Source organism: Gavia stellata, chromosome 1 (assembly GCF_030936135.1).
Source record: "Gavia stellata isolate bGavSte3 chromosome 1, bGavSte3.hap2, whole genome shotgun sequence".
Lineage (NCBI taxonomy): Eukaryota > Metazoa > Chordata > Aves > Gaviiformes > Gaviidae > Gavia > Gavia stellata.
Window position 1 is genome coordinate 88,430,742 of NC_082594.1, and position 70,158 is coordinate 88,500,899.

Sequence of the window (70,158 nt, forward strand, 5' to 3'; positions counted from 1 at the left end):
AACTACTACTTTCATGGAATTAAATAAAAGGAATTAATTTTTGAAGTAGGATGGTTTCTCTTCTGTTTTGAGTATCATGGTTAAAATTTGCACAGTGCAGGGTGCATGTTTACCATACATTATACTGAAATAAACTACAAGCATCGCCCAAATTACTGTTTAAGCCGGTGTGTTAAGATAGAAAAGTCTAGTGCATAAAATTAAAGCCGAGTCAAAGCTGAACCCAAAGGCTCATTCGCAACATAAACAGTGCCCATAAGCTGTTCATGGCCAGATAAGTCACATTTGCATCATTTGATAAGTGCAACAGGCAATTTCCTTCCAGTTGGTAAGAACAGCATACAAAGTAGCCTCCTCAAGCCCTGACCCCACAATTAAGCAAGAACTCCAACCAAATGGAATGTTATCTCCTCGTCTCCATGAGGTTACTCATCATATGTAATTTCTGATGCCTCCAAAACTTTAGGATGCATCTTCATGGATCAACATCAATTCTTTTCTTAAAAAAAAAAGTAAAAAATTAAATTCTGATTAACTTTCATGACATGGATGAGGAAACATTGCTAGCCAGGACTTTGGTTTTGATGCCACATTATTTCAAATCTTCTGCGGTCCACAAAAGACGATTCCCCCCGCCCCGCACGGCTGTTCCCGGGGGGAGCAGCGCCGGCCGGGCGCGACGGCAGCCCCTTACATAGACGTGCCAGCGGCCACGGAGACCGCGGTCCCGTCACGCGTGGAGTGGCCGCCTTCCGCGTGGAAACCTGGGGCTCCGGTTGCGCCCGCCGCCGCCCCCAGGCCCCGAGCGCCACCGCCTCATGGTCGTTGTCATTATTATTCGCAATAATTCCGCCTGGTAGCCGCGCCCCGCGCCGGGGTGACTCGAGGCCACGCAAGTCCCGGCCCAAGGCCCGCGTCCACCCCAGCGCGGAGTTTCCGCGCCCCAAAAATCCACCCGCCGGGCGCGCAGACGCGAGTTAAACACGCCCGCGGGAGCGCGGAGCCCGTCGGCCCGGGCCCCCGTACCGGGGCCGAGCCGGGCCGCAGGCCTTGCTGCCGGCGCCGCGGGATGCGAAGGGCGGGGGACGCTCGCCCGGGCGGCGCCAGCATGGAGGGGCCGGGAAGGGAGGGGGGTCCCCGGGGCAGCCGCTCCGCTTCGGGGGCGCACGCCGAACCCCGAGCGGCGCTTCGCGGCCGAGCTGCGGCGGAGGCGGCGGCAGGAGGAGCCGCAGGGAGCCGAGCGGCGCCGCGCCTCCCCCCCCCCGTCGCCGCCACCACCCCTACCCGCGCCCGCTCGCCTCGCCCAGCAGCGGCCCCCGGCCCGCCCGGCGGCCCCGGCCCCGGCGGGCGGCTGGCCCGAGGCGGCGGGCAGCGGCGGCGGCGCGCTCCCTTCCGCCTTTTCCTGGGTCTCTCTCGGGCAGTGACGTGACGTGCTGACGGCGGGCCCGGCCCGGGGAGCTTGGCCGCTTCCACTCAGCTCCGAGCTCGGCCCCTCCCTCCCCTCCCGCCCGCCCGCCCCGCCGCAGCCGCCGCCGCCGCCGCGCTCGGCCCAGTCGCGCTGAGAGAGGCCGCGCCGAGGCGAGCGCCGCCGCCCGCCACCCTCACGGTAAGCAGCCCCGGGGCTGGGCCCCGCCGCCCGGCCCGGCCCGGGCCTTCCCCTGCCCGCACCAGGCCGCAGCGCAGGCCCCGAGGAGGCCGCAGCTAGGCCGCGCCAGGGCTCCGGCAGAAGAGCGGGCCGCAGGGCCCGGGCCGGCGGGTTCCGCACGCTCGGCGCGGCCCTGGGCAACGGGGGCAGCGGCGTGAGGGGAGCGGAAGCGGAGGAGGGTGGTTGTGGGCCCGGGGGGAGGCGGGCGAGGTCGGTGCCAGGCCCCGGGCCCGGCCGAGGGGGGTTCGGAGAGTGTCTGGAGGAGGAGACAAAATGGCGGCGCGCGGGGGGGGGAGGCGGAGGGCGCCGGGCGCCATCTTGAATTAATCGCTCGCCATAGCCTGTGCCTCCGCGCAGGCTGGGCCGGGCCGGAGGGGGGAGCCCCTGGCCCCGCTCATCGCAGCGCCGGGCCGCAGGCTCCGGCGAGAGAGAGCCCGTAGCCTCCCCACCCCCGCTTCTCTCCCCCGCCTCTCCCTCCTCCCCGCCTCGGCGTCTGCCAGCCAGCGAGTCGCAGGGGAGCTCGGCGCTTTCCGGCCTGTGGCGGCTTCCTGTGCGGCCGCGCTAGGGCTGCCAGCCGTGCTCCCTCCTGCCGCGGTGCCCGGCGCGCCAGCCCCGCGATCTCCTGTCGTCCCGGCCGGCCGGGAATTTGGGCAACCCTGGCCGGGCAGCGGTGGGAGATTCGCCCTCAGCCTGCTTCGCCCAGCCGCCCCGCGAGGAGCCGGGTGCGGAGGCGCGGGGCTCCCCAACCCCCTTGGGGCCCCCCCTTGGTGCTGGCCTCTTCCCCGCCCCTCTAGCTATACCCTCTCGTGCAGAGGCCCCCAGCTGAGTGGAAAGTAGTTTCAAAGGGGCGCCCGGGGCTGGTTATTTGCCTAGTTTGGGTTTCGTGAAGAATTAGCTTAGGTGTCGTCTGACGCAAAACATCCCTATGGAATCTGGAGAAAACCATTTTTTTTAACCAGTTTCTGCAAATACTCACACCAGTGAGCTACAACAAAGAGGAAAAGACTTGAGATTTTTTACGAAATCGCAATAAAAACAGCAGTACTGATTCTCCTGCCAAAACTGAGGGAGACGCATCAAGAAATAAACAGCTAAATGATTACACTGTCACATTTGTAATATTGTTTTTATTCTTCCGTTTATTTACGTAATAATCGTGGGGCTTATTTCCAAGATAAGAATTAGATGCTATTAGGAATATAATTTTTTTACCTTTCATGTGTGTGTGATTGAGAGCTTGTGTGTACATCGCATTCTTCATAAGTGGGTCACGTAGGGAGAGTTGTGACGCTGCAGCAATAGTGTAGACTGAACCCACGGTCGTCTCATAACCACAGCGAAGCTTCGGGTAGCTCGGGGCTCTAACCCAATTGGGACATGCAAGGCGTGCTGCAATTTTTAATGTGATGTAGCAAGGCACGATGGGAACTTGGTTATGGTTGTACACTGTCATCTCAGCGTAGGTAGGGGCCAGGGCTTGGACGTGGGGAATTTTTCTGTTTATGCCTCGATTTTTCTGCGAAGGGTCAGAGTTTTGCTGCGTAGGTATTTGGTTTATGCCCCTACCCCAAATAAACAGATGCACTATTCTTTCTTTAGGAGTAGGCAAAGGACTATCTTATGTATTTCTTTTTCATAAGGATGGCTTTTCTGAGGTTCCTCCTTTTTCTCTTTTTCCCCATTTTCCTTTTTTTTGGTGAGAGCAGAGAAACTGACAGTTTCTGTGGCATATTAAAGCTCTTTCTTCTAAGGAACTCTCTTTTTAAAGTTGCTCTCTCTTTAAAATGTTGACAGCTTGTCTATTTTTTTTTTTTTGTTTCATCTTGTTGCCCTGCTAGGCCTACTGAATCAAGGATTTGTAATGTGGCAAGACTAGTGCACTGTCTGCATTGCTTCTCTTGACTGTTTGTACTCAGTATCAGATTTACAGAAAATACCCGTTTTTATTTTGGGAGGTTATTTTATTGTTAATAGCTTAATACCATTTCTTCCATTAATATATAATTTTCTATCTGTCCTTCCACTTGAAAATATTGCCTTGACTTTCATAAAACCAAAACCAGCCAAGTCTCTGAATAAATAGGTAAAAATGAATTTGTAAGAACTAACTTTACAAACAGAATTAGGTGTATTTCAAAGTTCTATTAATTTTTGATCCATGTGAGGCTGACATAGACCCAAGCCAAGTAAAAGATGTAGATGTTTAGTTCTTTTCAGAGGTATAAAACCTGGTTTTAACTGCCTAGGCTTTTTCTGTTTTAGTGGTAGAAGAGCAGTTCCCGAATTACTGAGATTTGAACAAAGAACCATGTATATATTTAGGTGTTGAGAAGGACTAAGTGTAGGGAAATGGCTAGGTACCTGCTTCTCTTTGAGAGTGTAGGTTCCCAAACCGGAACTGAAAGTTGATTCTCTGTGCTTTGGTGCCAGAACCTGCTCCGGAGGTAAGTGTCGGCTGGGATATTTTGAAAGAACTGGGAGGACTTTCTGCCCTTCTTGAAATCTTGCAGAAAAGTGAACCGCTGGAATTGCTTCTTAGCCTTATGGTACCACAGAGCTTAGAGTGCTTGCCAAGGAATTTGAAGGTATTCAGTGTGGTGCTCGCAACAAGAAGCTCTGGCATTTCTTGTGTCACAGAACAGTGCCTTCATCACGGAGCTGCCGGTTGGTACAGAAGCATGTAGCATACCTTCCTTTGTGTGGCTGAGTCTTGGGCCCCTATACTGGCCCGCTGCTCAGAAGAAGAACAAGTAGGAAGAAAGTACTTTCTCATCTGCTGGTTAGAATGCTCAAACCCTGAAACGATTTCAGGAAATTTTGGGGGATTTTTTTCCCCCCATCCACGAACAAATGGCTTGATGCCTTTTTGGGCGGCAGATTTTGATTTATGCACCTTTATAATTTTAGTTAGTTTAGTTCAATCCTGTTTTAAGTGCCTGCATCCTCTTCTGGTCCTCTTTGTGCAGCAAATTTCGGTGGAGATGGGGTCTGTGCCCTAGCGGAGCATTTTTAAAGTCTTTATGGTCCTGCACAGGGGTAAGAATTTCTGTACATGAATTTGTTGGCTGGGTCTGGGTGCAAAAGCGCGTTATGGGAAACCTTATTTAGGAAGAAACTAATGCAGTGAAAGGGTAGGGTTTTTGTTCTTCTTTGGAACAAGTACCAAAGCACAAATCTGTGGCCTTTTTAAGACTCAGTCTTGAAAACCCATGTGCCCGGGAAGCTTCTTCAGTTTGTGTAGAACCTGAGCCTTCGTTTTGCAGCATATTATGCCCCTGTAGGTGAAAAGACCTCGCCAATACAGAAGAGGCCACGCTGTTATGCAGAGTATGCAGTTGAAGGTCTGCTGGGCTGTCACTGCTGGTGGCAGTGTCTTTATGAAACTGCATCATCGTGAGCACCGCAGAGACTCGTTGGTTTTAGCATCTGTTGCCTGGAATCTGGGCAGCAGTGAGAGCAGCAGTGAAGAGATGGCATCAGTGGGCTCGTTCTGGAAGCAGGGAAGTAGTGGTGGCAGCCTCTGGGTCTCATGGGTGAAAGCATAGAAGGACGATGGAGAGCCTCACTCAGAGACAGTGAGGAATTTGGGGAGAGGATCAGATAGAGAAAGTACGTGCATGTATCATAAGAAGTAGGAATTTGTGGTGGAGTGGTGGTCAGGCGGGTGATGAAAGCAGGAAGTGGAGAAAACGGATGCCAGTTCTTCCAGTAGCTAGTGGTGAACTGGCACTTCAAGCTGGTTGGGTCCCAGCTGATCAGAGGCTAATATGTATGATAATACAGTCCCCAAAAGCACAGGCAGAAACAGCATCTTGACTTTTCCCAGGGAGCTGGACAGTGAGTGCTAGCTTCTTATGTGTGTGCTGCCTGAGGAGATAAGGCAATTTAGTTCCGCCAACCCTTAAACCCCCCTGCTTCTTCTAAAAAAAAAAATCTCTGAATTGCTGATACAATCTTTGCTAGAAATTGATGAGTAGCATGGCTTTGTGTGAATGATGGGAGTGTGCTGTAGTTACAAGCTGGAGAGATGAAGTGAGCGGGTGAGTAGGTAATGAACATACAGGTACAGGCACACAAGAAGTTGAAGAAGAAGCAACAGAAAAGAAGCAGCTAAATATTGAAGACAACACAGAAAAGATGACAAGATGAATAGGAAAGGCATTTGTAATAGACTGGCTAGCTGTATACTGAATAGATGGAAGTAAACCAATTTGGGTATGAATAATTCTTGCTTAAATGACTGTCTGAAACCTTGTTACTCTGTTCTTGTTTCTGTGGCATGGCAGAAGTTGATTGCCATCAGTCAAGCTATGTCTTGTATCTGAGGCTGAGAAACGCTTTTCTTCTGCTCTTGACTCTGAAAAAAACATCTGTGTGATGAGCTGTTCCTGTTAATCGTGGGTGCTTCTGACAGTAACGCTTGGCAGTCAGAATAATTGTGAGGTGATTTATGTCCAGCTGGACACCACAATGATTTGTTAGCGCAGCTGTCTTTAAAATATAGGGGCCTTCCAACTGAACATCACACAAATATGGGACCCTTTGCAAAATTATTAGACTGCCACTGCTTTTCCTCCAGTTCAATTTCTGGCTACATTTCTCCCTCAACTTGTAAAAATACATTTTCTCATATATAGATTAGGTAGGTAGCTGCAAAGAGTTGAGAAAAGTTGAGCTAGAAGAATGGTGAAGTCTAGAAAATACTTGCTACAGATTATGGTTGTAGGTTTGTGTTTTGGAGCAGTTATTAATTTTTTCTTTTGTATAGCAGTTTCCCCCATTAAGACTTAATGAATGTAAATGTTAGTTGACATAATTTGGAAAGGTTATGATTCTTATGGAAACTTTGGGCAGAATCTTAGTATTTTCTCTAGGTCTTTTGTGAATATCACAGGAATGGGGAGATTTCGGCCTGTCACTGTGAAAAATGTTTGGAGGAAGGAGAATCGCATCTTCCACTTGTACAGAAACGTGAGCAGAAACGTGTAGCAACATTCTGTTGCCTCTTGCTGGTTCTGCACTTAGGAAGCTAGTTGGACTAAGTGCAAGGGAGTAGTACAAGTTTATGTTAGATCACATTTTACCCAACTAGGTTTGCCTGATCCTAATTATAATGCACATATGTAAGCAGCAAAATTTAGATTGCAGTTTCAGATTTTATAAGTATTTTAACTTTGTCGTCTTGTTTGGTTCTTCTGTTAAGAAGATTGAAATCTTAAGTTGTTATTATGCATTGAAGAAAGGTTGACATTCTGTTCAAAGAAATTTGGTAGAATATGACATTTGGTAATTTTTGAGAACTGGATATTTTTTAATGCAAAAGCAAATAGGTACTTTGTCTTGGGGCAGGAGTTTTTAAAATACTCACACATCTGGGGTTTGGAAGCATATGGTGTTATGTTCTGGAAGCAGTTTACATTGATGATTTCAATTCCTGAAGTGACATAAGAGTAACTTCCTCCTGACTGCCCAAATATGAACACAGGGGACATCAGAAGTGGTATGCATTTCAGATTATTAGCTGTCTACCTTTAACTTACCTTATCGAGCTTTATTGATTTGACAATGCTGTATTCCCCACCACCCAAAAAAGACTTGAGCATGAGCTTATCTAGGCTTTGTCTTATTTTTTTTTTCCTTTGTAAGATTATAAGGAAATCGTATTTTCATATCCCTTTATCAGCTGCTTCTGTGTTTGTGGAGCTGTGGAGTTTTGCGAAATGGACCTGCAGTGTTGGAGCTCACACTCCTCGTAGTCAGACCCTGGGTGTTTGATGTTCTAGAGTAGTATTTCTGGAATCCCAAACAGAGGTACCCTGAGTGAAATCTGGTCGATCTTAAAGTCAAGAGGTGTTATCTGTTAACTTCCATGAGCCCAGAATTTCTGCTTTTCAGTGCACAGGCAGAGGCAACCTTCATAGCATAATACGAGTTAAATAACCTTTCTTCTTTACCTTCTACAGACACTGTGACTGATGAGAGTTAAAGGCCATGGATGAAGATGGGCTTGAATTGCAGCCACATGAGCCAAATGCATTTTTTGATCCAACAGGTCTGTCAGGAGATAATATATAGATAAGAGCGTTCACATTAGATGCTGTTGACTGTTGTTTATTTTGTCTTTGCTTAAAAGTGCTTCACTGCATCAGTGCTTTTGTATAGAGTAGTCGCTTTGGATTTTCGGTTGTTTTTATTACTCAGAGCAATATGAATGAGCTACTGTTCTGTGAAGTAATAGTTGTTTGGATATTGCAAGAGAGTCTAACAATTGGTAACCTTTTCCAGAAGAGAAAATGTTGTGCATCTTAGTTATGTTAGCACCTACTGAGGACTTGCTTTATCAGCTCCCCACGTATCTGCTTATCTTAATTGCTTATAGGCTATTATGTCTATTTTACTAAATTGCAGCATAGTGTAAAAGTTGAAGTAAAATAAAAGTAATTTCAATTATTAACCAGTTCATCTGAGTTAGTTTTACATTTTAACTGCTATTTTAATTATGTTTTTCAGGAGCTGATGCAGGACATATGGACGGAGATCAGATTGTTGTGGAAGTACAGGAAACAGTATTTGTTTCAGATGTAGTCGACTCAGATATAACCGTGCATAATTTTGTTCCTGATGATCCAGATTCTGTAGTAATCCAAGATGTCATTGAGGATGTTGTTATCGAGGATGTTCAGTGCCCAGATATCATGGAGGAGCCAGATGTATCTGAAACTGTCATTATTCCTGAACAAGTGCTGGACACAGACGTAGCCGAAGAGGTTTCTTTGGCTCATTGCACTGTCCCAGATGATGTTTTAGCTTCTGACATAACAGCAGAAGCAATGTCTATACCAGAACATGTACTGACAAGTGAGTCAATGCATGTACCTGAAGTTGGACATGTAGAACATGTAGTTCATGATAATGTTGAAGAAGCAGATATTGTCACTGATACTCTGGGAACAGATGTTGTTTCTGAAGAAGTCTTGGTGGCAGACTGTGCATCAGAGGCAGTGATCGATGCCAATGGAATCCCTGTGGAACATCAAGATGAGAAGGGCAACTGTGAAGATTACCTTATGATTTCCTGTAAGTGTCTGGGTAAAGCCATCGAAATTCTTACAATACGGACCTGGGTGGTGCTTGAAATATCTGAGGGAGGACTTACAACAGTACCAAAACCAGATTTTCTGTATTATTTAATGAAATGCAGATCTCACAAATGTACTCAAATAGGGGTACTTTTAGGAACACGTACCAGCTAAAAATTCTGGTGAAGCTAGTAGAGAGAAATACTGGCCAATGCATGTCTGATTACAAATTATTTCTGTACCATTTTATAGCGTATGAACAAAAGAGTAAGAATTCCAGTAAACTAAATGCCATATACTTAGTAAGAACTGAAAGAAAATAAATGTGACATTGTTTGAAAACGCATGTATATGCAGGTTACTAAGATTACTGCCAAGACATTAAGAAAACAAAACAAAAAAAATTTCATGGAAAAGGGAAAGTAAAAAAACCTGTCTTTTGGAAGTCCAAATGACAATTTGTTGTCCTTGTCTTTTTTTTTTTTTTTTTTTTTTGCTAAGCCCCCACCCCTTCCACCTCATTCATAGTTAGGTACAGGCTATGTGGTTTTCTTTGCTGTTAAGATGTGTTTTCTTCTCTTGATTAAGCAAAAGACAGAGGTATGCTGCTAACAAAAAGAGTAGCTATTGCTGCTCATAGCTGAGAAGAAACTGTGAATATCTTGATCTCCCTTAGGAGGAGTGGCACAATCCATTTGAATGGTATTTCAAAAGACTTAAAGTAGAGGGTGGAGAAAAACAGAGCATATCATCAATCCTTTTTCTACTGAGGATATCCATTTCTGCGAACTAGAGCTTACTCTAAGTATATTACTTATTATAATGCTTACTCAGTGCAGCACCTAGGAACATCCGAGTGTCACTGCTGAACATTTGTCGTAGAAATAGAAAAGCCTTCTTAGGCTGGTTTGTTTGATTGCCATTTCAGGCACTTCAACTTTGTCTAGCATTAAATGACTCCACTGATGAGGCATACTTGATGCTCTGCTTCAGTTACCTTTTTTTTCTTTTTTAACTTTTTTTTTTTCCTTTGGACACTTTTTTAAAATGTATAATAACTTGTTTTAATTTTATATTCTGTACTTACGGATTTTAATGTTGCTTCTCCTTACCTAGGATCACTGCATTTCTTAATTTATCATCTCTTGAGTTCCTTGAGTAACCTTGTGCAGCCATGTTTTGAGTTTATATGAGGTACAGTTAATTCTCTATTATCTGGGAAAACAATGAAATGGGATAATGCAAAATATGGATAACACAAAATACTGTAAAACTAAGCTGCAAGATCATACTGAGGTGCAATAGATCAGGGATGCTGCTCTCTGAAATAGTATTTATCCAAACTAATAAATGCACTCTGTACATTATGGTACAGATACAACTCTCTGATTCTGGACCCGAGTTAGATCAGATGAAAGCAGCTCAAATGCTTCGGCACCTGCAGCGTAGTTAGGCAACAAAGTGGATAATCCACCTAGGGGTAGTTGAGGCCTGACTGTGTGAAGACTCTGGTGGTAATCCTTACCTCTTTCTTATCCCTGACTGTAGCTCTTTAAGATGCTGTTGCTCCCATCTCCCTGCTCTCCCTTCCCCTGCAGGTTGTCATCCTGCAGCATGGGCAGCAGAGTGAGGCCTCTGGGGCTGCTGTCATAGGAACACTTTGCAAACTCTGTCTGTGTAAATTCAAGAGAGAGGGGTGGGTAGATAACGTGTCCCATTCAACCGTTGTCAGTGGCTGAATGAGGACAGAATGTCTTGGTAGATGCCATATTGCATGATCCCTAAAATACCCACCCAGCTAGGAAGTCTTCTTAGATGTACCGGTCGTCAACAGGTGATAACTGGTAGAAAACACAGGAATTTAATTGTTCAGTTGTGCTGGGATATTTTCCATTTTCAGTCACGTATTTCTGCAGTTTCATACTCTATTTAATATTAAACGCCTCTTGATAGTCTTGCAATGTACTTTGTTTAGATCCAGGACCTTAAGTAAGCCAGTGTTTAAAACAATCATTATGCTACAAAACATGCACCCTCTCTATTTGTGTTTAAAATGTTAAGTATGTTCTACAGTTCATTTTAAAAGGGAAGTTCCCTACTACCACCTACTGTGTTTAAAGCCTGCATAACAAGTTCTTCTGGTTGTGAAGTCAGAGTCTAGTGCTTTTTTGTCAAGTGAAGACTATCTTGCCAAATAGTCTCTTTGTTGTATGGAAAACATTATTTTAATTAATTTCCTTCTTTTTTTTTTTTTTTTTTTTTTTTTTGCATCGGCAGTATATGTATTTATTGATCTGTTGACTGTCTCAGTTCTTCAGTTGAACTTAGTATTAGGTGGTTTTTAAAAGGTAGTAATATCAGCCTAGTTTTTGATTTTCCATCATAACCTGTAAATTCGTGCTTGATTCTGGCAAACCTCCCTGAACTGCTGGGGCAGCTATTGGAATGTAATTTTGTCTGCCATTACAGTAGCCAAATGTAGCTGCTTCCCAGATCTGGGAGCTGGACTGTGTTCTTCAGGATGCTTTTGCCTGGCGTCTTTTATCTAGTCACTTGCAAAGCAGGGGATGACACTGTTTTTTCTGTTGCAGGTTTCTCAGTCTGTATTCTTCAACGGAAGTTATTGGCAAAATCTTTTTGCTATCTTCTCCCTATCTTGTGGCTCTCTTTTAAGTGTTTCCATTTTTGTTCCTAATGAACTGGGTCTACATAGATTTTCTTAAAATAAGATAATTTTCTTAGCTTTGTCCTGAAAATACCTGTTTTGAAATGACTAATCTATGGGTATCTTTCTAAAATTGTGTTTCTGCTTTCTTCCTTGGTTTCAGACTGGTTTGTCTTTTCAAAGAGTACAGCCCCTGTGAGTTTCAATCAATAAACTCACTATTTTAATATTTCTTTTCCCATTTAGATTTAATTTAGCTTTTGATATGCCTTTGGTTTTTTTCATTTCCAAGATAATGTTTCTTGGCACAGCTTATATTATTACTTACCTTTTGATGTACTTACCTTTTTTCTTGGATACTTTGTCTTTGCTCTCAAGCTTCATTTTTGGTCCATGGTAGATTTGGGACAATTATGGCAGAGCAGAGTGAGATGTTCATTCAACAAAGAATGCAAATGGCTACTAGTTAGTAGCTTGAAAAGGATTCAAGGAGGTTTGATAAATCAGTTTTTCTTTCACATATGCCATAACAAGCCAGTTCATGAGTTTGGTCAGGAAAGGATAAATTGTGTTCTGGCTCACACTGGTATTAATTATTTGGTAGCAAATTTTAAGGCTTGGAAAATCGTTTCTCTGTAAGTGAAACAGCAATGGTGAGATGAGTTAGTCTTTGTCAAAACAATAACCCTCCCCCCAGCATTTACTAACCAAGGAAAGTAGTGCCTTACATCTGGCCATAAGATGGAAATTAAGATTTTTGCTTGAGTTTATTCGATTTGGCAAAGTAAGACACATCGTCTGGCATGAGCTCGTTCCATAAGGAAAAAAGTGCTCTGATATAGTCGTATTTAATGGCAGTAAAAATGGTGAGGCACAAAGGAGGTTTGACAAGGGGAGACTGGAGAGAGGGAAGGGTAGCCTCACAAAGTTTAAGCTGCGGTTTTAGGAAGTTACATGATGTTTGCAAATACAGGGGCTATGTTATGTCCATCCATATCCTTACTTTGCTCTGAGTTAGATGTGTCTTTTGTTTGTTGTATCTGAATTAACACTTTCATTACAGGAGTCAGAACTCAGGGTACTGAAAGGGAGAGAATAATGATGGCGTCTTTTCATAGGTCTAGATGAAACCTATCTTTTCTTATCCTTGTTGGATGTTTAAGTTGAAAGTGATGGATCTGATCAACAAAGCCATAAATATGGTTCATGCCTTCATTAGGGCCATCCAGTAGACTTCTAGTCAAGAAAATAAAATGCTTTTATTTGCTTTTTTAGCATAAATAAATACCTCCCTCTTTTTCCCTGGAGGTTCTTAAAGATGCAGGACATCATGTTTTTCTTTCTGTGAGGTAGAACTTGCTGCCATGCTTCTGCCTGACCACTGGAATGGCACCAACAGTTGTTGCAGCCAAGGCTGCTCAGGAGGTCACTGTGAGAGGTGTGGGAGGTGAGAGTTCCCTTGGGCTGAGTGATGCCTCAGAGCTTCGTCTCATTTATGTGCTGGGAAGAGCAGAAGAGAGGGACAAGTGTCAGATACCAGTTTGGAGCTCAGGAAGTTCTCCTCTGCTAGATTACTGCCCTGAGGGGAGCTTTAGCGTATACTGTTGCTCATGTGTAATGGCAATGGCATTAAAATCAAAATAGAACAGATTTCTATTTTCTCACAGGTTAGGAAACCTGCTTTGCCATTTAAGAAATAACTGGATGGTAAAAATAACTTCTTCAGTGGACTAGGAATTCTCTGCTATCAAGTGAAGTACAAGTAAAATGTTTCTATCACAGATAACTGAACAAAGTCTGTCTGGGGAATACGGCATGCTTTTAATCTATTTTAGAGAAAACAGAGTAGTTAGCAGTGGACTTTTTCATTAAGAATGATTAAATAGGGTTGTTTATTTTGTAAGCAGGCAAGTATCCCATGATACGTGTTTTTTTAGCAGCCAAGAGAATCATTTGGGAACATAAATACTGACAACATAGATGATTCTCATCTAATTGCTCCATAGACAGATTTTAAAATCTGTTAAACTGGTGTAGAGACAGACTTTTTCTTAGTATGTTTGTAAGAATTGTTTCGGTGTGTGATTTAGCAATGAGCAGTGTGTACTTGAACAAGATGGAAGGTTTCTTAGTGCTTAAGTGAATTTTATCTTTTAGAATCCTTTTATTTTCCTCATTAATCCCATATAGAGGAGAAATAGTAGGAAAGAATAAATGTAAAAGCTTATGGAAACCATTAAAAAAATAAAAACAGTTACAGATATTTGCATTTTTCTAGTTAGGAATAAAAGGCTGCAAGGCTACAAAGTCTGTATCTGCTGATCCATTAAATATTGGATATAAAAAACTAAAAACAACTTATTGGGCAAAGTGTATGTGTCATGGTTAAACAAAAGATGTACCATTTAAGCAAATGCAGTATGCAGGATCTTGGGCTAGCATTCATGCTCCTATGTGGGAAAACTGGCCTCAGCTGGGTTTTAAATACTGTTTTTATTATCAGTGCACAGGAGTTTGTTTCTGTCCCAAAAATGCCACTGGACGTATTTTAATCGGAGGGTAAAGATATAGGAGATAATTACTAGTTGGACATTATAGTTTATGACATTATATTACTTTTTTTAATTAGATGTAATATTTTCTAGGAGACAAACGCTGTCATCGCAATGAACACATTAAACAATCTGTTGTTAATGTTGCCTGCATCTTTTATTTCTGTGCTTTGCTCTCTATTCCTTTTTTTATCTGTTGGTCTCTTTTTGTTGATTTCCTTGTAATGTAAATAATGACTAGACAGGCTTTAAATATGCCACATCTTTCATGTTGTGTGACACCTTTCTCATCTGTTTGTGCTTCTAATAAAAATTCAAGGATTATCTTTATATGGAAGCAATCATTGCAACATTGGAGAAGCGCATACTTTTTTAGTTGTTTCTTGCAGCTCATAGTGTGCAAAGAGCAGGCTCCTCTAATCAGTGAAGTCTGCAGAGAACATCAGCAAACTAACCATAGAATGCATTCTTGCAATTTACATAAAATAATGTTGTGTCTAATAATTTTTCTCTCTTTTTTTTTTTTTTTAACTTGGAGCATTAGCCTGAATCCACTTGTTTACTGAAATAAAGCTACCAGCTAGTAGAGGGGGAAAAAAAAAATCATACATTTAAAGTTTTTAGTGTTCAGTTAATACCTAATTAAATGGAGGCACAAGGTATAACAGCATTGGAATAATGCTAGTCTGAACTTTTTTTCGAGCATGTGACTTGTGATTAGTTTAGTAACTGCCCAGCACCTCCACTTGAAAGGAAGTGGTCTCTTATAAGCCTAACTAATACTTTTAAGTACTTTGGTTTGGGGTTTTTTTTTTGTAATTTCAAAGAGGAACAATGTGAGAGAAGATCAGTCATTCATGGTGTTTGTGGGATTGCTTGATGGGCTGTGAATTTGAATGAAAAATTCAAACATCATCAGAGTTCCAACTTCAAACATTGATCAGTCAAGTATTTATGAATATCATTTTTTCTTGATTGTGAGACTGAGATACATGGAGAATGCAGAAACACAGGGAAAGTGTTAAACAGAAATCAAATTTCATAAATGCTGCCAGAGCATTAATGAATCGGTATAGAAAAATGCTTATGTAGCCATAGGACAAAATACCATGGAAATGGTGCTTTATGTGATAGATACCCATTCTCTTTCACCTTGTTTGTCTCTTCATCTGATTTTTGTCTTTTTTTTTCCACCTTTTTCTTTCCACCTTACTTTTCTTCCTGTTACCTGTTTGCTACTATACTGCAAATACTGTTTCTTTTCAAGCCTTTCAGGGACTTTAGTTTTTCAAGTATCACTGCCAGTCAAGAGTGAAATTTTTTCCTTTTGGATGAGAAAAGTTCCTGCACATCAGTTTCCTTACAGCTTAATGCTGCTGTGAAAAAATACTTAAACCAGTTGTTACATTCTGAAAACACTGTTGAATGTAGGGGGAAATCAGGGATAAACAAACTCTAAATTATGTAATTATTTTTTAAATCATGTTGTTTAAAAGATGACTTTGAACCTTGGAGAACTTATTTCAAAGAGTAAATGGAGAATACTTTTAAGATATAGAATTCTTCTGTTCTGTAAATGTTATCAATGGATACTTCCATATATATATGGAAGTAAAAAACTCTGTTTTGGTTAAAAGAAACCAGCCTGTTTCACACGGTGCACATAGGTTTGTTTTCTCTTTGATTGCTTCAGCCATCATTTTCCTTCCTTGAGTATGTTCCAGCATCAGTTGAGCTTGGTGGCAGACTTCCCCTTTCGCTTCAGAAGTGTAAAAATCAGTCTACGCTGATTTGAAAGCCTTCCAAGTACACGTGCGTGACACTGGAAACAGCCAACTTAAAGGAGAACAACTACATAAATCTAGTGTAGGAATGAAAGCAAGTTTTCTTTTTGTCAGAGTCCCAGTGGTGTTTGGTGTTTTCATGCATATGCCAAAGAATTTATGAAAGGCTGCTCAATAACTGAATATACGTACTGTGGAGCAACGTTGTTAACATGATTCAAAAGAACACCTTAAGGTTTTTACTTCTGAAATGCTTTGGGGTTTCAGCTACAAGATGTTATGGTGTCCCGTGACACACTATCATTTTTAAAATATGGTAGTGCTTGAAAAATTGTGTACAGTGGTCATTGATCATGAACTTGCCATAAGAGTATGTAATGTTTTTTCTGCTGCTCTTTTGGTGGGGAGAAAGATAGACTAATTTATTTTAGTGCTTCATAATTTAATGTTATTCATATTTCTTTGTGAATAATGATGCCTGATTGAGAAATTGTACTTAAATACAGTTGTGTTTGATACATGAGACAGAACGCGTGCTAGTTTATGTAATTTAAAGGCTAATTTATTGACTTAATGGCAGTAAAATAATAGTAATACTATTTTGAGCTTTTTTTTTTAAGCAGATCTTAAAATAAATGGAAGAGTTGCAGTTACTGATTAGTTAAGCTATGATTTAATTATGAGGGTAGTTTAATGAGGGCCAGTAAAATGAGCATACTTTATTAAGTATTTTGTATGTGCTAGACATGGTAGTAAAAAATTCTACAGCATTTGTGGGACAGTTTGTACACTTCCTTTAGTATAAATTTCGTATCTTGTTATGAATTGAAGTTATGCATGGCTCTGAGGGAGCCATGTCAGCCTCCAAAAATGCCTTTATCAACAATAAAGTCACAAATTACAAAAGTATGCCATCGTGTTAAGAACTCTTAAATAATCTCAACACTCGAGAAACTTCTGAGGCTTCTGAAATTGGGACATTCTCTTAAGGTCTTGAGATGCTGGATTTGATTTTTGTGAACACATATTTAGTATTTATTTCTTGAAAACCCAAGCTTGGTAAAGTAAGATGGTGTGTGTGTGTGTGCATGTCTATGTAGAGTATGTCTTAAAAATCAGAAGTATATTCCTCATAAAGCTGGCTGTTAGCCATGTTTATGTGGGAGGCCTAGGCAAGTTATGGCAATTTAAACAGAAGTGTGGTGTCTGTGCACTTCTGAAAGGAAGAGAGCAAAATCTGAGACAATAGTAAGAAAGTATATAGGGCTACAGCATAAAATCCAGTGCAAGTCCCTTTCAGTAAGGGCACCATGAACAATCAGTTGTATAGGTTCACCAGGGCTGTAGCGTCAGGGCAGCACTTTGGCATTGTGCTTGATCCCTCAGCTGTTTGGGTGGATGAGAAAAGTGGAGGGTTTTCTTCCTGTAGTTTTCATTTAGGTTTCCTCTCTAGTCAGCTGAAGAAGCATCAGTACACCACTTTGCAAGGAACCAGGTCTGACTGGCTTGCATTAAAGACAGGATTTAGCAACAGATAATGCTTGTGAAAAAAAGTTAATAGCTTATTAATTGTGAAGGAAAAAGCAATTAAAGCTGAGAATAAGTGAAATTATGCCACAGAGTAAGTACTAATGTGCAGTTTCTTCCTACCATCATCTTGCTGCAGATCACCATTTCCCTATTAGTGTTGCCTGGCGTGGTGCTCATGCTTCTTGTCATATCGCTGCAGCACTCTTGCACTTCACCCTTAACTAGAAGATACAGCTTGAATTTATTTCTGTATTTATTGTTGTTGTTTTCAAGGATATGAAAAAAATATTTATGGGTAGGTTCTTTATCACAACATAATTTTAAACTGCTTCCAAATTTGAGTAATAAAGTAAAAAAGTCTTTCGTATATGTCTGTCTGTATATGACTGGATAATTTTAATAATTTGTTTTTGTAGTGGATGATGCTGGTAAGATAGAACACGAAGGTTCTGCTGAAATTACCATGGAAGCAGAGTCAGAAAGTGGCTCTTGTAAAGTGGATGGCATTTGTCCAGAAGTCATCAAGGTCTATATATTCAAAGCAGATCCTGGAGAAGATGATTTAGGTAAAATATGTTCATTTTAGAATATTCCAACCTGACATTTGAAATTTTGCATAATTAGAGACTGTGGTTTCTCTTAAGTCATCTGTGTAGAGCTGTGGGTCTAATGTTAAAGTGTAACAAACTTTCAGTTTTCTGCAGTTTAGCACAGAAATTGAATAAAGTGTATTTAAAATATTTTGCTCTGGTCTTCCTGATTAGGGGGCACAGTAGACATTGTGGAGAGTGAGCCAGAGAATGACCACGCAGTTGGATTACTTGATCAAAATAGCAGTATTCGTATTCCAAGGGAGAAAATGGTTTACATGACTGTAAATGATTCTCAGCATGAAGATGAAGACTTAAGTAAGTAGGTGGCTTTCATTTGGGAACAGGGATTTTCACTTTCAACAGTGCAGTGTTCCTATTAATTTTTTCTTGACTTCTTTTTCTCTTAGATGTTGCAGAAATAGCTGATGAGGTTTATATGGAAGTGATTGTAGGAGAGGAGGATGCAGCAGTGGCCCATGAACAGCAAATTGATGACACTGAAATTAAAACTTTCATGCCCATAGCTTGGGCAGCAGCTTATGGTAGGTAATACTCAAAGAATTCTTCCTGGTGACCCTGTCTATAGCAAAATTTTGGGGGTTGTTTTTTGGAGGGTAAGGGAGTATTTGTGCTTTTGTGTTGTTTTTAAAGTTTTAGTTTAAGAATGGTTTCTTGGCATAATGAGCCTTAAAAAGAGAAGAAGAGGGAAGCTGTAAGGCAGGATTCTTCTTATTCCTACTGTAACAGGCATTTTCGTTCATATTTTCATGATGTAGAAGGGGAGGTACATGAGCTTTCAGGTGAAAAATGGCATCTGAAGTACATCTGTCCTTCAGAGTTTTAGGACACAGTAAGAGCTGGCTTGGGAATAGAACTGAATATTTTTATCTTGGGGAAAAAGAAAAGCAGATGGCAATATATAAGATTCAGTATAACAGTGAAAAGCAACACTGACCTCTAGCTTGATTTAAATGCTTTGTAGAAGGAACATACAAATATGTGATTTCACTGATGGAAATAATTACTTGATTAACAAAAAAGAAGCTGGAGGGAGACATCTTAAAATTATAGCAGAACCTTGAGAATATTTCCAGCATGCAGAACCATGTTTTCTTGAATGTTAGTATCTGAGCACCAATCGGTGCACAAACTGATTTCCAAAACTTAACATAAGCTGGTAAACCAAAATCTTGTCTTAGAAATGTTTCCGTGTTGACCTGTTCTGCTTCTAAATGTACTTTGAGTAAGCAAAGCATAAGAAATAGTGGAGTAGAGGTCAAAACTTAGGTTATATGTGGGTTGTGGTGATGGTGCCAGCAAACAAATGGCAGGGAAGTGCTGAGGGTGCGATGGGGGCTGGATCATGGATGTAAGTCAAGGGAGGGCAAGATTTCAGGGAGCAGCAAGTGTTAAAAGTTGCTTAGGAGATGGATGGTAGTGTACCTGGAGCCGTATCTTTGGCCATGTACTGGTGAGCACAGTCTCAGTGAAGAGGAAAGGACAGAAGCCAGGTTGAGTGGTAATTAAAAATGAAATTAAGTGAACTCAGAACAACAGTTGTAGACTGAACATTTAGTGATTTTGGAGGAGGAGAAAATTGAGTAGATTATATTAACAGAGAGTTGGAATTGAAAGGAGAATTTAAGAAGGTGGGAAACAGTGGAGTCATTGCATTGTCAGTAGTAAGCAACCTAACATGCAAGGTGAGAGGTGGTGGGGAAGGGAAGAAATAATGAAGCATGAAGAATGAAAATGGCAGAGGTTTGTTATCTGCACTTTTCAGAACTCTTTTCCACTTAAAGAGGGTTTAAGAGCTGATAACAATGGCACCTTAAAATGTTAGATTTGTTTTGTTGCTGTATTGTAGCAAAGCCTAGTCCCGCTGTGCTTTACATTCCAGAAAGTTTTTGCAAGTTTATTCTAGTAATAGAAAATGTTTGGGGCCTGTTTTGTGTTATACTCTTCATGTACCTGTTGCAAACTTTCTATGTGTAAGATGTGAAATGGGTTTTTGTTTTCAATGTTTGTCACTTGCCACATTTGCTGTTCAACACCTGAACTAGCATATAGATCAGAATCTTCAGGTTCTGCATATGCCTGTTCCTGGCTCTGAGTCTTCTTACATTGATCATGAATATTCATTCTCGGCACTGTACAAAGGGAACAGCTGTTGAGCATCTTGCACTTTCTTCCACTTCAGTCTTCCTGTCCTATTTGTGTGCTTTGCTTTCCCTAGGAACTGTTGCCTTCTATTGATTCAAGTAAATACTTAACCACAAAATTTATTATTTAAATTTACGTATGCCCTTAAATCACCAGTGTTAAACTGTTTGTCAATTAATACCTTCCCAAATATCTAGATGTATTTACTTGTAATTTTCATGTTTGTTTTACATCCAGTGATACCATTTGTGTATTAACTATGAAGCTCTGTGAGGCAAAGATTGTTTCCTTCTTTCTATTATACAATACTGAGCGATCTCTTTGTTCCCAGTAGAAAGAATTTGTAAGTGTTAAAACATCAGGTGTGCAAATAGTAAGTAGGGTACTTTGTGTGCAAGTTTATGGGCAGTTCAGAATGATTCTTTGATCACAGTTCCAGTTCTGAAACTTGGTGTGTAAGAAACTTCAGTCAGGTGAATTCAGATGTCCAGAAGTGAATGGGAGCTCACACATGAATTTATTTCAGGACTGAGAAGAAAATGGGGCACAGTAAATATTGTGACATGCTATTGTTTACTGATGTTAAACATTTTGGGCATAATTAGCAACTGAAGAAATGCAAAAAATAGTGTATTTAAAGGAGAACTCTTTGTGAAACGGAAAACCATTAATTCTTGTAAATTGTGTACTCCTGTAAAATTAGTTTAACAAAGCCAGTGCTTCCAGGTTTGTAATACAAAACATAATTCGTAAGTTACATACAGGAAAGTTTTTTGCAGCTCATCCTGTACATTATTATGGTTTGATTAAATGTCCAGATAATAGTTTATAATTTCTTTCATTATCATTGTAGAGTTTATTGCTTGAATAATCTGTAGAGTGATGATGGCAGGTAACTTTTTAACTTATCTTGCTAGGTAATAATAATGATGGCATTGAAAGTCGGAATGGCACTGCAAGTGCTCTTTTGCACATAGATGAGTCAGCTGGACTTGGGAGACTGGCTAAGCAAAAACCAAAGAAGAAAAGGAGACCTGAGTCCAGGCAGTATCAAACAGGTGAGTGTCCAGTGGCTGGTTGTACTCTCATTCCTCTAGGTACTTACCCATAAACAGATGTACTTCGCTGGTAGGGTGTGCAATGTCTTGTAAAAAACAGTGAATATTGTGGGAATTATTTTGTTCACAACACTTCTGCAACATAAATGAGTGCGTATTTTATTTTAAAGTTTTTAAATACATAGCTGGTTTGGGTTGTGATGGGTGTTTTAAAGGAAACCATCTCTGACATAGAAAAAGTCAGTATCATAGCAAAAGGTTAAAAACCTGTATACTTAACTTGCCACACCAATTTTAATGTTTAATGTAGCTTTTTTAAAGGTGATGTTAGATAAACAGTGTTCTGTAATAGTACTTTTTAAAACCACTTTTTGTCTTTATTGAAAAATACATAGAACAATAGATTTCATTATATCAGCTCAATAAGTAACTGGAAAATCTGAACGTTATATGTTACATTAGGTAGTGTAACTTCTATACCCTTTTCTGTTTTAATTGTGAAATAAATTGCCTTGATGTTCATGCCAGTGTTCTTACTTGCATCTGTAAGAACAGATGCACTGTTTTGGCATTACTTAGTTTCTGCTGTTAACTGTGTTCTAGTCTGAGTGATTTATTTGGTCTGATAAAGTTGAAAAAGCACGACTGTTTTCTTTAATAGCCTTGCCTTACATGATACTAAAAGTTTCTTTCCAAATTGTGACTTAACTGTAGGAGTTCTGTTTTGTCTAGCACTGAATTAGTAAACCAGGCAAATCTTAAAGTTTGCTTTTTCTATTTCCAGCTACCTAGTCAGTTCTCCTTCTAAAACATTTTTGGAAAAAGAGAGCTTTTTAGCATGCCTAGACAAATTCAGGGTAAACAAATCAGGCTGATGGATGAGTGCTAATAAGTTCCAGAGCTTTGAGGTGTCTGTATGTGAAATGTGTTCTCATTGATTCCTGCTTGATACCTCCTCAGATTGTAACTGTGACAGATGGCACAAGAAGGAGTTAGTCTGGGAACATGTGAATTGTAGTCAGTGGTAGGTGGTTAAACTGCGAGATTAAACTTTATCTACAGATTCGTGGAAAGTCAAAGAAGATCATGTGCTATGCTTACTACGTAATATTCAGTTTAACAAGTTGGCTGCTGTTCTTTGCACCAGCATTGGTTTCTGCGTGTATTTAATGTGTGAAAGCAGTCAAAATTCTTCAAAGTAGAATTATTTGATGTGAAGAACAGATGGGTGATGCTTTGGTTGTCTCCATCAAAAAACAGTATTTCCTTTCTCCTGATAATAATAGTGAAAGAAGGTAGTAATTCCCTCAATTTCTTCTACCTAACCCAGTAACAAGCTTGTTTATTATATAGTATAGTGTATGTGTCTGATCTTATTTAACAAGTCAGCTTATTGTTAAGGTTGAAATATGACATTTATTGAAGTGTAATATTATTGTATAATATTGAGGAAGGGTTTTTTGTTGTTTTTCAGCAATAATCATTGGCCCTGATGGTCATCCGTTGACAGTCTACCCCTGCATGATTTGTGGAAAGAAATTTAAATCTAGAGGTTTCTTGAAAAGGCACATGAAAAACCACCCGGAGCACCTTCTTACTAAGAAGAAATACAGATGCACAGACTGTGATTACACTACAAATAAAAAAATAAGTTTACATAACCACTTGGAGAGTCATAAGCTGACCAACAAAACAGAAAAGCTTATTGAGTGCGATGAGTGTGGGAAAAGCTTCTCTCATGCAGGAACTTTATTTACTCACAAGATGGTGCACAGGGACAAAGGAGTTAATAAAATGCACAAGTGCAAATTCTGCGATTATGAGACAGCAGAACAAGGGTTACTGAGTCATCACCTTTTAGCTGTCCACAGCAAGAACTTTCCTCATATTTGTGTGGAGTGTGGCAAAGGATTTCGCCATCCGTCAGAGCTCAAGAAGCACATGCGAATCCACACTGGTGAAAAACCCTACCAGTGCCAATATTGTGAATACCGATCTGCCGACTCTTCTAACTTGAAAACTCATGTAAAGACTAAACACAGTAAGGAAACGCCATTCAAGTGCGATATTTGTTTCCAGACTTTTTCAGATACCAAAGAGCTACAGCAGCATACGCTTATGCATCAAGAAAGTAAAACACATCAGTGTTTGCATTGTGACCATAAGAGCTCAAACTCGAGTGATCTGAAACGACACATAATTTCAGTCCACACAAAAGACTATCCTCATAAGTGCGATATGTGTGATAAAGGTTTTCATAGGCCTTCGGAACTGAAAAAACATGTGGCGGCTCACAAGGGTAAAAAGTTGCACCAGTGCAGACATTGTGACTTTAAGATTGCAGATCCGTTCATTCTGAGTCGCCACATACTCTCAGTTCACACAAAGGATCTTCCATTCAGGTGCAAGAGATGTAGAAAGGGCTTTAGGCAACAAAACGAGCTGAAAAAACACATGAAAACACACAGTGGCAGGAAAGTTTATCAATGTGAGTACTGTGAGTATAGCACTACAGACGCCTCAGGCTTCAAACGGCATGTTATTTCCATTCACACAAAAGACTACCCTCACCGTTGTGAGTATTGCAAGAAAGGTTTCCGAAGGCCCTCAGAGAAGAACCAGCACATTATGCGGCATCATAAAGATGTTGGGCTGCCTTAAAGTCTCTTTCACAGACTTATGGCTGGAATTATAAAGGAATTTTGCCTTTCAGGCAGTTAGCTTATTTTAAAGCCAATCACCTGCGATCACACACAAAAAAACCAACAAAAAAAAACATACTGTGCGTTTGATTTGTTGCTGTATAAAAATAGGATTATTGCTTCTAGTTGACTTTTATACCTTTTGTTCAATAGCGTGTTCTGAATTCTATTCAGTTTGTTTAATAAATGAAGAAAAGATGGCAACAATAAAGTTGCATTTAATAAAGTAAACCCTGTCTCTTACTGAGTTTTTCAACCGTAATAGTTCATTTAAGTATATTTATCTTACTGACCTCGTTGATACTCACAGTGTCCATGTTAATGCAGTTTTGTCGTGAATTTTAAAAATATGAAATTTCTCTTGATAAAATTGTCAGAGGTGTGTATGAAATGGGGAATTGTGATGCTGAAGATAAAGTCGCTAGGGTCCATCTGATTGTCTTGTTTTGACTATACAGACTTTGTGGCAGGTTAACTATTTTCCATTTGAGGAGTTACACATATAACTATTGCGGAAAACTATTCTGCATTTTAATTCAGGTTTCAAACGTAAAAATTTTTAAAAAGTGGTTTGGGGCATTTGTGTTATCTTTCTTTGGCAAATTTGAAAGTATGCTCAAATATTCTGTTATTGTTCTGTGCTTCTTTGTCTTTGAAAGGTTTTGCCTGTTACGAAATGAGTTGGGTTTTTTTCAATTTACTGCTGTCTTAATGTTGGGAACATAAAATACTATTGTTCCATTTGCAGAGTTAATAGATCACAACTGTCTGTACGTGCTGGTAAACGTACCTCAAACTTAATGCTTTTGTGTATATTAGTATTTCTTTGAAGGAACAGTTTGCGGTTCAAGTCACATTTTTATTGTGAATTGTTTAAAATTTAAGACCAAGAGGTGCCTCAATTTTGGAAATGAGAGATTTACAGTGAGAGCTTCAGAGGGGATGGAGCGGAGCAGATGCATTCATAAGGAGTAGAGATGTTTTAATGTAGATATCCTTAATAAGAACAGTAACTTATGATAGTTAACAGAACTGTTTCTAAATTGAATGTTTTTCCTGAGCCATTAGCAGCTGTGTTAAGCTGCTGTTTATTAATTAGTACAGTATCCAGAATTAACCCAGTTCTTTTAATCTGTGTATAAACAGCTGGGAGAGCATTACAATTATTATATGCAATTTTGCCACCTGAAGACTATTATAAAATAGCACCATATCATTTACTAATTGCAGCATAAATGTACCAAGCACGAAGTCATGTACCTTAACAACAACTCTGGAGCAAAAAACCCGAACCATTAAATTACATGCCAGATTTTAGGGCCCGGCCCCGCTCCCCTTGCTCAAATTCCTGCTGAAGCCACTGGTTGGCGATGGATAGCAGAATTCGGACCCAGCTGCCTGCCAGCTTAGGATAGATTTGTAACCAACAGTTCACTAAAGGAAAGGGTTCAGAACCTGGCCCAGTGTTGACTCTCGTTTCTAGGCAGGCAAACTTCCTATTGAAATGAAACAGGAATTTTAGTGACGATTTCAGGTTTGGGGTGACAAAGGGACAAAGGTTTCCTTTCAGATGTGCATCTTCTAAGCCTTTTGTATTTTGTTTTGTTACCGAGCCCTGCTCCTACTGCTCAGCCCCTCTGTTTCACCGTAAGCTGAAATACTTGTGTTTAATTTGCAGTTCAGGAGAGTCGAATGCCATGTCACTACCTTTATTGTATGTTTTTTTCTTTTGATGCCTGCTTGACAGTGCCCCCAGACTTGTCCAACATGCTCTTGTATAATATTGCTACTAACGGGCCGTGAACCTTTAGTGTGTAATACCTAGATGTGTTGCACTGTGCCTTCGTTGAAACCCCCGGTGAAGTCAGTGGATTTCCTACGTGGCTGTAGCTGTCTCTCTGTTGCCTACTGATTGCCAAATCAGATGCAGTAAAACCCAGTAGGGATTTTCCATTCGCGTCTTGCAGAGTACCCTCCTGCGACTTTTTCCCCCCTCTCTTACCTTCAAGTGTTTTCTAACTGGAAACCTGAAAACTGTACAAAATCTGCATAAATTCCCATAGCGTTGCCGAGGATTTTAGCCATTTTGAACTTTATTTTTTTAAATAAGCTGAAAGACAAAGAACACAATTTTACACATTTTCTTTCTCTTACGTAGCCTGGAATCATACACACTTTTTTTTTAAAGCACAATGTTGAAACTTTTTTTTAATAATTAAGGGTTTGGTCAAGTGGATTTTGTAAAATGTATTTGTCTGTATAAAGAGAAAATGAAATTATAGTTATTGTTAATGTACTGACATTAGTTACAGGTTAGTTTTAATTCTTAAATAATTTGCTTAGCAAATGCTATAAAATGGATGTTTCAGTTTAATGTTTAAAAAAGGTACAGATTTTTACAAGGACATAATATAAATTATTGTTCTGTAGAAAATACCCTGTTAAATATTGTATACGTCCTTCCCTCTGTACACTTTGTAAAAAAGACAAAAGAAAAAAACAAAATACATAGAATCATATAGGGATGTGTGACATTATTGTAATTGTGTACTTGATAATAACGTGAAAAAATAAAATTCAGAATATTTTCCTGTTAATGAACGTTTAGTCTATTTGATGCCAGTACTGAGATCAAGCGTTGTTCTGAGGGACGCGGTCATCTGCAACTCTAGTGCACTTCAGCTTATTTCTCTGCGCCCCGTTTTTCAGCTCATTTTGTGTAGCACCAGGGTGCGGGTGATTGAATCCCTCGGTTGGTTGAAACACACCTTTACGAGAAAGTCTGCAGAAGTGAAAGGAAGGGATGGCAGGTCTCCGAAATCCATTTTAATGCCTGTTTTTATATTAAAGGATTCATGTCTGTTAAACTTCTTACAATGCCTTAATGTTTTTCAGCAAGGTGGTTACCTACTAAGTGCTACCACACTGTCCCAAAAGCCCCCACCAAACCTCACGTCGAATGAGGTGTACCACTGTCATTGAAACTGAATTAATAAAACGTGTATCTCGGTGCCTCTTCTTTTGGTGCGTGAGCCCCCACGAGTGCTGCTGTTACCCTCGGGGCCGGCGGGAGCCCGGCTCCCTTCCCCTCCCCTCACTTCCCACCGGGATGGGTGAGCGCGGTGTAGCTGAAGCCCGGAGGCACCCAGGCTGGGTCTCCGCCTGTCCTTGCTGCCCTGCCCCAGCTCCTCTACCCCCTGCTCCCTGGTGGGGCTGGCACTGCCCGGCGGGGGGGATGGAGAGGGCTTATGGCCATTTTTCCCACTGCTCTATGAATGCTTCAGACCAATTAAATTAAATGCCGTGTGGGAACTATTTCGGTAATAGTTCATCCGGCACAGGCCGTCCCACTTCCATGGTGCGTGTGACCTAATGTCAACCTGTCGCCCTCACTAACTCAATGGCAGAAGTGCTGTTGGGTGTTGCTGCCCTCCGTACCTGCCCGAGAAGGGAGGAGGTGAAACGTGGAGGTGGCGTGTCTGCTGGCTCAGATATCTTCGGGGTATTTAGTCCAATTAGTTTACTCTCACTGGATACCTTTAGGAAATGCTGACTCATTCACTCCTCATCTTGGTTCATCGTGCAGCCAGATGGGCATTGGGCAACTCTTCGTAGTAAGAAGCGGTCACACCAGCAGCCTGCTTTTGATGTGATTTGTTTTCTTGTTTTCTCCGTCTACCTGACGTTCCTCAACCGCTCATCATGAAGCTGTACGTTGAGTACCAGAGACGTTCAGGGCACTGGAGAATAAATAAGCACATTTCTGGCTGCTGTGAGGAAGAGCCCGGAGCAGTTACCCATTCTAGCTCATGCAGACCAGCAAATCCCACCCTCCCCTTGGACCTACCCCCCTTTCTCTTGCATTTCCTTAGCTGTGAGAACCTCACTGCTTCGCTGCCAGGCTCTGCTGAAGGCTCCCGGGATTGCCCAGGTGCCTGCAGCCCACGCGGGTGACGTCCCCCTCACTGGGACGCAGCAGCAAAGGCACCCAGAGCCTGGATGCCAACCTAAGAGTTCTCTGACAGCCTTCTTGCGAGCCAAAAGGCTGCGTCACTAATGAGGAAAAGAAGGAGCTGGCTAACAGCTCACAGCGGTTCGCTGGCTTGTTAAAGCTAGTAATTAAATCATATATCATTAACAGGAAACACAATTAATACGCTAACAATTATGACGGGTAGAAAACTGACCAAGGAGTGGGTGACTGGCACCAATAAGCAGGTCAGCAGAGCGGTCAGGAGCAAAGAAGCGGTTGTCGACAGACACGAAAGGCAGGCACGCCAGAAACCTTTCACTAGGCGGAGAAGTTTGAAGGGAGGGTTGGTTCTTTTGGTTTCCTTGAAATGCTGATGCAGAAGAGGCAAGTTTTTGATATTTTTTTCTTTTCTAAAAGCAGCAGAAGTATCAAATAAGGCTGAGGATGTTTTTTTCCAGACCTATGGCAATCAAGAGTGCTATTTATTTCTATAGCAGATGAGCACTTTAAAAACCTGCAAGCACAGGTGGTTCAGAGGCCATGTAGCATACAGACTTTTGTAATATTTACCGGAATCCCACAAAAACTCCACAAATCTGGAAAAATTACTGTTCTATTGAAGACAAACCTTAGCGGGTTATCTCGACATGAGGTCAGGCAAGATATTGGGATAAAGAATTGCTGCCGTTAGGACCAAGTAAAGAACCTGAAGGGAACAGAAAAAGAGTTAAACACAATGAATGCATCCTATGTTATAGATGTAGGGGGTGTATATATATATTTATACGCCCTAGCTTTGAACGAGCTCATTCAACACCCTGGTAGCACAGAGCCTGTGTGCTGAGCCGTCGCTGGTGTCAAAGCACAACCCCTCTGCACCTGAGCCCCGCGTACCACCACGCCTGCTCGCCCCTGCTCTGTCTCTCACCTTATTTTCTGCTGCGCTTTAACCGTTGATCGAGGCTGACTTCAACCAGCTACACCATGGAGCCAAGGCTGGGGTGTCATAAGCTTCAGGACAGGCGACTCCCATCACGGGGCTTGTCTCCACTTGCATCCTGGCTGGGGGATGCCTGTCTGTCCCACCACCCCGAGATGCCAATGCCCCTGTTGCTGGCCAGGGACTGAGGTGCCTGACTGATCATCCCGGAGTCTGTTTTGAGGAGCCAAGTGCTTGAAGTCAGGTTTTTGACTGGAAAACTTCTTACACTTTATAATCAAAGACCAAAACGGGTCACCAGAGAGCACCGGCCCTGATGAGGGCATTTCCAACAGGGACCACAGAGATGTTCATGCCTTAGGAAACAGAAAGGCACACAAAGTGCTCATTTTGAGATTTTTTTTTTTTTTTTTTTTTGAGCCAAAGTCTAGCAGGCTGGCTAGAAGTTCGAAGGACAACCTACGAGTACAGTGACATGGGTCCGAAAGTCCTGCCTCGTCCTATTTAAACTTCTTGGTCTCAGTTCAGTTGCTCACATCTTAGGCACTAAAAGCCACCTGTGATCATCTTGGGATTGCCAAGTGCTACGCAGGCCCCTGGGGGGACCCGCACCCAGTGGTGTGGTGCCCAGAGCACCTCCCACAGCACTTGGAGCCCGTGGAGGGGTGGCAACATCCTCCAGGGATGTTTCCTACTTGCATCCAATGGACAAGATGAGTCCTTTGAAACAAATACGGATGAAAAGACACTTTTGTTGCATGCAAAAAAAAGAGGTAACACAGACCTGATTTTTCTCTTGCACTGGCATGAATCAAGAGCTTTGTTAAGGCTGATACTGTAAAGTTAGCTATAAGAAGACTGAGACATGTTTTGTCTGACACAGCCAAGAAAACAAGGAATGCCAGGATTGTATCCATTTGAAAGGATGAATCATAACTAACAAGCGCTCACAGGTACAGGAGCTGGGATGTTATAGCAGGTCAAATGACTGACAGATGCACAGACCACTAAGAATAAAGAAATGCTTGAAACTGAGAAAATTAATATATATACTTTATATATTTACTATATTTTTAGATGTAATTATGGCATCATTAATACCATTTTGTCTATCTAATATGGACCTACTAAGGGAGTACTTTAGTTTCCTTACTTGTTAGGCTTTTGACACAGCAGTTTTGCTAGGAAGCCTCTGCCAAGGAGCAGTGTGAATTCTCTGTGGGCAGTTGGACCAATGCTGACTCTTGACCAGACCCGTTGAGCTCCTTTGCAGCAGTACCCAAAGCTGTCACCTCACTGGACAGTTGACCAATATCACAATAAACTTAACATGGATGCTGAAAAAAACCAAACCACAACTCTGTATTGCCATACAACAGACCTTTCTATAGTACAACATACACCTTGCAGAAAAACACCAGCAAGCCAGGGTGGCGATACTGCCTCATGGTAGCTGCAGAGCAAGGGGACCCCTGTCCCTCCTCTTTTTAAAGCAGTTCTGGGGCTCGGGGCTGTCACCACAAATTCAGATGCTTCACACATGCGGGCACAGAGCCTGGGAAGCATCAGGCAAAGCTGGCCGCTGCAGAAAGGCAAACAGCCTGTGCTCCAAGTGCCCCATGCCAGGATTGCCATGCAAGTCTAAAGAGAATCACCGAGGGATAACAGGATTGGCTCCTGCCTGTGGCAGGAGGGATGATGGAGCCGTACTGCTGAGGCCAGGTAGCTCTTACCTGCAAATGCGGACCAAAACCTGCCCTGTAACATGGGCATGAAGCGCCCGCTCCAGCATGGCTGGCAAACAGGATCCCTGTTTGGCTGCCTTCCGGGGAGTCCAAATCGCTTGTGCTGGGTTGTGGGGCCTCCTGATGGCTGCGGGCGCGGAAGGAGCTAACCCCCTCTTCTCCTCTGGTTCCGCTGGAGGGAGGGCTGGCCGCTGGGCTGGCAAGAATGGCTGAGCAGCGACTCCTTTTCTTACTAGATGTCCCTTTTCGTAGTTGAGAGCTTTTGAAATGAGCTGCAGCTCAATGGGGGCGGTTACAGAAAGGACTGGCTAAAAAGAGATTTCCTTCCTGCTGCAGGGAGATGAGGCTGGAAAGGGGACACGAGCAGATAGGCCCCGGCTGCATCACATTTCCTGGTGCAGAAGACCCGTTCCCAGCAAAGAGAAATCCCCTGTACTTGAAGGACCATCCCCGGCTTCTCAGGGAGGGGAAGGACTTGACTTACCATCTCTGTTCAAATAAATACAAGTGGGAGAAGGTAAAAGATGTCCCGCAGAACATACACCCACCCGTGAAATACATCAGGGCCTGAGAGGTAAAAAGATCTGACAAGTGATGTCTGTTCAGTGTGTCACAGGTCTTATTCAAAAAAAAACCACCACTAACTTGATCTTGACTTTGAAACTTGAAAGCAATTCCAGGTTACAGAGGACCCTCTTAGAGTTGAGCTTCAAGTGCCTAAAAATAGCTTTTTTCCCGCCTTTCTTGTTATTTATTTATATTTTTTTGGAGAACATACAATGAGCTGTAATGCAAATGGCAGGCAACATACAACTAGTCCTGAAGGCTCTGCCTACATTAACCAGCAGGTTGGATCGCTAGAAGAGGACCTGTAAAGGAAAAGGTTCAATACTGACAGTGCCATGTCCATCCTTCAGTCATCTCAGTGGGTTTTGTATGGTTTGGATGCCCAGGGCCGCTCCTGGGCTGCAAGATCACCCCTGCGGTGCTGGGGACACCGTTTCAATCCCTGAGCCGCACGGTGCGCCCTTGTGCCAGCATGCCCTGGCCAAGCACGATGCTTCCCCTCAGGCAGGTTTTTCTTCCCCATCACAGGATTAAGCAAATTCTTGTAGCCAAAGCCTCATCAGACCTGCCAGTGCTTAGCTTGTTAGCACTAAGAGGCTTGCAAGCCTTAAATCGGTGATCCCGTTAGTGGGACCAGTGGTAGGAACCTGTAGGAGTCCTTTCCCTCTTGGGGCTGCCTGGTTCAAGGGGCAGAAATCACAGGGTTTTCTTTTGGTTTTCAGCTGGCCTGACCAAGGTCAAGTTAAACCCGGCTGACCGACCAAATGATCACAGAATCACAGAATCACTAAGGTTGGAAAAGCCCTGTAAGATCATCAAGTCCAACCATCAACCAACACCACCATGCCCACTAAACCACATCCCACAGTGCCTCATCCACACGTTCCTTGAACACCTCCAGTGAGGGTGACTCCACCACTTCCCTGGGCAGCTCATTCCAGTGTTTCACCAGAAACACCGGTCAGTTGGCTCACTGATGGATCACTGATGGCACAGTTCAGGAGTTCACGGCTTTTCCCCTGTCACCACAGAGGAGTCTCCATCAGTGCGTGATGCTCCTGGCTGCAGAGACTGGGTTTGAACACCAAACCCGCCCTGAAACCCACCCCTCCACTTTGAGAGCTTTGGGGAGCGGTCTTGAGGGGCGTCCCTGGGTTGCACCCCCAGGGACAAGGGCAGTCTCCCTGCGGCTCCCAGGCCGGGCAGCGGAGCCATCGCCGGGCAAACCCCCCCCGCCACCGCAGCCGGAGCCCGACATCTCTGCCACCGCCTCGGCTCTTCACCAGGCGGCGGCCGCCCTGCCCCGGCCGAGGCGGCGCTCCGGGCGGGCGAGCGGCCCCGGGACACGCACCGCCCGCGGCCGCCGGGCACCGCCGCCCCGGGGCCGGGCCGGGCCGGGCCGGGGGGCTCGTCGCCAGGTGGCGATGCCGAATAAGGCCGGCGGCCGCCCGCCTCCCGCCGCGGGCCGCTGGCCGGGAGCTTCTCCGCGCCCCAGGAGCCCCCGAGCCCTTGTCCTCTCCCACGAGCGCTCTGCACCTGCCCTCGCCCCGCTCCGGGAGCCCTCTGGCTCCCCCGGGGGACGGGGGGGTTGTTAAACCCGCCTTCATCCAGTAGCTTGGGGCACCTACCAGCGAAGTTGATTCCCGGGGTGTCAGACCCGAGGGCGTCGCGGTAGGTGAGAGAGACGCCCCTGAGAGGTACCTCCCCGCGGGGAGGAGGAGTATTGGCCCTTACAGGGCCCTATTCCCAGGGCGTTAAACACGTGGCTCCGCAGCAGCCGTGAAGGGAGGTGGACCTTACCCTAACCTCGTGCTCAGGCTCTGTGCAGCTGGTGCCTGGCCGAGACCCCAAGAGTAGGACGAAAGAAAGATGCCCACCCTGTGGGCCGTGGCAGTGAGCAAGGAGACCAGGACCCCATCCTGTGGGAAAGCAAGCTCAAATCAGTGCCGTTGATTCACCAGCGAGGGATGTTGGTTAATGCAAAGGGAGGATGGGATTATACATTGTCTCCATCGTACAGGCAAATACCTTCATCACAGCTAATGTTGCTACAGCGAGTACCAAAAGAATTAATGATTCACCATTTAATTTCCTCTTCCCCTACTCCCTCCACCTTTCTTTTGCTTTAATAAACTGGTCTGGAGCCAACTGCAGCATCAAGTTAGTAATGACTTTAAGCACCATTTATGCTGCTATCATGGCAATTTAAATTGTCACTTTCTATTAAAAGGTCTAACTCCAAATGGTTTTAGCTGAAAGCATTGCACTGACAGTGCAATTAAATAAAGAAACTCTTTTCTCGGGATGTCAGCGCAAACACATTTTAAATAAGGGTTCAGAAGCACCTTGCTAATTTAAACTACAGTATAGCTTTCTCATGAAGAATAATACCTGATGCAGACATTTTTTCCATGCTGTGTGACGGTTTTCATTGTCACTGTAAGACACTTAGAGGAGTGAAATGCCAAAGGTGTCCAGCAGCCTTTGAAAATCTCTTCTCTTCACGATAAACATGGGCAGTGCTGCATAAGCAAAAGCCATCATTTCTCAGCAGATACCCATGAAAAGATATTAATCATGTTCCTAAAGGACTCTGATTTACAGTCTTGCTTGCCTCCAGACAGTTTGCAAGAACAAATCCCTTTACTGGGCATCCATCTGATTCTTTGTCTCTAACTACACCGGTTACCTTTCAGAAACGTACTATGCATGGCAGACTTTGCATGTCTCACGTTCCTTTTATCTATGGCTCTTAAGTAATTTATAAAACCATATTGTTCTGCAGGAAAAGAGACTCCATCTGTGTTGTAGCTCACCTGTAAAAACCACATTCAGTTCCTCAGCTGGCTGCAAAACAAAAAGCACTTTTTCTTGCAAGCTCTGTGCAGCAGCTGCAGTGCCTGTGCCAGGCTGGTCAGCCAACTCCTCCTTCCCCCCTTGTTCCTTCTCAACATCGCCTTCCCTCTAGGTATGTCCCTTTCCTTCTGTGCTGGGCACAAGCTGGTCCTCCTTTAGCCAACATCTCTGGGCTCCTGATCTTCATCTGTATGTTTTGCTGTTTATCTTTTGATATCAAATAAAAATCCTTTTGCTGCAAGAGGGTAGAATGTGCTGCTATCACACAGGTAAAAAGTGATTAACAACCTAACTGAACTACCTAGCATGAATATTATAAGTCACAGCACTGCAGAAACTTGTTTGCTCAACTTGGGTTGATTTTCCTTATTCCTGCGGAAGAGGCAGCCTGACAGCACAGCCTTTTTAGTTTTTTAAAAGAGTTACTAGACATCAGACAGAAAAACACAACTGCAATCTTCATTGTCTCTGCCTTAAATAAGAAGTTTAAAAATACCTGAACAGCTTTAATGGTTTGTATTTTATTTTAATGGCTTTAAAGCTTCTCCAGTACATGAGAGTGCCCTTTATGTTATGCCCACTATGGTTTCTCTGAACTGTATTACATCTGCTGGAAATAAATGAGTCATAACATTTAAGCTCCCCCTGTCCCATTCCCAGTTGCTACAGTTTTTGCCTCTGAAGGACACAGAAACACATCTTGAGACAAGTATCCGTAGGATAGTTATAGGTACAATTTTTATGTCTACGCAATTACATTTCTAGCTACAGAGCACTCCACATGTTACCTCTTCACTGCAAAGATGCAGCAAGAGAGATTGATTTATGGCTGACCCTTACAAAAATAATATGAAAGGGAATAGGATCGAAAGTAATTTTCTTTACAGAATTATGAATATTATTCTGCTTCATTTCTTTTTAAGAACAAAACAAAAAATATACTGGTATTCTGAGGAGAAATGATGGAAAGGTACTGCATAGTTGTAGAAGAAGGGAAATGGGGGTACATGCGGTTAGGACTTTTTACTTAATAATTTTGTCATCATAAAAGTGGCATATATGTTAAAATGAAAACTTTTCATGAGAACAACCCTGTTTTCCAGTTTCAGTGGAGCTCTCACTTTGTGCAAAGCCTGCACACTGCCTCTCCTCAACGTTTGTCTTCTAGCTAGTTTCTGTCTTCAACCTTACTTTCAAAGACCTCTACTTTCCAAAGTTTTAAAAAAATTGGGTTTTTTTTAATATCAAAATATCTTTATGAGACAGAAGAAATCATTTACTGTCCAGGTCTAATTCTGGATTAGAAAAGAAAGAGATCTGCGAAATGTGGGTAGACAGAAGCACTCTTCAAGGACAAATAGCATAGGCAGCATGGCTACAGGAGTGTGAAATGCCAACATGCTCAAATATTAGTCAAAGCAGGTGAGGGAAAATGAGAGAAATCTGCAAAAAAATAAGCTACCTTTCTTCATTCTGCAAATATTCACACGGGGCTGAAACTCAGAGGCAGAGTGTGATAATACTGCACGGTAAAGCAGGGTGCTACCTTTGATAGCACCTCAGTAGCACAAGGCGTTACCTTTACTGGGGAGCACAGCTTCATCCAAGCTCTGGGCAGGTTGAAGGGTGCCCCCATTTTTACAGACATGGTAGTAAACGAGGAAACTGGAGCTGGGTTTCCCAGGGAGGTCTAGTAACAAGTTTTGTGTAGCTCTCTCTTGGGCTTCACTGTGGTTAGGAGGAGTGAGTGCCTCCTCTCTCCGCATTTCTGCTCCCTGGAAGAGCCCTGAGGGCCTCTCCATCTTCGGGAAGTGAGGCCCCTGGTGTTGGGCCCTCGGAGCCAGATGCCAGGGACTAGGAGAGTGAGGAGAGGAGGAGAAGGTGTGTGTGTCCGTGTGTGTGCGAACTAGCCAGGAATGGCAGGGTGCCAAATTTCTGGGCTCCATCCTTCCCCACCCCCTTCCCGCTGCCAGTAGATGATGACGGATCACTGCGACAGATGATAATCACCGTGATGAGGGTGATGGTCACCCGTTGTGGGAAGCAGTCCAGCCTTGCCTACATGCATGTGGTGGCTGCCATGTTGTAAGGCCTGGGGGTGGAGGTGTCCCTGTGCTGCCTCTGCTATGTCAGAAATGTACCTATGGCACAGCCTTGGTCTGCTGGCGTAATGCCTCCTTCAGCTTAGGGGTCACTGCAGAGCACTACAGCCTGGCCGTGGGCTTAAGGGTGTGCGTAGCTCCATCCTGGCTCAGCCAGGTTCATCTGGAGGGGCTTCCCCTTTGCCCAGGTTTAATCCCATCGGGGCAGGCAGAGGCTCACATGTCACTGGCAAGGAGCTCGCTCTGGTTTTGAGCCTCTTTCGTCCTTTACGGAGCACTTTTCCTTTTGGGACTTCACCCAGGTTACACAACCAATAGGAAATATTTGTTCTTAGTGCAGTGAAATAACACTCTCAAAGAAGTATCTAGACAGGATTGCATAATTAATGGTTTTACAATGATTTTGTCAGAACAACCCCAACTGCAGGGAGTGGTTGTCTCCTGTAATACCCAAGGAACCTGCCAAAGTTAAATCAAGTCAATAGCTCCAGATAGGCAATCTAAAGGTGCCTCTTTTTCCCTCCTAGCCCTTCTGCCAGGGCTTGGCTGGGAGGATGAAGAGCCATATTTAAATGGGGTCATTCAGCTCCCTTCCTCCACTTCTCATCCTCCATGAGAAAATGACACCTAACCATCCTCGTGCTCAGGGAGTTCATTTTCCCAACTCACTCTTGGACATAAATCAATTGCCTTCACAACACTACTTTAGCTGAGGATAAAAAAGAACACATTTGCGAAGTCAACGTGAAGGACAACATAAGTTATCTAAATTTATCTACAGCTTTTTTTACCCTTTTCTGTCCTCTGGTGGGGCAACTGTTGCTGTGCCCTGCAGAGCAACCCTAGCCTGGGTGTTTGGGATGATTAGGTGTTGTGGCTTAGGCTGCCACCCCAGCTGTGCGAAGGGACCTTCTCTCAGCCCTTGTGCTATCAGCCACACTTTGGTCCTGCTCGCCCCAACAGACAGGAAAGCCCTCATCTCTGCTCTCATTTTTCGGATCAGAAGCAGCAGCTCAAGCAAGTGTTTTCCCACGGGTGGCAGGGGCACCCCAGGCTTCCTCAACACCTCCTTCCTTGGGGCAGGCTGTACTGCTGTGCCCTGTGCCGGGGCTCTCCTCCCCACGTAGCTATTGCCAGACATTTTGGCAGGCTGTCTGGCCCAGGCTCCTGGGCCCTGTTGCCATTAAAAGCTCTGCTTCACTTTAAGGGATGACTCTTAATAGAAGCACTTTTCATAGAATCACAGAATATCTCAAGTTGGAAGAGACCCATAAGGATCATCAAGTCCAACTCCCTGCTCCTTGCAGGACTACATAAAACTAAAGCATATTATTCTCAGACCTAATTCTGAGACCTAACGAAGCAACATCAGCAACACTCACACATCTCAGGCCTGCCCACTGCTCTCTTCTTCCTACTGCCCCTCTTTCCCATGAGATATCAATAGGGTCACCCGCCTTTTTTAAGCGTCTCTTCCCCTCTGAAATCCTTGCAGGGAATGGCGAGGAGTGGGGTTTACTTTTGCTTTAGAGCTTTACCTCTGTGGTTGTATCAAATACCCAAAATATAATCTGAGTAATTTTTCATTACTTTTTCAGGCATATGGGAAGACCCTGCTAATGTAGCTTACTTTTTGTTGACCAGTATGTATCTGCTGTAGATGTAGAGGTAAGAACATAACGGCATTTTAAAATTATTTGAGCATACAAAACACACACAGGTACATTCATAAATCAGAGAGGTGCCCATGTTCTATAAGCAAGTATCTAGAAAACAGAATATTCCAGGGATGCAGCTAGTACATAAAATGGTCGGTGGGTATACATTATAGAACATATACAAGGAGAGGCTTGGAGAGCTGGGACTGTTCAGCCTGGAGAAGACTCAGTGGGATCTTCTCCATCTATAAAAATACCTGACAGTATTTACATACAGTGGTGGTGGTGTGTGTATATATATAAAAATACCTGATGATGTTTATAGAGCAGTAAAGATTATGGAGCCAGACTTTTCTCAGTGGTGCCCAGTGACAGGATGAGAGGCAATGGATGCAAACTGAAATACAGGAGGTTCCACTGAACATAACAAGACACTTCTTTACTGTGAGGCTGATCAAGCCCTGGGACAGGTTGCTCGGAGAGGTTATGGAGTCACCATCCATGGAGATATTAAAAACTCAGCTGGATACGGCCTGGAGCAACCTGTGCAGGGGGTTAGACTAGATGATATCCAGAGGTGCTGCCTCTCCTCAGCCAGTCTGCAATTCTGTGAAATCCAGCATGACAGCGTGGTGTTTCTCTAAGACAACATCACTTGCTGTTTCCTGGGGGTCCTGCACACGGGTGATAGGGGCAGATAGAGAACTGGTACTGGAACATAGATGAGACGAGAGATGCCCTCCACTGGCACATGAAGGCAGTGAGTTGCCTAGGCACAGGCATATCTTTAATCTCCTGAAATGATTACTAACTTTGCTGCATCATGGCTTCTCAGGGACACTCTCAATCCACACAGTTTTATACAGGTCAATAACTTTCCAGTGGGATAGAAACAGCTTCCACAAAGGCCACTACAGGCAGTGGGAACTGCAGGCAGAAAGCAAGTAAAGGCAAGGAAACACACCTTCTTCCAGAATTGCAAGAACCAGAAGCACATGAATGCATTTGGGAACCATACTGACTATGTAACAAAGCTGTGCTTTATGTCTAGATATTTTTAAACACTAGAAGCATTATACCTGACTTTTAAAAAGGGAACAGGTTTGTCAAGTGTTGCAAAAATAACCCAAGAATCATTAAAAGCATGATTTCGGTTTGAATACATTTTCTTCAGTATTCTAGCTTATTGAACTAAGCTGTTACAAGCCTGGTTCACAGAATGACGAGATTTAAAGAAATATATACCTTTTATTGTATTCTGTTGGGGTTTTTTTATTTTGGTTTTGGTTTTTTTTTAATCTTTAGGATATAGATCACATTTTCAATATTTTTTTTCTGATAAGAATATCTTTTAAAAATGGACTTTTATTTTGAGCAAAAGCTGAGATTCTTGCAGAAAATGAGACTTCAAGAAAAAAACCAAGTATTATGAAGTTTCCATTCTTTCTAGAGCGATAGCAGTGTGGCTTTTTGCAAGCATTTCACTGAATTAGTTTTACTGATGTGAATGTTTTCAGTCACAGTAAATGCAACACAATTGTTGTCAAATGTTTATATAAATTACTTTCAGGCCATGCAAATGTTTGCGTTGTAGAAATCAGACCCTAAGTATTACCTGTCAGTCAGACAAGATAATAATTTTCTATCGTGAAACTTGAACACCTCCCCCACCAAAATACACAGCTCAGCGTTTGGGTGGAACTTCAGCTTCTTGCTTCCACTTACAAAGTCAGAATGAATGGCTGGGGAGTAAATATTGGAGAAACTGTAAACTGACTACATAGAATTGGGGAACAGAGGAAAAAGAAACAAAGGGCATCAGAGAAATTATTCTCCAAAAATTATTATGTGGGAACGACAGTTCTGAAACAGGACAGATACCATATTATTCAGCTGTCAGCAAGGACTGAAAGATGCTGTGGGAGCTGTGATAGCTGCTATATGAAGGTGCTAGTCAACTTGTCAGATGATAGGAAAGAGGAAATTGGTGGCAAGAGGACATAATAGAAGAGGCAAGTGGAGGTAAATCAGAAAGATGTTAGACTAAGGGAGAGCTAACAGATGCTGCCATGGGAACTGCCAAGCAAGAGTAGGAAAGCTTGCTGGGGTCTCAGACAGACCACACACTCTGCAACTTCCACCTTAACACAACAATTTCTCCTGTAGAACAGAAAGATATTCTAATAAAATAAAAACAAGATGAGGGGAAGAGATAAGGAGGCTATCAGGAATGTAAGCCGTATCTGAAAATATTTAGTGAATTCATCAAACTCAAGAGAAAGATGTGCAGAAAAGCTATCTCTAGGGGTTAGCTCATAGTATGTTAAAATTGCTTCTGCCTTTTGAGTCTGCCTGCAGTTAAAAAGCTGTCTAAGGTTCTTGTATTTGAGCCATAAATTTTCTTGGGGAAGCAAATATATCTATTAAAATGTCACTGACACGCTGCTGTCTTAGATCTGAAAGTTCCTCACATCTGAAAGCTTCCCTGGTTTTTTCCAGCTTACTCAAGTTGGGCTAATACAATTAACTATCTCTTCCTACAAACTTTGCCTCACTAGCAGGTGAAGCATCTGCTTTTCTTTCTCTTTTCTTTCTATGACTTTTTTTTTTAACAATCTCTTTATAATGATCTTTGTCCCTTCAGGAACGTATCTATTGCATGTCTTGAGATGAGATGATGAAATGTAAGAGGAATATGTAACAGCTGTTTCGAAAATGGTTCAAGAAATTAAAAAAAGAGTGGCCAGTGGTACTGTTCCTAGTTGCTCTAAAGCATCTCCTTCCTTCCTGAAACAGATGCTGATGAAATTCACCTTGATAAAGTGTTTGCATATATATTGACAAGATTTTCTGGGAGAATGGTGTCCTGGGACAGGCATTAAAAGAAGCTTTGCTGATACTGAAACAAGGTGGACATCTGGAATATGCTGCTGCATCTATCCTCAGTCATGCAGAAATGCCATAGAAATCAGCTTGCTAACTTCAGAGTGTCCTGAAAGTGGGCAAACTTTGGAGAGACGTGACTGGTCGTCTACTAGATCTCGGCTGCTGGCTGTTGGGTGTGAGCCCAAAGCAAGTCCTGCACGCTCAAGGTCCCAGCCCTCACCAGAAACATTGCACACATCTCTCCTTCTGCTCTTCAGCCCCAGCCTTCCTATCCCTCTTGAGTTTGCTGTGAAAGTGCCAGAATAACTGTTATGAGCATTGGGTGCTGCTTGCGTGGGGGTGATGTCCTCCTCTCAGGTTACAAGCCTGCCTGTGGCCAGCTGGTGCCAGCTTGCTGCCATGTCCACCACACGTAGCACCAGCACGGACCAAGACGGGCTGCCAGGCTGTGTCTGGGGTGGATCAGCCTACCCTCAGGAAAGCTATAGAAGTGGAATATGCAAGGTGTACCCTATCCAAAGGCGAGTCGCCTCAATGTATCTTTTTGCCCCAGTCTTCCACCAAGTCAGATGTGGACCTTCTGGAAATGCAGGAGTACCAAAACTCTGACATTCAGAGCAGGAATTTCTATCCTAGCTTGAAAGACACAATCAGAAACTCCCAAGCTGTCTACTGGCAGATACTACTTTTGCTTCCTTACAGAAAGACAGGGTTTGAGTTTCACCCAATGAAACAGTTACTGAGCTTTTGCTCAAGAAACCCCTCTGGATTTAAGCCAGATATGATGTCCTGAAAGTCCTGCTCTGCAGTCCTCTGGCTCTGCAAACTGGAGCCCTAATTCACAATCACTCAGGAGCCTGTGTCTCAGTTCAGGATGACTGTGGTGTGCGCCTATGTTCTACGTGTGTATTTACTCCAGATGGAAGAAGATGACAAATTAACACTTTGAACTAAACAGGATGAATGTGTGCAAGGAGTGGAAGAAGACTGCAATCCAGATAAAATCCAGATACGTAGATAGTTGATGACAATACTCATTACACCTATTCCACTTCAAATTGCTTTTTATTTCTGGCAGGTCTTTGCAAATTTGCTTAATGCATAATCTTCCGTATCAATGGACCACAAGAGCTAGCACTGTCAGGAGTATGTCAGTGTTGCTTAGGCAGAGCTGCATTAGGAGAAGGCAGCATTTTTGTAGTACATTTGTTTAAAGCACCAGAAATGAAATCACAAGATTCCAAAGGTTTGAGAAGCCAGAAGTGCACAGAGAAAGAAACTTCTAAATATATGTTCACTACAGTGACGCTATTTGTTTACTTCTTAAGGCTGGTATGAGCCTATTCTTTCAATTATTTGGTGATGACTTTTTGTATTACTTCAGACTCCATTTTGCTCTTTGGATAGTCACAGATTTCTAGCTGTACCCCCTGACAGCTGCTAAGATGATGTAACAGCTGCTGATAGGATGTGAATATTTATAGTCATTTGTGGTTCATTATGCTCAAGGAATAAGCTGATCTGAACCTGTCTTTTGGCTAATACAAATACCAGCTAATACAATTATGCAGTGTCTCTCTTTCTGTAAATGAGGCCTTTAACCCTACACTTTGGCATAAATCATAACAGTTCTGCCTGGCAAATCTAAACGTTTGAATTGGGCGACTGCTTTTTAAAGAAACGTTGAAAGATGACACATTTCCAAATATGAAAAGTATCAGAAGAATTCACTTGTCTACTTTTATGGTGATCAAGAAACACTTTAATGTTTCTTGTCTTTTTGCAACCATCACTGGGGGGACCCTTCCACCACTTTGCTCTGCAGGCAAGTGCAGTTTTGCCATTGCACAGACAGAAAAGCTGAGACTCAGACAGGTTGCTTGACTTTTACGATAGGATGAAAGAAATCCTTGCCAAAACCAGAAAGACACCACAGCTGCTGTGTATCTCCTTCATTGTATTCGCAAGACCCATACTTCTGTTCAAATGCAAATAGAGTGGAAACAAAACATTGTACTTTTTAGAGAACAGTATCATAAACCCAAGAATGGTACAGGTTACTCATTATCAAGGCAACACGAACAAGGTGTGAATATTTAGCTGTCCCTGGAAAACACAAAAAATGGCCACCTCCTTGGGAAGGACCTGGTAGCTTTCTCGGACGCCTCCCTTCCCTCTGGCAGCCTGAGCTGCCCCTGCCAGTCCCTGTGAGCTGGGGGAGAGCCAGTGAAAGCCCCCGGGGGGTGATGGTACAGGCACACCAAGCACACCAACTCCCTAAGGTGAAACCCCTGCCGGGTTGCAGCAAGTTGTCAAATGTAAAAATGTCCAGGGGTGCATACCAGCAAGCTACAGGGTCTTCTGCAAGTTAGGGGTTTGGGTATTCTTTCTGTTCTACAGAACCACAAACTTTTTAGAAGGTTTGTAAGTTCTGGAGGGGAACCCCCCCAGCTTCAAGAGAAGAGCTGCCCCTGGGTTAACAGTTTTATGCCTGGAGCACGTGTTCTACACACACGGATCAGCGGTGCAGACTGCATTTGCACAAAGGAAGGGAGCTGTGCTAGAGACAGCCACACAGTCTCTCACAGTTTCAGCTAACAGTTTCATAGAGTTTTTTTCTGGTTTACTGTGACCTGTATATTATTTCATAACATCTCAGATCACCCAGTTACTCCTGTCCAGTTTTGGTACTTGTCTGAAGCCTAACTTCCAGTTTTCATCTGCAGACAGTGTATCTTTCAGCTATTACAAACACGTGCTTAATGCTTATTTGAAGGGGTTTGCTTTTCCTTTCCAGCAAAGCTGTGCTCCAGACGATCTTGCTTCTCTACCAAAATCTCTTCACTGCTCGTGTTGGCTCTGTTTGTGCATGAACCGCAGGACAAAAAAATCATAATTGAATGCCATTTGAAGGATGGTTGTGCTCTTCTTTCACCTTCACAGCTCAGTGCAAACTCAGACATTGCCTATGGCTTTTCAGTATGTTTTTAAAATGACAAATTTCCTGTGTATGGAGGTACAGCTGTAGAATTGAGGTAGCTTTCAAATAACATCAAACTGAAAACAACATATATTTTTTTCTGACTGTAACTTTCTTAATCTAATTTATATTGATTACATACAGGAAAAAACCTTAGGAGTTAATATCCAGCCAGAAATAAGGTTCATTTTGGAAGAAGAAGAAACAGATAATATAAGCACACAGACTGAGCTCTCCAGCCTTTACTTGTAACATGACTTGCAAACTGAGCTTCAGAATTTCACAAGCTGTGTTTTAAAGGTAAAAAGTACAGTTTCAGGCTGTAGCACTGATTTTGTAGGTAGACAGTCCAGGATTTTGCCCGTGCCTAGGCTACTGACACAGGCAGTCTCACTGCTATGGTGACTAAAACTCGTGCTGACGATGTTTAGCATTCATACACCTATGCTCTTTTCTCCTTACTTGCTGGCAGGTGGTCTGCTTGCTACACAAAACAACATACCTCTGGTTTTGGAGGGTGGTTTTTTATTTTATTATTATGTTACAGTTTTACTGATGTACGTGCATGTTCTGGTTTGGGGTGGGTTTTTTTTCCCCCCAGTAATAGCATGACAAAAGGAGCAAAACCCATTTCTGTCATGTTACGACCTGTGGGAAGAAATGCATGATCTGTCTTGCCCAGCACCTGGCTGTTATGGAAAAAGCAGACTTACTCATTAACGGCAGTGTGCCTGAGATGCTGTCTTCAGTGAGAATAACATCAGTAACTTCTAAAGAGACTCCTGCTTTCCCCTCCAGGAAACAGCTGCAAAACATGATCTCGAGCATAGCTGTCTTGACTCTACATACCCTATTCCATAAAGAGGTCCTTAGCTTTTGTTAAGTTCTGCTGTCCTGAATTAAGCTGAAAAGCAGAAACTCCTATAAACAAAAAATAAACAAATCAATCTGTGTGTAATTTCCTCATTTTGAAACAGTGCATTTTGGTCTCCATCACTTTTATTTTTTATTTTAATGAGTTTCAAAATGTTTCAGATTTCAAAATTTGAACGGCAGATGCAGAACAGTTCACGTAGGAAATGTCAAATTGAAATGTTTCCACATAAACCAAAGCTAAAAAATGGTGTCCTGTCAATAAGTCTTTTGAAAATCACCCCCTTTATCAGAAGCTTCAGTTCAGATGGACTGGCATTTTTGACACAAAAACTTCTCAAAATTTTTGACAGCCCTCCTCTAGAAGTTGGGGATTATAAATCAAGACTGGGAAGGAAAAATCTACAGAAATTCAACCTAGGGAAAGAACTTCTTAACCCTAATCTATTCTTTTTGATGCTGAAGACCTGTAAGATTTGTCTTTGCCCATCAGTGCCCTTGGACACATATGAGATGCTCACAAAGTGGCACTTATTTGGTCCTTAAGACATATTTGCCTTACTGCTCATCAACACTACTTTGGGGAAAAACTTCTCCCATTGCTGAAAAGCTCTGCAATCAAATATATGTACTTTATCACAGCAATGGCAGAGAAAATACACTACCTGCCTCTATTCTCCCTCAGGATGCTGATTGTTGGCTACCCCCCTTACCACCAATTTGGGGTTCTAATTTTATAAGGTTCTTTCAGCTCTTTGTTCTGCTATGAAGTACTGTGAATTTCCTTTCTGTTGTTCTACTGCCACATCCAATTGCTCATAAGTTACTTTAAAAAGGTAAGACAAGGCAAATAATTACTCGTATCTGTATGAAAGTGTAACAATATATTACAAAAACAGTATTTTGATTCTGCCTCTTTATATTTCTCCCCTATATTGACTGCCAGAAACTGATTTGCTACTTTGGAAGCGAGATAAAATCAAACTTGTTATCTTCAGATTTAATGAAAGCCTCTCTCTTCCTTCTCTTATTGCTTCTCTACTGATAAGAGTCTTTGTCTAAGCTTTCCTCTTAAAAGCACAGATGTAAAGCTTCTGGCACATCTGATACTCTTTTTCATGTAGAAATTTGTCCATCTGAATAGGCATGAAAATTACAATTTAGTTTTGTTATCTTAATTTATTTCATTGTAGTCACTGCATTTCTTTATTTTTACAGTTACGGCCAGAATCCAAATAACAAGCAAATCCCATTATTAATTTCTTTAACAGTGATATAAGTGTTCCTTCTCTTACGTTAATGAGCCACCTTGTCTGAAATGGGTAGTTTATTACTGGCAGTAGGTGAAAAGTCAACAGTTTTATAGTGGAAAAGGCCAAGTTGCATCTAAGTTCAACTGTATAATATTCTATAGCTGAGAAACAGGATTTCATTTCATTATTAAACCTGTACATGCCTTTGGAAGCTGGACAATTTTAGCTGACTTTTCTTAGCTGGTTGGGTATCCAAACTTGTGAGAAATCTGATGTACAGTCCTATGGCACTGAAAATTGTTGATTTATTTTTCTAATACAAACTTCTCTTGTTAGCTTGAATTCAGCTGAACATAATTTTCCCCCCAGGAAAGGTCTTTGACTCTGTTTCCCATCTGCACTGATGATGATGATGTCTGCTAGATTCCCCTACAACCAAAATACCTTAGCCTCTCCTATATATCCTATGCGATGGAGCTTGATGTTTGTCCTGTGACAGCCTGCGGGATCTCCTGCTGTTCAGCTTCTGAGCCGGTGCTGACATCAGGATTTCTGTCTATAGGCTTGGCCCATCAATATGGGATAGAGGGGCTGTGTCACCTTCTGAAGGCCAACATGCCTCCTTTGGGGAGAAACCACAGATGGCATCAGCTCCTCCGGACTGCGCGCCGGGGGGACAATGTTCACAACAGGCATCGTGTTCAACGGAGCTGAGAGGATGCAGTTATTCCTGCAGTGAGGCAGGTGAAAATTAAATCATCATAAAAATGGAAGAAAGAGAAACATCTGTGGTGCTCTTTCTTTAAAAAAAGAGCACACTGGTAGCTGCAAAGGGGCATGTTCCTTGGGAAGAAACAAATCTGAGCAGTACAGTGTCTGGAAGGGGGCTGAACCACAAAGTACTCAAAAGTCCCCAGTAAGCAGAGGCAGGGAACTACATTCACAGGTGTTTTTTATTCTGAGGAACTGTGAAAATCTCTTGATGCATCTAAACAGACAGGTGATCCATTTATAAATACTTTTCTACTGCTGAAAGTGGGTTTTGTGGCAAATGTCATGTATTAAACTAAAAGGTTAAACCGAAAACTGAAATAGTGGAGCTGGGAGGAAACTGTACTTATGCTCCTAGTGATTTGAATGGTTGGCCTTCGGTGTAGACACCTGGCATTTGGCTTAGAGGCCAGTGCGGAGGGGGCACTGCTGAAGAGCCTGGGCTAAGAAAGTGTGCATAGAGCAGCAGACCTCCAACTACGGTAGCTGAGGGGTCATGGCATGTTCTTCAGCCCGATTTATTCAGTTTAAGGACTGTCAGGCAAATATTGTTGCCAAGAAATAGCCCAGTATGTGAGGAAGAGATGATGCACGCTCCCACCAGATGTATGGCAGCTTTTAAGGAAGTGGATCTAATGTTTGACCCAAAGACAGCAAATGGTATTTCTAACAAGAGGAAATCGCAGTAGATACGCGGTTTTGTTTTCAGACTATTCTGCGTAAGAGACTCTAGCAGAAGAGAGAGTAGATGGATCTCTACAACAGCAGTTGAGAATTAATCCTTAATTTCTGAACTTCAATCTGTTACTTTTCTACAGGTTCATGAGACAGGAAATTCTCTAATGCCACATCCAGTGTATTTGTTCCAAACTGGTATTGCTGAATGACTAAAATATGACTGTCAAATCCAAAATTGTTACTGTGTGAATTCTTCAAGGAATTCTTAAGTCAAAGCAGAATCTGGGTTTCTTTTAAATATGGTAAAATAGCCACGAGTTTTGTCACTCCGACATTTAATGTGTGAATTTCTTTAACAAAAGCATTGACAAACTTGCCTCATTCAAAGAAGAGATTCATAGGAAAAGGATTTTTATTTTTAGCTTTCAGGGAATGCAAGGAGCTGGCAACTAAAACAGCAGGAGCAGATGGGAATCCTATCGTCTCTGCTCAGGAAGGACCTACAAAGGCTTTGGGCCATCTTTCCATCTCAGCAAATCCTAACTCGAGCTTTTGGTCACATTTTGGAATATGTGATCACCTTCAAATAGTTTGATAAAAATCAAGCAAACTGGGTAGAAAAAACGTGGTGTATTAAGACTATTTCCCGCCTTACTAGCAACTGTTTTTCAGGATGAGTAAACAGACTTCCAAATAGAAAATAAGCTGGAACAATGTTTCAAGAAATTTGCCTGTATCTTTCTGCAGCTGGGCAGCAGAAGATGTGCTGGATGGAGGATGCTCTGGGCAGCCTGTGAAGTCTGGGCAGATACCACATTCTAACAGCCAGTTACTGTAGCAATCCTCCTGGTGAAACTGTAAAGCTCTGCACTTCACCTTTCATTGCAGTGAAAACAATGAGAGAAATGCCAAGGAGAACTCAAAATAAATGGCTTTGGTCTACAACCAAGCCTTCCTGACAGTAACAGAATAGGCTGTCAGTAGCCTCATCTGTCTCGCTCCCAAATCTTGCCACACTAGAAGGTATAATACCGGCTGGTCTTTAGCCACTGAGCAGCTCAGTTCTCCTCTGCATCCCTGTGTTCTTGCTGGAAGCATTTCAATGTCCAGCCTGTCCTTCCCGTAAAACCTTTGGGAATCCTGTGAAAACTGCAAGATGGCAGGTTTTACCACAAGGGCCTGTGGTGCCTACGAACGTCCCACAGTCCCTAAATTCACCCCCTCCCCTCACTTTGTTCAAGTTCCTGGAATACCACCTTGGTGAAGGGAGGCCTCTATATGCATTTTAGCTGTTTTGTGTCTTCCGTTCTTTATCCACTAATTCCTGACATTCCTTTGAATTTTCTTCCATGCTGATTCCTCAGCTGCCATTTCTGAGGACTGTCCATTGTGGCCCCAAGATCTTTTTTCTGACTGGCAATAGCTAATGATAGTGTAGGTAGTTAGTGTCGTCCTCCTCCCTCTGAGCACTACTTGGTGTTTATTAATACAGAGTGTCACCTGCCGTTTTGTCGCCTGGTGCTGTAGCAATCCCTCTGCTGCTTCTTGCAGCCAGCTTTCAGACCGCCTATCCCAAACAACTTGGTGGGTCACCAAACTCCATCATTTCATTACTTGTTCCACATTCCTGAGAACAGCCTGGATATGTTGCACAGCACAGGTTCCAGAAAAGATCCTTCCAGGCTCCGGAAAGGATCCTTCCAGCAGGTGAAACGTGGGAAAGTGGGGAATCCCTCAGTGTGTTCCTACCCTTGACGTTGTTCTCCTTCAGGCAGTGCAGAAGACGGTGCTGCTTTTGACCTCATTGCAGCCAAGATTATCGGGAAGTCTTTGGTGAAGGGCGCCATGGAAAGTCCTTTGAACGTCTGCTACATTGACCAAGCAACTTTCTGCCTCCACAGGACCCTGCAGAGAGCTCAGTGCCCAGGGCTGCTATGACGGGCTGGGGTGAAGGCAGTGTGGCACTGGGGAAGCCAGCCCGGTCCTCGGCTGGCAGCCCACGCTGCCGTGCGAGATCCGACTCCCGCTGCCCTGACACCCTGGGCCTGCGGTGGAAGGGGCCGGGGGCCGGAGCGGGGCTCGCTGGCGTCCGCAAGAGCCGCTCCACGGAGGCCGAGCGGAGCCGCCGGGCGCAGCCGGGACACGGCCCCTCGCAGACGGAGCGGGGAGCCAGGCGGGCGCGTCGCCCAGCGGGCTCGGCGCTGTCCACCTCGCCGGTGCCCGGGGCCGCTGGGCGCCAGGAGGCAGCGCGGAGGCCGAGCCCTGCGCGCCGCCCGGCCGGCCCCGGCTCCCGGGCTAATCATTAACCGCCCCGCGGCGGCCCCGAGCAGCCGGGCTGCGCCCCGCGGCTCCCGCACAGCCCAGGGACCAGCGGCCGCGCACCGACCCCCGCCGCCGCCCGTCCCCCGTCCCCTCGGCGCTGTCGGGGCACCTCGGCGGGGCCGGCGGCCGCGCCGCCATGGAGGGCGAGGCGAACGGGACCCTCCACCCGTCCTGTGGCGCCAGCGAGCCGCCCTACTCGCAGGAGCTCCTCCAGAGTAAGTGCGGTCGCCCGCCCGCGCCGGGGCGAGGGGGAGAGGCGTGAGGGAGAGGGGGCTGCCCGCTGCCAGGCGGCCCCTCTGCCCGCCGGCCATCCGTTAACGGCCCGCTGCCCGGCCGCGCGCCGCCCTCGGCACCCACCCGCGGCGGATGGCGGGGGCTGCCTCTGCCTCGGCCCCTGCTTCTGCCCGCCCCGCCGCCCTTCCTCCCCGGCGAGGAAATCCCCCGGGCGGAGGCGGGCGGCCGCCCGTCCCGGCCGGACCTCCGCCTGGCAGGGGGCCGAGCTGCGTCCGGCTTCGGGGAAGGGAGAGGGGACGGCAGCACGGCCTCCCAGCCCGGGGCTGCGGGTGGGGTGTGAGGGAACAGGGTGGTCGGCGAGGGGAAGGGCGGTCGGCGGGGAGCCCCGGGGCCTGCCGGTACCTGCCGAACCGGGCTCTGAACCAGCCCATACACCTGCGCCTGGTCTCAGGCTGCCCCGTGGTGAGAGCTAAGGTGTGGAGACGTCCGTCCACGGAGATGTGGACTGCTCCGCCTGCAGCCAAGTCTAGAAGCGTTGGGGTTTTGGAAGCAGGTTAGGTTAAAGCGGCTGGGGCAGAGGCTCACCTTTGCAGGCACTGCTCGGTATGCCTTTAGGTAGGCTACAGCCACAGCGGGAGTCAGTGCCAGTGATGAGCATGAACTTCTAAATTAAGCACGACTCCACTGCAGTGCTTTCTTCTGTCTCCAGAAGCACCTTTCTCGGGAGAAAATACACCTCGACCATCAGCTGTGGGTAAAAGTCGATATCCATAGCCAGTGTCAATGGAGGCATAAAACTCGTCAGCCGTCAGTAAATGTTGATATCCGTATCCAGCTTTAAAGGAGAAGTAAAAAAGGATTTGGTGAAGGCATCGAGTTTTATCTCAGGCTAGATATATCAGGGGCTTATCCTTACATTGATCGTGTGCCCCACAAACTTCCACTGAGCCTCTAAAAAGTTTGCATGCCTAAGAAAGTTATGCACAAACATGCCTATGAACATACAATGGAAGCAAAGAACTAATACTGAGTAAATAAATTTTGCTTGTAGTCTGCCTGGAAAAGTTCCCAGGATATGTATTTACTGTATTCATTTATATTATGTGTTATGTATTTATATTCTGTTACGTATTTACATTCATCTAAGGACATTTGTCCTGGAACTCCACCTTTCTGAAGGGCACTTTTGCATAATGCTTTGAGAACATGCAGGCATATTTTTCCCATATGCTGTCTGTGGATCCTGGAAAGATTTAGTCATGAACGTAAGTTTTAAGTATTTAAATCATCCTGTGGAGTCAATGGTCTACCTAAGTAGTTGAGTGCAAGTCTTTGCAGGAATAGGTTTAAGAAGCCCCTCAGAGATGGTGTCTTTACATTAAATGTTTGGAATGCTTATGAAATAAATCCAAACTGTTTTCTTTTCTCTCTCTGCAGGCCTTGACCTACCAGGGAGATTTCTCTATGCAATCTTGACTCTGATGACGCTAATTGCCAATCTGGTGTTTATAGAGGAAGCGGTCTACATCTACAGGAAAATCCCCTCCTCCAAAAGATCAATCATAATTTGGATTAATGCTGCAGCTCCCGTAAGTTATCATGGAAAAGAGATAAAACTGAATGCTGAAAATAGGATTTCCCTGAAAATCCACATGAACCTGCTTTATCTCTGCCCTTTGTACAACCTTCCTCCCTTTCTCTGTAGGTGATCGCTACTACTTCATGCATTGGCATGTGGATTCCTCGCTCAACGATGTTTACAGATTTCACAGCAGCAGTGTGAGTATTCTGCTTGTTTCTAGACATTGCCCTAAACCCTGAATTTCTTCCCTTTAAACATCTGCTGCTCCTGGTAAACACAGTCATTTTGTAAATTTAACGATTTAGTAATTTTTGGTTTGAGTTGAAATCTCTTGGCAGCTCTTTTCTGGGAAGTGGAAAATGCTGAAGCAGTTCCCAGTGCTACAGTCCCCTAGTGTGGGAACCTCAGTATGAAAGATCTGTGACTCGCATGTAATTGATCCCTTGGATTGACAGCTTTGAAGTAATACTCTTTCTCTCCCCTCTCCGCGTGTCATGTGGAATAAGACTCTGACCTGTGACTTCTCTGTGCTTTTACTAATGATGAGCCATGGAGGTCTACTATTAATGGTGGCAAGTGAACCTCCGATGAGTATATCAATGTAAAAATGTTCCCCAGTTGTCCTGATAAAAGCACTTTCTGTACAAGCATGACAGCTCTGACATAAACAGAGAAGAACGGAGAAATGGGGCCCTTGCTTTCTGGAGGTCATGGCGCAACCCTGGTAGGCAGAGACAGGTAGGGGGATGTCGTGGCCTTGGACGCTCCACAGTTGATTTTGGGATGATTTTGGAACCCACTGCAGGACAGTATCACAGCCTGTCATAAATAGCCTCACCCCTTGTCGCATTGCATTTACTAAGAGAGCAGAGTAAAAAAGAAGGGAAAACACAGTAGTAGGGAACACTGTGCGCATGCAGCAATTTGTGCAGGTAGTGTAGATTACCAAAAACCTCCAAGGATCCAGTCCTATGGCACTTTAAGCCTGTCTGAATCCCTCCTTCTCCCCTGCCCAAGCTGCAGGTTCCTGTCCCCTCGCTTGCATCCACTACCACTCACATTCTCCAGCCGCACAGCAAGCTCCTTCAAAGAAGCAGCGCAGCTGAAGAGGACCTCTTCTATTTGGTGGTGTTGGATTTCAGGGAATCAGTTCCCTAAATCAGTTTGGGAAAGAGAGGAGAAGGCGGTTGCACAATTCGTAGTTCCTGGGAAGGGTTGAGAATGTGCAGCTCGTGAAGGAGGGAGAGGTGGGGTTGCAGCAGTCAGTGCTTGGATCAGCTTTGGCTGTGGAGGAACCACACCCGCACTGGGCTAGCACATTTAATGATAGCTAAATATATATATGAACCTAGCTATGTTTGTTGTTGTTTTTTTGGTTTTTTTTTTTTTTTTAGAGGAGGAAGAGGACTTGTTCTAATAAGTTTGGACCAGTCAGAATTAGATAACTGATGGAAAAATATGGCCATAATGACTTGGGCCAGAAAAGCCTGTGCTTTAATACTGACTCTGCCACCAGCCACCAGTGTGGCTTTGGGAAATTCCACAGCTGCTCTGTGCCTCAGTTTATTCCTCTTTCGGTGAGGTTAGGGCAGTTCTGGCCCTCCAAGGTGATGGAAAGCAGAAGGGTTTTCACAGCTAGTGCTAGAATTTTTGTTGATTTCAAAGCACAAGCTGTAAAAACCCTGGACAGACGGCATCACTGGCCTGTGCAGGCATATGAGAGACACACAGGCAAGTTCAAGCTGGCATTTTCTTCCTCTCCTAGATTTTTTGCCATAGTTATCCACAAGTTCCTGCTGATGATGATTAAAGAGTGCGGAGGTCAAAAGCTGCTCCTCAGGCGGTTTGAAAATGGTCGCTTCAAGATCAGCACCGGTCCCTGCTGCTGCTGCTGCCTTTGCCTCCCTGGTGTGCGCATCACTAGGTGAGTTGCCCTTTAAGATTTCCCAGCTAGAAAATGGCTGCTGGAATTCAGCCAACTTGGCAAGGCCAGGCTTGCAAAGGGGAGGCAAAGGGCCTCCCCGCTTCCCGAAAGTCAGTCTCCAGCTGTCTCTTTTGAACAGTGCCATCACTTTGGGGCTGTACACCACCACTAATTTATTTCATTTTAATAACGCAGAATTTTGCATGAGTCAAGAGCACGAGCTCTCTCAGTTTAAACCAGTGCAGTGTTCCCACTCATAGTAATGTTGCGCACTGTGGTATCTCCGCAACTAATCCCATTCTCTTCCAAGAAACCATTTCTGTAGTAAGCAGTGGTCTGTGGGAGGAGGAATTTCTACTCTAGAAAACCTAATAATGGAGATTTCAGTTTCTTTTCAGTCCAGAAGGGAATGAATGTCTCCAAACTGGGTATTTTTCACAAGCAGAATTGTCAAATTGAGGCTGTCTTCAAAGAAAATTTCTCCTACTTCGATGAAATTGAACTCTTTCATTCTGATTTTGTCTTTAAAACTACTTCAGATTAAAATAATTTTTAGAACAAAAAATAGATGTAATTCCTGGAAAGCTTTGATCTCAGTGAAATGGCATTGTCTGGTGAAGCAAAAGCAAATCTTTTCTTCTACTAAACTTAGTATTAAAGCACCTTTGAGAAGTAGGGTGAGGATGGAGAGCTGCACCTATGGGAGCCAATATACTGTAACAGAAACCCTGCCTCCTTTGAGCACTGCCTGGTGGGGCTTCTCCTCTGGCTAGTGTCGCCCTGTCATTTACAGCCGCTCCACAGCCTGGAAGCCTCATATATTTCCCAGGGCTTTCCTACTGGCACAGAGTATGAGAGTGTTTCTCTCATTAAAAGCAAAAGCTGAAGGACTGAATGTGCAAGACAGACTTTTCTATGAGGGCCTGGTCATTAGTGTCAGAGGGACCTTGGGGACTTTATGGTCTGGTTAAATGAAAGCGACAACAGAACGCAGCATAGCGGTTTGTTATCCTCTTGCAAAAATTCTTAATTTTTATTGTAATAATTCTTCCTTAAACTGCCTCCTTTGGTATTAGAATCTAAACTCTTTTTTCAATCATTTTATTTTGATGGAATAACAGTAATTATTTACATGGAGGGGGCACCAAGAAGTAAACCAACTGAAAAATATACCTCCAAAAATGGATGTAATACAATGACGTAAAATCAGCAGCTACTGATAAGGATCTAAGTGACTCCTACTAATTTTCATGGGCATTGGTTCAGGCTCGTTTCAGCAGTCAGAGCTGAAGAAATGCCACGGGACAGAGCTGTGCTATAGATCTAACATGTCACCAGTATATTTGTTTTTCTTTCCATGTCTGTCACCCTCTGTATAGGTTTTGGTAGCTGGGAGTTTGGGAGAGGATCCTTTGCTCTGCCCTCCTGTTGATCCGTCCAGTGACAGCTTACCCAGGATGATATTAGCTAATATTAACTCCTTTCAGGAGTTAGATAGTGCCTACTACTGCTAGGAAGAAGAACAGCTGCCTGTTTAAAAAAAAGGCTTTTTGCTCTGCAGAGGGCTTAGGGCTCCTTCTCTGGCATCTGTAGCACTGGGAAACCCATCTGCTGTCTCTTCTTCTGACTTCTAGCCTTTTCCCGTTACAGGGTACAATTTTTTTTAAACATCGGCAAGCTATGCCAGAGAAAGGTCAGTCTCATATTCCTCCCGTAGGTATCTTCTGGGGAAACAGTGAGCTACTCCAAGGGAGGGATTAATTCTTTTAAAAAGCCATATGCTATTGAGCAGTCCTGGGAAAGCTAACAAGGTACAGTGGACAGATGAGGCAAAGTAACAAGCCATACAGTGCGGACAGATGTGGCAGAAGAGGTCTGATGGTTAAGAAAGATAGACCTGCGTCAACAAGGAAGACAATTCCTGGCATTGCAGTGACTGTACCGTTTGTCATATTATTCTTTAAAGCCCTTTGGGAATAATAAATCTTTGAAAAGGCACATGTGCTAAATGGCTGGCCAGTTGTAGGCCCTCCCACATGTGTTTGTGCTGTTCATAACCCTGTGCTTATTAGCTATATTAATTGAGCAATTCCTGTAATTCCTGGTTCATGGCTATATCCTGTAATGTACTAAATGGCAGCCTGTTGTCTGCTGAGGCACCTCTGATGACAGTCTCAAGGGCCCAAGGAGCTACAGTGAAGACAACATTAGCAGTACGGGAAATACAGTGATAGACTAAAACGTGGGCCAGCTGTAGCAGCCACAGCTTGTCCTGTGAAGACTGAAGGAGAGTTCAGGTCAGTCAGCTTTCATGTCCTCTGGTAGCAAGTGCACCTGCCCCTTTCCTGGTGACCTTTAATGCTGTCTGGACAGGTTACTGTGTTCTGGACACAGTTTATACTGACAGAAGTAAGGAAATCCTGAGCTCTCCGGCTGGCCTTCTGCAGTTGGCCAAGTGAAAGATAGTTCCTTTCTCCTGCTAGAGTGCAGAGGAGCAAAACCAGATGCTTACATGGTAGTATTCATGATGCATTGAAAAACTACCAGTCCTTTCACCTAGGTCTGCATGATTCCCTCTCTTGATCTGCCACAGAACTAGGAAGTGTCTGAGGAGGCAGGCTGAATTGCCCAATTTCATCAGAAAACCGAAACAGTAAGAGAACAAGGCAATAGCAAGTGGCATTAATGTTCAGAAACTGGTTATGCTGCTACTGTCTCTCTGGTTAGCTTCGGGGCAGAGAAAGACATCATGTTTTGCCCAGCTTTGGTTAGTATGTAATTGCTGCAGAACAGGAAAAGTACTATTTTTGTAGAGACTTTACTAAATAAACAATGGGTAATTCTTGGAAAGATTTTCTAATCTTGAAGCTGTTCCTCCCCAGATTTTAGCCCTACAGGAATGGAAAAGTTTTGCAATTGACAGTATTCAAAAAACGTTATTAAGGTTGCTAATAAAATTTTGGCCTATGTGATTTTTTTTTTTTTTTTCCTGGCCAGGCGAACCCTCTTTTGGTTGAAGCTGGGCACCTTTCAGTTTGCGTTCCTTCGACCGGTGCTCATGTTTTTATCAATAGTGCTTTGGACTAATGGCAATTACACCCTTTACAATGTAAGTAAATGTTTTAATCAGAGATGGTCCACAAAATCCATAGGTTTTAGGGTTGATGTTAGTATCTTAGCCTACAACTAAACTGTCAAATCTGGGAACACTTCCAAGTGAGTCTTTACTGTATTCTTTTGAGACCCTGAAGCATATAATTTCTGCCTTCCTCCAGACTCTCCATTTCCTGGCTTCTCTTGGAAAGAAACTGGGCATCAGGGTGGGTTGGGCATCATATTATGCTCCAGTATGTTTCACGGCTTGTATGGTTAGAATAGCAGGACTGCAAGTTGCCCTGTGGGATGTACGTGCCTTGTGTTTTGTAAGGTACAGCCTTAAGAAACACGTGTACGTACTGGCATGTAAACAGGAAGCCTAATTCTATGTTTTTCTTCAAATCATGGTGATTTTCATATCTGTGTGAAGTAGAAAGAGTACTGTACTCCTGCTTTTTACCATGTAAGCTGCAAGACGATGGAGATGTCTGTATCTGCTAATAATTTTGCACTTCTTGGATAACTCAGATTAAAAGTAATATTTTTTCTGTTGTTTCATAGTATAAAATAAATGACCCCTCTGAGATGTCATGCTGAATATGCTCTCATGAGCTGCTGAGCACTCCCAGGTGTTGCTGGGGTCAGATTGAGGGGTTGTGTCACTTGTTACCTTCCCAGGCTGAACAGATTTACATGTCTGTGCCTGCTGGGTGAGAGCACTGTGCTAACACTCCAGTTGGTACTGTGAAGTTTCCCCACGCAAACCTCAGTAACAGCTGCTGCCATCAGCTTTCATGGAGATAGAAATAAGCATTTTAACATCTGCATCATCCAGTTCACAACTTCTTCCTGGAAATGGTAAAATGCGCTGTAAAGTTTTATAAGTACGCTTGTTTGATTTGCTTCTCAGTTATCTCCCAAAGGAGCTGCAATATGGATTAACTGCTTCGTTGGTGTCCTCACCATTATCGCTCTGTGGCCAGTTGGAATCATGTTTCAACAAGTTAGGACTCTCCTTATCTGTAAGAAGATCATCCCAAAGTTTGCTCTTTATCAGGTGAGAAGTTTAATATTTCTGATAAGAATTTCTCTTAACTGCTGATATAACACTGTTTCTCTGGTTCTTGGTCCTTTGTTGAAAAGTTATAGTATTTTTTTTTCCCATTAAATGCACTGTGCAAAGGCATATTTTTACCTGATTAAAGCTGCATCCCTTTGAAGCACTCTCCTTGGCTGCTGTTACATTTCAGCTTGAGCCAATTAACTCTGGTCTCTCAGGAGTGCTGGAGATGTGAAAGCCACGTAAAATCCATTCATCTTTAGGCAACTGAAATCAAAACAGCACCTTCTGCTGGGCTGAAGGAGGCTTTGTAGATGCAGTATCCTGAAACACAATGTTAAAATGCTGGTGTGTACTTTTAAAAACTAGGAGAGGATGTAGAGCATTGTGGAATGGCTGTTGTTTGAACTCTTTCAGCATGTCACAATGTTCTGTTTTGACAATATTTTTCTTGGCCATTCTGCACTTCAGAGTTAGAGAATAATGAAAATACTGGCTGGGAATCATTAAATAGTAAGGAACAGAACCAGATAGATTAGATTGAAAAAGCCCAAGGACAGGGCCACCCTCTTCCACATCACCCTGAAGACAGTACAGCAGAATCCTTGGATATACATCCTTCTTGAACAGGACATATAGAAAGGCTGGTGCACTAAGGTTTCTGTTAAGTAAATTATTAAGAACTTACAAATGCAATAAACAGGATAGTCACACCTGCAAAGCTGCATTAGGGTGAATCCAGGTTTAGGATGGCAAATGCTATTAATCCAAGGCTTTATACTCAAGCAGTTACACCAGCAGCTAGAGAGATACTTCGATATCTCCAAGCCAGCGAAGGCCTAGCTCAGCGAATAGCAGGTAATATGATGTGCAAGTGATTGTCGCTGAAGCTAAGCTGTGAAAAGTCCTTCATCCCTTCTGGCAAAGAAGCCAGTCCCATATAACTTGGGGAGCACCACATCTCCCTGCTGTGGCAAAAAGAGGAGACAACAGAAAAAATGTTCTTTGAGTTCTTCCTCCACTAAGGGAGACCATAAGCTCATCGGTTAGATTAACAGGAAGTTTTTAAAACTTTGTTACCTATTATTCAGAGCTCAGTACTGTTTAAAATCCCAGCTGGGAGCTCTGTGTATATTGCACAGAAGGGCTGAGAAGAAACACTTCTCAAACAGAGGTTTAATTCAATGCTCACATTCAGAGCAATATCATCCTGACCTAAAGATGAATTCTGCAGAATGGCAGGCAGCCTGCTGGTAGATGGGAGGAGAGGGAGGGCAAGAAAGGATAAATGAGGCAAAAGAAGGTCTGTTATGAAAGCAGAATTGTTGTGTGAACTATAAACCCTTTCCTGGTAGCTAAGGCATCTGTTTTCTCTTTCTGGTGCAGTTTATCCTCATTCTGAACCACTTGCAGGCAGCTATTATCAACATCCTGGCCATGCAAAGAATTATTCCCTGTGCTCCACCACTCTCCTCTTCAGCAAGAGGAGCATGTAAGTTCTTTTGGGAAGAATGTTGTTCACTTGCTTATAAAAGTGCCTGTTCAGTGTTGCTAACGGCAGTATCTGGTGTTTTCCCAACATATTAATTTCCTGGGATGATGTAGCTTTTGGAGAATCTAAGTTTTTACTGAAAAAGCTATAACAAAACTTTTATAGCTGTCATAGTCACAGAGAAAAACTTGATAATGAGAAGAGTTGGAATCAGAAATGAGAGGACAAGAAATCAACATGCATAATTACTGTTAAATATCTTGCATTTTGAATACATAACTTATTGCATGCTTATTGATGAGCAATACTGTAATTCTGTAACTGATTTTATTGCTAAGTGTGAGAGACACTCCGTTAAGAGGACAGGATGGTAAAGTTTGTTCCTTTTGCACAGATGAAAATTAATACGCCAGGTATTCACTTTGTGTCTGATAGTCATTTTCCCCTTTTTGGGGTTTCTCTTTGCCTCCCTTTTTTTTGGCAGATATGACCCAGCAGCTCCTCATCATGGAAATGTTTCTGATAACCCTAATCGCAAGGGTGGTCTATCGGAGAAGATATGATGACCTAGAGCCTCCAGAGTGTACGGCTGAAGAAGCTGGGGACAACAAGCAAACTCCTAAGATTATCCTTAATGGTGTAGTTAGTGAAAATGGATGGCCGAGGGTTTAGAAGCCCCCTGTGCTGCTGTTCTGCAGGAGCTGGAAGCTCAGCTTCAGGAGCTTGTATATTCTTGCACCACAAATAGCCACTGTCCATGTCAGAACAACTTCTGACATAAATGCCTATGAGCTGCAGTACTGAAAGGACCACTAGTGGAAAGATAACCCAGTTTATTCTCCAGTAATATATACATGGTATGAGTGTTTTCATACTATGTAATTTAGTAAGATTTCATACCACGTACTTTTATGCTGTTATTGAGCACTTGATGGTAGCCAAACTGTCTCAGAATGTGATTTTATTTTATTTTTATTTTTTAGCTATTCGGATGGCTATGATTTAGAGTTAATCCAGAGTCATACTTGTTCATCTCTTTTGACTTTTTAAAATCTTATTTCGCCCTGGATAGCTGTCATATGTCCAACACAGCATTTTCCCATCCTTCCTTCATTAAAATTTATTAGCTCTCACTCTATGCCACAAACTCAACACAGCTAATTCTGACTAGCAGACACATTTGCATATGTTTATTCTGAAATCCCCAAACCTGTCTGGGCTCTCCACCTACAGAAATTATGATCTCTTTAGGGCAAGACTTTTTACATTCCCTGGCAATTCACCTCCTTACTTAGTAAATACACAGTTGCTGCTTGTAAATACGTCACCGGCAGATGTTCTTCCTAGGGATGGCAGATTCTCTGTCTCTGGCCCGGAAAAAGAACGTAGGAGTAGAGTCTGAGATGTCTTCTGCCACTGGTCTGTGATACGTGGTGCTTTGGTTCTCTGCTTGGAAAATGGGAATAACGATACTCAGGATCCTTGCGCCAACGGTGTCTGTGGGGATAAGAGCAATTGAAATGAATATTGGGAGTGCTGGTTGAGAGCCGGCTGAATATGAGCCAGCAGTGTGCCCAGGTGGCCAAGAAGGCCAACGGCATCCTGGCCTGTATCAGAAACAGTGTGGCCAGCAGGACCAGGGAAGTGATTGTCCCCCTGTACTTGGCACTGGTGAGGCTGCACCTCGAATCCTGTGTTTGGTTTTGGGCCCCTCACTACAAGAAAGACATTGAGGTGCTGGAGCGTTTCCAGAGAAGGGCGACGAAGCTGGTGAGGGGTCTGGAGCACAAGTCTTAGGAGGAGCAGCTGAGGGAACTGGGGTTGTTCAGTCTGGAGAGGAGGAGGCTCAGGGGAGACCTTATCGCTCCCTACAACTACCTGAAAGGGGGTTGCAGAGAGGTGGGTGTTGGTCTCTTCTCGCAAGTGACTAGCGACAGGACAAGAGGAAATGGCCTCAAGTTGTGCCAGGGGAGTTTTAGACTGGTTATTAGGAAAAATTTCTTCAGCGAAAGGGTTATCAAGCATTGGAATGGGCTGCCCAGGGAGGTGGTTGAGTCACCATCCGTGGAGGTATTTAAAAGATGTGTAACGTGGTGCTTAGGGAAATGGTTTAGTGGTGGACTTGGCAGCGTTAGGTTAAGGGCTGGGCTCGATGATCTTAAATGTCTTTTCCAGCCTAAATGATTCTATGGAACCTCTTTCAAAAAAATTATTACCTCCGCAGCTTCTTCACCCCAAATCAGACCTGCCCAGGCGTTCAGTAGGACTTCAACTATTACAGAATCTTTTCAATTCACACCCATTTCTCTGTTTTGCATTTTTAAATTTTTCCAAATGATCCTGCTGTTCTTGGATGAACCTAATTGCTTTGGTTCAACACACTATAAAATATAAAATGATACTGTGTTTAGTAAGCATTTGGATATTCTGTTTGTTGGGACAGGAGCTGCAGCACCATATTCTAGTACTTGTCTATCCTCGTTTAGTCTGATCCCTAGAAGGAAATACCCATCCATGCATCAAGAATGCTTATTCCATATGCAGGCTGGGAAAATGTTTCATGTTGGAAAAGGTGTTAATAACACCTTTTACCTATATAGTATGAAATATCATCAGAGCAAACCTAGGCAGATAGAATCATAGAATGTTTTGGGTTGGAAAGGACATTTAAAGGTCATCTAGTCAAACCCCCTACAATGAGCAGGGACATCTTCAACTAGATCAGGTTGCGCAGAGCCCCGTCCAACCTGACCTTGAATGTTTCCAGGGATGGGGCATCTACCACCTCTCTGGGCAACCTGTTCTAGTGTTTCACCACCCCTGTAGTAAAAAATTTCCTCCTTATACCTAGTCTGAATCTGCCCTCTTTCAGTTTAAAACCATTACCCCTTGCCTATCACAACAGACCCTGCTAATAAGTTTGTCCCCATCTTTCTTGTAAGTCCCCTTTAAGTAGTAAAAGGCCGCAGTTAAGGTCTCCCCGGAGCCACCTCCTCTTCTCCAGGCTGAACAACCCCAACTCTCTCAGCCTTTCTTCATGAGAGGTGTTCCAGCCCTCTGATCATTTTTGTGGCCCTCCTCTGGACCCCCTCCAACAGATAGTGGAGCTTTATTTTTAGTTTACAAGGAATTAAAAAAATGCTTTCAGTTTAGGAATTGGTGGAAAATGAAATATTCTGAAAACAGCTAGTGAACCATCTGGAAGTAGAAAAGGGGGCTGAATTAAACAAAATGTTTTCTTCTTTCTGATTGAGGTCAGAAATAATATTTGCTTTAACAACAGAAGGATTCCATTATAGTAGAAAAAGGGAATTTTTTTTGAAGTGGTTGAAACAATTTTTATATTTAATTTTTTTCTAAGGCGGCAGTCTGGGAAATTAATACAGATTCTTGAACTCATTAATGTGAGAAAATCTGCACTTTTCCCTTGAAAAATAATTTAGGCAAAAATTTTCACTCTGCATTAGAGCCTGTCAGTAGAATTAACTGGGATCAGCTAACATATTCTTAACATGGGAAATCTTCTTAATGTATTTTCAGATTATGGCTATTAGTATATTCCTAATGTTGCTTTATATCAGTGTAACTTAGGCCACAGGTACATTTGTAGACTTGCAGAGCAGTACTTAATTTCATAATGTCATTGGGAATGGTTGGCTGTGAGTTCAAGCAGCTTCAAAAGTGGGAAATAATATATTTTGAGTTGGTAAGGAATCTTTGTGAATTGCTGTGGAAAAGACTTTAATCACTAGAGCAAATGAGACAAATGAGCATTACCGGAAAATGTCTTCGTCTTCTGTAGCAGTTCTTCATGGGGCATGCCTTGGTGGGTGGGATCTGCAGCATGGCAGAGCAGATCCATGCGCCGTAGCATGGACAGTGCACTGAAAACCAGATGGAGTGTATGGAGAAGTGGTGGTCTCTGTAGGTCCAGCGAAGGCAGCTGCCGGGGCACAGCAGGAGTCTTCACCCGTCACTGTTGGTCTGGTTTTCTATCGTGCCTCTGGAGTGCCTGTTAAATATATCTTGTAAACATCAGTGTGGGCTTGATTTAGCCACAGGTATCACTAGCTGTCATGCTTTTGGATAGATATTTAATATTTTTTGTGATCTTCATCTGACATACTTCAATAAAATGTACTGTGGTGATTGTCAAGCAGACTTCAGATTTGGCAGTGAAGATGTTTCTTTTTACTGTGTACAGTCATGGAGGTCTTACTACAAAAATCACTCGCTTATGCAGAACCCTTTTCAGAGCAAAATTGGACATACTTTATCTTAAATATGTGCCTAAGAGCTTTCCCGAGTTACAGCTTATGTGAATGCAGCAGAATGCATGGGTCTTATTGTTACAATTTAATTTTTTTTTTGAGCTTTTTAAATTAAGAATTTCTTCCCCACCTCTGGCTCAGACCAATAGCTGTAGCCTGCCTAATCTAGGTGTGGTGTCTAGGTAGGCGTCTGGGAGCCAGCAGCCAGGGGCAGCAGATGGCCTGCACTGCAATGCATTCATTCAGGTACTCTTGAAATTAAAACATTGCAAATCACAACCTCCATGCTGGACCTTAGGCAAGTCTCAGCATGGAAAAACAAAATAGCTGGAAATTCCTCCAGTCTCAGTTCTGATAAGGACCCCTTTCAGGTCAGTGAAAAAAAATTGCTTTCAATTACATGTTTGTGATTAAAGCATTTGAAAACATTTAATGAAAGCTGGAAGATAAATTTCACAACTCATTTTATACAGCTGCTGTAAAGTAATAAGTGTTAAGGTGACCACATAACCTTTATGCTATGTTTGCTTGGGATTATCGGGTGAGGAAGGGTAAAGATAATTTTATCGGTGTCTTTTGTGATGATCATAGGCATCAGCACCATTAAATAGAAAGATAAGCATACACAGAGATGTGTGATTGAAGGTTAAGAGAGTTTAGGCATTTGGAAGCAATTCATGAGAACACAGGGGAAAAGATGAGTTGCATGTTTTGGGTGGCCATGCACTAAAGATGCAGCTGTGAAGGTGAACACTGACCATGAAGCCTCCTGGAGTGTCACGCAGGGGTATGCAGCGTGAACAGCACACACACAAGGGCGGGGGATGAAGGCTAGTACCTTGGTAATGTTGCAGGAATGGGCTGGCAAACAAAAGCGGCTCAGTGCTCTTCTTCTCCATCTGTCATTCAAGCTATTTTTTTTAAAACAACACTAACCAAATCCCTCCTGTTCAGAAGACCATGGTGCGGGCTCCTGTTGGCTGCAGCATGGGCAGTGCTGGAACCTTGCAGAGGTCCCCCCAGCAGACCTCCTGGCAGTGGTAAGCTGTAATTCCCTGGGTAGGGCTAGCTATGGGGAGCAGCGAAGAGTATATTTAAGTGCATGCCTTTGTGTCAGCAGCAAAGGCCTCATGGCTTAATACCCAAAGGATTTGTTTCAGGTGTTAAGAGGGTGCTCTGCTGATTATAGACCTTTCTACCCCTACATCCCCCCTCCAATTGTCCTGTCCATTCCTGCACCCTCACACTTGCCCCTGCCTCATTCTCCCTGCCTAAGAGAAAAAAAATGCGGAGTGCCTCTCAAGAAGGAGGTGCAATGGTGTAGGCTCATGCCTGAAGACCCAGGGCAGCCAGAAAACAGCCTGCTTTCAATGCAGTGTCTGTTTCCAAAGAAAGGAGAAATAAAAAAAAAAAAAAAAAGGACAGTACAAGAGCTGAATTGTGATCCCATGGTTGCCAGAGCTGGAGTAGGGGAAGAAGTTAGGTAATGCAATAAGGATATAAACAATGGCAAATTGAACAAGTTAGGGAATAGGTAGATTTAGTGTAAGCAGTAGCGAAGCCCAGAAGAAGACTCATGGATTACAGAGAGACAGATAGCAGCCATTTGCTACACAGCCAATGAAAATACTAGAATAGGCCTCTTGCAACAACTCCACCTATTCAATACATTGCCACTTGGCTTTCTTACCCTTTTAAACAAGGTCTGACTGCTGCTGACAGTTTGAACGCTACCACTTTTATTGACAGCCATTCATGTGTTCCTTCAGGACAGTTCATGAATCTGCTTGCACCTCCCTAGCTGCCATGGAAAATGGATTGCTATTTTTAAGACACAGTTTGTGGGGGAAGAAGGCTAGATAGACACTGAGTTTTTTACTGCTTCAGATGCCTTTAGAAGTGTTAACTAGGTAATTCTAACAGTTGTCTGGACTCAGTAAGCAAGACCATCTTTGTTTTAGCAAAGAGGAACTGAGGTAGAGAAAGCTAGAGAACTTGCCCAAAGCCACACAGGGGAATTTTGTATCAGCTAGGACCAGGCTGCCGAAGTTACCCAGTCTCACCTCCCTGCTCTCAAAAATGCTGCCTCTTAAATGTGGTAAGATCACAAATTAAGCTAAGAGTGTCTGAGTTAAAGAATGGTTAGGTGAGTTAGATCATGGTTAGATAATGCATCCACCAGAACAATAAAATGAGTTGCTCTCAGCATTCATAACCTCATTCGAGAAAGAGCTACAGGTCAGAGTATCTCTTTGTCAGTTGTGGGATTGGTGTGAAGAACAGACCTTTGTATTGTTGACTTGCAGGAGAAAATAGGCAGAATATCTTAGGCTATTTTCCTTTGCTAAGTCACACCTTAGTATAACTCCCCACAGATCATTGTGCAGCCTTATTAGTAGACATACTGTCTCCTTCCGTAACCCTTCATTCTTTACTTCTCAAAATTCTAGTTCCTATTAAAATGTCTCTACATAAAGACAACCAAAGCAGCACATTTAAAGAGCTCAGAACTCTGGTTTTGCAGAATATTCTTTTTTGCCATTTCTCAATTCTTGTCACCCTTTCTTTATGTTCAAAAAAGCTTGTTACACCTATACTGATGTCACTTAATGCCAAATGATCAAGCAGTTGGTGTGCCAGCATAGCATTTGAAGGCACAGGTGCTTCGCAACATACCTAAGGCAGCTTGAAGTCTCAGAATATCCTTTATTGTTCTTCAAACAAGGAAAAGAAAGCCCTACTGCAGAAAGTGCATTAAAAAACAGGAAGAAGATTTTATTGAATAATTTTTACATTTCTGTGGGAGAAATCAGACTTAAATTTTCGCAGTATTTTGGACATTTTTGGTCGGTTCTAGGGAGAGAGAATTGCCTGAAGGCAATTTCCCTTTCACTTGAGGATGTCTCTTCCCTTCACAACTACAAACAGGCCACCATCTTTAAGACCTGACTGCCCAGCATCCATTGTGCAGTTAGGGTCACAGCATATGTAGAAAACTAATGGTAGGATAAAATTACTTTTGTTTCCTTTAATGCAATTTAGCAGCAGAAAAGTGTCAAGTTTCCCCTCTAGAGATTCAGGCATCAGATCACAGATGTGTTCTGGGATCTAAGGCATAGTTTTGATACGTCCTGAAATGGGTTTAGGCATTTTAGCAAACTGCTAAGCTGTGAGAAAGCGCTGCAAAACACTCTCGCAGAGCAGAGCCGTGAGAAGAAAGGTAAGATTGCTGGCAAAGGGGAGAGTGTTAACACAGGGATAATTAGCAACTCAAGGGTTCTTGAAGAGAAAAAACAACATTAAAAACATACAAAATCCTACAGAAACAAAACCAAGTAGCCCGAGGATGGCAGTTTAGCAGTGTCAACGATCAGCCCGTTCCCAGCAGCAGCAGAGACCAGCCCTTCCCCTCCTGACTGAACGCTGCCCAGCCAGCAGTGACTCCTCGGGTGCCTTATCAGGGGTGGTGAGCACATTAGCTTGTTAGCTCTACCCATGCATTGTGTATATTGACCAATAAATCAGAAGTTCTACTCTTTTAAGCCGTGAAATCCTTTTTGCAGAGGCTTGGTGCGTAGCAAAAAGCACCCAAATGAACTGAAAAAGGGAGAACTACTTAGTATGGGCAGCACCTCCTCCTGTATCACCCTTTGAGAATCACTGCCTTAAGAACCAAAGGAGGAGTTAGAAATAGTATGAAAACAACTTCTGAATTTATTTTTAACCTTTCTTGCAAATTACTGAAAAAGGTGAGTTTCTGTGTCTCCTTGTAGCCTTGCCATACCCAGTCAGCAAAGGGTGTGAGCTAATTGTTAAATTCAGTTCAACAAGTTCCTCATTAGGGGGAAATTACCTGAGTTTGAAATCTGCTAATTTTCCAATCAGGGTGAGTGTTTGCACTTGTGATTTGGAAATAATTAACACATGGTATAACATCAAAACCTATGTAAAGGCTAATGGTAGAAGGACTAATTTCCTTGGCATGAAAATGGTGTGCTCGGTTTCCCCAGAGCTCTATTACTATCCTTTCGGTATTGGTATCGCTGTGTAGGGTGTTCTAGTATTTATTTAGCTAGATTCTCTGCAGAGTTGTACTTCTTAACGTTAATTCTGAAAAATGGAACCATTATTTTCTAAGCCTATGAGTAATTTTTTTATTTTGAAAGGTGCTGTATTTGGTTCTTCTTCTTCCTGTCCATACAGACTTTCCCAAAATTATTCACTTCTATTATCTCTAAAAGGACATCATAAACTGTTATTTTAGACTAGGGCTTTAGCCTGAGTTCTCCAAAATGCACGTTCCAGGAGAGCCATGTTCTGATCCTTAAGGGCATTCCTGGGAATGTGAATGCCCTGTAGTATTTAGAAAGAAAAGATGTCCAGGTAGGGCAATTAATTAGGAAAGCAGATGTGTACATAGGAGAAACAAATGTAGTTGGAAAACACAAACTGATTTTCTACCTTAAAGTCTCAGCTATTGATATAACCCTGATCATCACCGCTTCTGTATATTATCAGATAATACTAGCTGGTCTAAACCAGATATTATTTCTGGTAAATGATGCTACCCTTAGAGCATGGCACAAGTACAACTCAGTGCATTAGTGACCTCTCACCACAAAGTGTGTAAGGGAGAGCAGCGATTTAATCTCCGGTAGCTGAGTCAACTCCACCCAAGGGTGCCGTTAGCCCCGCTGGTGTGACTATACTGCAGCTTATTGACAAGAAGGGTGTGACTTGACAGCTACAGACAAGCTACAGCCCATTCCATGTGAGCAGACAGCGTGCAGCTAGAGCACAGGTATATTATCTGGGCTAATGTCTAGCCTAGAAGCGGTCCAGTTTTGGCCACAGGTGCAGTGATGCGGAGCGTGGTACGTGAGTTCTGCTTGCCCATGATTAGCACGTGGGGGTTTTCATTGCCTTTTGTCACTGTATTGCCTTTAAACTCCTAAGACCTCCAAGCAGAGCCTCCCACAAAAAAGCAAGCCAGCAAGGGTAAGGTAGTTTTAAACGGCATCCGATCTACCAAGGCTTTGTCAAACAGCATCTTTTAGGCAGAAAGGCTGCCCCGCAAAGCCCTACGAGGGAAACGTTGCTCTTTCTGCGCAGCCCTGTCCTCTCGCATGTCCGCGGATATCTATGGCAACTGTTTGCACTGAGATAGGAATTGTGTTTCAGGTACACGTGAGTCAGGACTCGGGAATTCTCTTACTGGATTAATATCTCAGACCTAGGTAACCCATTTTGAACACTTCCAATATCTTAATTGTTTTTTCTTGTCAATGCATTTTTGGATGAATGTAAATAGAGCTTGCCTTTCTTCCTTCACAGAAGCAGTACTTGTGATTTGTGTGCATGCCCATCAAGTAGCATGCACGCTGCCAGAAATGCTACACACAGGTGGTAGGGATTTGCATTTTCATGCAAGCTGATGACGACTCCCTTTCTCAGCCAGTTTTGCTTTTTATAGCTCGTTGCTTATGAATTACTGTTGCTTCTGAAATTCTGGACTGTGATTCTCATATCTGTTCTTCTGTTGCTCTGTTTCTGTTCACCTGCCTACTTCTGTTCACGACATCAGCTGCTGCTACTTCTGTGCTTCAGGAGAAATTGTTCACTTCTGAATTGATTGCTTTGGTTATAGGCAATATTTCCTATGTCAAATCCCCAGAGCTGTGAGAGCATCTTTTCTCTCTCTTATATGGAGCATGCCCCCTTGCTGCTCATACGTAATGTAAAAAAGAGAGCAAGCGAGCCTGAGGGGCTATCATTAAAATTAATGTTTTTTGATTGGAGGTGATTGTTTATTTTTCTGAAGCTATTTATCTTCCCTATGTGCCTTACCTTTTACTTCCAAAAAGGGTCAAATTTCAAGTCCTGGTCAAGTAGCACTTATTTGACAAAGAAATACATTGGCCATTTCACTCTGGTTCTTACTGAGCAGCTATTTTGTTACAAAAGACACACCTGGCAACGTAGGGATAATTTTTCCTGCAGTGCCAGCTGCCTTGGGAGTTGCTGAGGAACCTACACTGCATGAGCAAGGAAGATCAAAGCTGTTAGGTTTTGCCGAGTCCTGCCTGTTGTCTGCCTGTGGATAACGTTAAGGAGATAAAGCTCAACCATTTCTTTCTTCCTCTCTTATCCTTTCTGTTACGTGCTGCTTTCTACTAAGCAACCTCTTCTTTCATGCTCCCTCCTCCCTTTGAAATTCTCTTCTTGGAGGCCTAAAGATTGCAGCCTCCTGCCCACAGACTGCCTGGGGAGAACGGCCCCTACCACCGAAATGGGAGATGTGCGACAAAGTCCCCTGGTGAGATGCTACCGTGTTTGGCTGCCTGGTGAGGACCCAAGGCAGCTCTGAGCTCTCAGGTAAGTGGCTGTGAGGTTATGATGGTCTTTGCTGTCAGTGTAATTATGCGTCAGAAAATCAGCCAGCTTCTGGAAGCTAACACTAGTCTCTTAAAAATAGTAATGAGTTAAATGTTAGTTGCTCTCTTACCAGCAAATTGTGGATGTCAAATGTAAATTACTTTGCTACCCAACAGTACTGAAAAAGAAAACATTAAAAAATTATTAACGCTTGGTGATTCTCCCAATGTGTGTGCACACACATATAAACCCCTCCTATAATATCTCTCTTTTTAACCACTTGCACAGATTTAACTGAGTGACATGCAAAACTGGTACCAAAGCCATATGAAGTAACACATGTACACTAGGCTGAGCATGCCAAATGAAGTTTTTTGGAAGTTATTTATGTCCAATGCAACATAAAAACTATTTGACTGTAATTTTTACACCGATATTTCCGAATCACCATCGGGGCTATCAAGCCATTCTCTATATTTAATGTAAATTGACCTGTTGTTAAGCAGTGGCCCAGCAGACAGCATCCCTTTGAAGGGAACAGGTAGGAGCGTGCTTTGTTGAGATCCTCCAACTCCTGACCAGCCGACGCAGCCCATCTCATCACGTTACAAGGCAGCAACCAGCAGCAGCTGCGTGGCGTGAGAAAGCAGCTCTCAGGTTAGCCTGGCTTCTGCCACATGGTGCCCTCGGCTGCAGCTTCTTCAGTAAAACTGTGTTCGCAAAGCCCTTGCAAAGGAATGAGTTACAAT

General features: G+C 43.3%; 2 protein-coding genes across 5 annotated transcripts; both read left to right on the forward strand.

The window, feature by feature from the left end:
• Positions 1-7,636: 7,636 nt before the first annotated feature.
• On the forward strand, positions 7,637-24,766 carry ZFX (zinc finger protein X-linked). 4 transcript variants are annotated; one of them, XM_009810728.2, is made up of 7 exons: positions 7,637-7,697; positions 8,156-8,722; positions 17,672-17,821; positions 18,020-18,163; positions 18,256-18,390; positions 20,929-21,069; positions 22,544-24,766. In XM_009810728.2, exons 1-7 carry the CDS (start codon positions 7,637-7,639, stop codon positions 23,728-23,730), a joined length of 2,385 nt encoding a protein of 794 aa, XP_009809030.1. In that variant the 3' UTR covers positions 23,731-24,766. The 4 variants fall into 4 exon arrangements, with proteins under 4 accessions (XP_009809030.1, XP_059673173.1, XP_059673180.1 ...); XM_059817190.1 differs by lacking the exon at positions 18,256-18,390; XM_059817197.1 differs by lacking the exon at positions 8,156-8,722.
• Positions 24,767-49,511: 24,745 nt separating this feature from the next.
• On the forward strand, positions 49,512-59,435 carry LOC104251843 (organic solute transporter subunit alpha). The gene is made up of 8 exons (XM_059825733.1): positions 49,512-49,590; positions 51,047-51,198; positions 51,315-51,388; positions 52,957-53,115; positions 56,113-56,224; positions 57,122-57,268; positions 58,658-58,763; positions 59,248-59,435. The coding sequence occupies exons 1-8, from the start codon at positions 49,512-49,514 to the stop codon at positions 59,433-59,435; spliced, it is 1,017 nt and encodes a 338-aa protein (XP_059681716.1).
• Positions 59,436-70,158: the final 10,723 nt, after the last annotated feature.

What these genes read in the sequence shown, in the direction of transcription:
- ZFX (XM_009810728.2), top strand. Translation starts at nt 7,637, where the DNA reads ATGGATGAAGATGGGCTTGAATTGCAGCCACATGAGCCAAATGCATTT. An exon ending in AGATTACCTTATGATTTCCT is followed by an intron (nt 8,723 to 17,671) that starts GTAAGTGTCTGG and finishes TTGTTTTTGTAG; the next exon opens with TGGATGATGCTGGTAAGATA. An exon ending in AGCTTGGGCAGCAGCTTATG is followed by an intron (nt 18,391 to 20,928) that starts GTAGGTAATACT and finishes TTATCTTGCTAG; the next exon opens with GTAATAATAATGATGGCATT.
- LOC104251843 (XM_059825733.1), top strand. Translation starts at nt 49,512, where the DNA reads ATGGAGGGCGAGGCGAACGGGACCCTCCACCCGTCCTGTGGCGCCAGC. An exon ending in GGATTAATGCTGCAGCTCCC is followed by an intron (nt 51,199 to 51,314) that starts GTAAGTTATCAT and finishes CTTTCTCTGTAG; the next exon opens with GTGATCGCTACTACTTCATG. An exon ending in GCAATTACACCCTTTACAAT is followed by an intron (nt 56,225 to 57,121) that starts GTAAGTAAATGT and finishes TTTGCTTCTCAG; the next exon opens with TTATCTCCCAAAGGAGCTGC.